Genomic DNA, 72,089 nt, shown 5'->3' on the forward strand with positions numbered 1-72,089 from the left:
TGCTAGGGGCTTGGAAAGGGCAGAATTTGTGAGGAGCATCCAGGAGGGCTTCTTGAAACAGTATGTAGATTGTCCAACTAGGGATGGGGCCATTCTGGACCTGGTATTGGGGAATGAGCCCGGCCAGGTGGTCAAAGAATCAGTGGGCGAGCATTTCGGGAGCAGTGACCATAATTCCATAAGTTTTAAGGTACTTGTGGATAAGGATAAGAGTAGTCCTCGGGTGAAGGTGCTAAATTGGGGGAAGGCTAATTATAACAATATTAGGCAGGAACTGAAGAATTTAGATTGGGGGCGGCTGTGTGAGGGTAAATCAACATCTGATATGTGGGTGTCTTTCAAACGTCAGCTGATTAGAATCCAGGACCAGCATGTTCCTGTGAGAAAGAAAGACAAGTCTGGCAAGTTTCGGGAAGCTTGGAGAACACGGGATATTGTGAGCCGAGTCAAAAAGAAAAAGGAAGCATTTGTAAGGGCTGGAAGGCTAGGAACAGAGAAAGCACTTGAGGAATATAAAGACAGTATGAAGGAAATTAAGCAAGGAGTTAGGAGGGCTAAAAGGGGTCATGAAAAGTCATTTGCAAACAGGATTAAGGAAAATCCCAAGGCTTTTTAAAAGTATATAAAGAGCAAGAGGGTAACCAGGGAAAGGGTTGGCCCACTCAAGGACAGAGATGGGAATCTAAGTGTGGAGCCAAAGGAAATGGGCGAGGTGCTAAATGAGTACTTTGCATCAGTATTCACCAAAGAGAAGGACTTGGTGGATGATGAGCCTAGGGAAGGGAGTGTAGATAGTCTCAGTCATCTCATTATCAAAAAGGAGGAGGTGTTGGGTGTCTTGCAAAACATTAAGGTAGATAAGTCCCCAGGGCCTGATGGGATCTACCCTAGAATACTGAGGGGGGCAAGGGAAGAAATTGCTGGGGCCTTGACAGAAATCTTTGCATCCTCATTGGCTACAGGTGAGGTCCCAGAGGACTGGAGAATAGCCAATGTTGTGCCTTTGTTTAAGAAGGGTGGCAAGGATAATCCAGGAAATTATGAGCCTTACGTCAGTGGTTGGGAAACTATTAGAGAGGATTCTTCGGGGCAGGATTTACTCCCATTTGGAAACAAACAAACTTATTAGCGAGAGACAGCATGGTTTTGTGAAGGGGAGGTCGTGTCTTACTAACTTGATTGAGTTTTTTGAGGAAGTAACAAAGATGATTGATGAAGGAAGGGCAGTGGATGTTATCTATATGGACTTTAGTAAAGGCTTTGACAAGGTCCCGCATGGCAGACTGGTAAAAAAGGTGAAGTCACACGGGATCAGAGTTGAGCTGGCAAGATGGATACAGAACTGCCTCGGTCATAGAAGACAGAGGGTATCAGTGGATGGGTGTTTTTCTGAATGGAGGAATGTGACTAGTGGTGTTCCACAGGGATCAGTGCTGGGACCTTTGCTGTTTGTAGTATATATAAATGATTTGGAGGAAAATGTAGCTGGTCTGATTAGTAAGTTTGCAGATGACACAAAGGTTGGTGGAGTTGCGGATAATGATGAGGATTGTCAGAGGATACAGCAGGATATAGATTGGTTGGAGACTTGGGCGGAGAAATGGCAGATGGAGTTTAATCCGGACAAATGTGAGGTAATGCATTTTGGAAGGTCTAATGCAGGTGGGAGGTATACAGTAAATGGCAGAAGCCTTAGGAGTATTGACAGGCAGAGAGATCTGGGCATACAGGTCCACAGGTCACTGAAAGTGGCAACGCAGGTGGATAAGGTAGTCAAGAAGGCATACGGCATGCTTGCCTTCATCGGTCGGGGCATAGAGTATAAAAATTGGCAAGTCATGTTGCAGCTGTACAGAACCTTAGTGAGGCCACACTTAGAATATTGCGTGCAATTCTGGTCGCCACACTACCAGAAGGACGTGGAGGCTTTGGAGAGGGTACAGAGGAGGTTTACCAGGATGTTACCTGGTCTGGAGGGCATTAGCTATGAGGAGAGGTTGGAAAAACTCGGATTGTTTTCACTGGAACGACGGAGGTGGAGGAGCGACATGATAGAGATTTACAAAGTTGTGAATGGCATGGACAGAGTGGATAGTCAGAACCTTTTTCCCAGGGTGGAAGAGTCAGTTACTAGGGGACATAGGTTTAAGGTGCAGGGGGCAAAGTTTAGAGGGGATGTGCGAGGCAAGTTTTTTTACACAGAGGGTGGTGAGTGCCTGGAACTTACTGCCAGGGGAGGTGGTGGAAGCAGATACGACAGTGACGTTTAAGAGACATCTTGACAAATACATGAATAGGAAGGGAATGGAGGGATATGGGCCCCGGAAGTGCAAAAGGTGTTAGTTTAGGCAGGCATCAAGATCGGCGCAGGCTCGAAGGGCCGAATGGCCTCTTCCTGTGCTGCACTGTTCTTTGTTTTTTGATGACCTCATAGTGAAGACGGCACGAGGTAGCATGATTGAATTTTGCATTCAGTTTGAGGGAGAGAAGAATGGGTCCAGGACTAGTATTTTAAGTGTAAATAAGGGCAATTTTGAGAGCATGAAAGCAGAGCTAGCTAAAGCAAAGTGGCAAATTCAGTTGAGAGATAAATCAACAGAGATGCAGTGGCACACACTTAAGGGGATAGTTCAGAATACACAGAATAGAAACATTGCGACGAGAATGAAAAATTCCAAGGTGAGGACCCATTATCCATGGTTAACGAAAAAAATTAGATCACATCAAACTTAAAGAAATAGCATGTAATTGCACAAAGATGGGTGGAACGTCAGATGAATGGGCAGAATATAAAGAACAGCAAAGAATGACTAAAAGATTGATAAGGAGGGAAAGCTTATAGAGTACGAGAGAAAGCTAGCTAGAAATATCAAGACAGGTAGTAAGAGTTTCTGTAGATATTTAAAAAAGAAAAGAGTTAACAAAGTGACATTGGTTCTATCGAAAGTGAATCTGGGGAACCAGTTAGGGTAAATCAGGAGATGGCAGATGAATTGTACAGGTAGTTTGCATCAGTCTTCACTATAGAGGATACAAGTAACATTTCAGAAATAGCTGTAAATCAGGAAATGGAAGGGAGGGAGGAACTCAAGAAAATTACAATCACCAGAAAGTGGCACTGAGCAAATTGTTGGAGCTGTGGGCTGACAAGTCCCCGGGACCTGATGGACTTCATTCTAGGGTCCTCGAAGAAGTGGCCTGTGAGATAATCGATGTGTGGGTTTTAATTTTCCAAAATTCCCTAGATTCAGGAAAGGTTCCATTAGATTGGAAAATAGCCAACGTAACTCCTTTATTCAAAAAGTGGGGAGAGACAAAAACAGGAAACTACAGGCCTGTTAGCTTAACATCTGTTATAGGGAAAATATAAGAAGCTATTATTAAAGACGATATAGCAGAGCACTTAGAAAAATTCAAGGCAATCGGGCAGAGTCAACATGGTTTTGTGAAAGGGAAACCATGTTTAACCAATTTATTAGAGTTCTTTGAAGAAGTAGCATGTGCTGTGGATAAAGGGGAATCCGTGGATGTACTGTACTTAGATTTCCAGAAGGCATTTGATAAGGTGCCACATCATAGGTTCTTGCAGAAAATAAAAGCTCATGGTGCAGCGGGTAACATATTGGCATGGATAGATGATTAGCTAGCCAACAGGAAACAGTGAGTAGGCATAAATGGTTCATTTTCTGGTTGTTAAGAGGTAATGAGTGGTCTGCCGCAGGGATCAGTGCTGGGGCCTCAACGTTTTACATTTATATAAATGACTTGGATGAAGGGTCGGAAGGTATGGTTACTAAATGTGCTGATGACACAAAGATAGGTAGGAAAGTAAGTTATGAAGAAGACATAAGGAGGCTACAAAGGGATATAGATTGGTTAAGTGAGTGGTCAAAGATCTGGCAAATGGAGTATAATGTGGGAAAATGTGAAATTGTCCATTTTTGCAGGAAGAATAACAAAGAAGCATGATATCTAAAGTGTGAGAGATTGCAGAGCTCTGAGATACAGAGGGATCTGGGTGTCCTAGTGCATGAATTACAAAAGGTCAGTATGCAGGTGCAGCAAGTAATTAGGAAAGCTAATAGAATGTTATTGTTTATTGCAAGGGCAATTGAAAGCAAAAGTAGGGAGGTTATGCTTCAGTTATACAGGGCATTGTTGAGACCACATTTGGAGTACTGTGCACAGTACTGGTCTCCTTATTTAAAGAAGAATGTAAATGCATTGGAAGCAGTTCAAGAAGGTTTACTAGACAAACACCTGGAATGGGCGGGTTGCCTTATGAGGAAAGGTTGGACAAACTAGGTTCATATCCACTGGAGTTTGGAAGAGTAAGAGGCAACTTGATTGAACCATATAGGATCCTGAGGGGTCTTGACAGGGTGGATGCAGAAAGGATGTTTCCCCTTGTGGGGAATCTAGAACTAGGGGTCACTGTTTAAAAATAAGTGTTGTCCCATTTAAGACAGAGGTGAGAAGATTTTTTTTTCTCTGAGGGTCACGAGCCTTTGGGACTCTCTTCCTCAAAAGGCAGTGGAAGCAGAGTTTTGGAAAGTTTTTTAGGCAGAGGTAGATTGATTCTTGATAAGCAAGGAGGTGGAAAGTTATTGGGGGTAGGCGGGAATGTGGAGGCGAGGTTACAATCAGATGAGCCATGAACTTGTTGAATAGCAGAGCAGGCTCACTCCTGCTCCTAATTCCTATTTCTGTATGTGTAATTGGAGACCTCCTAGTAAAGGATCGTGTAGGCAGGACTGATCATAATATGATAGAATTTCACATTGGGTTTGAGAGAGAAATGTCGGCCATAACTCGCATCTTAAACTTAAATCAAGGCAATTACAAGGGTATGAAGACTGAATTGGCTAAAGTGGACTGGGTAAATAGGTTAAAAGGTAAGATATTAGCAAAGCAGTGGCAGATGTTAAAGGAGATATTCCATAACTCTATACAAAGATACATTCTATTGAGAAAGAATGACTACCGAAAGTATGCACCATCCGTGGCGAAGGAAGTTAAGGATGGTATCAAATTGAAAGTCAAGTGATGCAATGCTGCAAAGATTAATGGTAGGCCAGAAGATAGTGAAAAAATTTAGAAACCAGCAAAGAATGACTAAAAAAAAATGAGGATGGAGAAACTGACGGATGAGAAAAAGCAAGCAAGAAACATAAAAACAGACAGTAAAAGCTTCTACAAATATATAAAAATGAAAAGAGTTGCCAAAGTGAACATTGCTCTATTAGAGGGTGAGATTGTGGAATTAATAAAGGGAAATGAGAAAATGGCAGAGGATTTGAACAAGTATTTTGTAACTGTCTTCATCGGAGAAGACACAAAAAGCATCTCAAGAATAGCAGAAAATCAGGAGGCAAAAGGAGGGAGGAACTTCAAATTATCACATCACTAGAGATGAAATAATGGGAATACTAATGGGATTAAAGGCTAACAATACTCCTGGACCTGATGGCCTACATCCAAGTGTCTTCAAGGACGTGACTGCAGAGATAGTGGATGCACTGCTTGTAATCATTGAAAACTCCCTAGGTTCTGGAAAGGTCCCAATGAATTGGAAAACTTCAAATGTAACACCTCTGTTCAGAAAGGAAGGAGTCAGAAAGCTGGAATGTTTAGGCCATTAGCCTAATATCTATCATTGGGGAAATGCAGGAATCCATTATTAAAGAGGGAGTACCATGACAACTAGAAATTTACAATACAATCAGGCAGAGTCAATATGGTTTTGTGAAAGGAAAATTGTGTTTGACAAATTTATTAGAGTTCTTTGAGGATGTAACAAGCAGGGTGGATAAAGGGGAACCAGTGGATGCTGTGTATTTGGATTTACAGAAAGCATCCCACAGGGTGCCACACAAGTTAAGAACTCATGTTGTTAGCATGGATAGAGGACTGGTTAACTAACAGGAAACAGAGTGTCCGAGATATATGGGTCATTTTCAGGATGGCAAACTATAATTAGTGGAGTGCCACAGAGATCAGTGACTGGGGCCTCAACTATTTACGAACAACATTAATGACTTGACTGAAGGAACCGACTGTATTGCAGCCATATTTGCTGGTGATATGAATGTAGCTAGGAAAGCAAGTTGTGAGGAGGATACAAAATGTCTGCAAAGGGATATAGATAGTGTTATGATCCTGTAGCTTTTTTTCCAGGAAGAATGCGGTGAGCCTTTAAGGTAGGAAAAAGAACCGTACTGCTTTCAGGCAGCATGCTCTAAAGGCTGAGCCAAAGAATGCATTCTCATCGCCTTGGATACAGCCATTCAGAGACTGCAATTCAAAGGATGCATTCTCGTTACCTTGGATACAGCCACTCGGACTGAGCATTTGTTACAATTTAATTTTGAACAGACTTATAGTGCAAACAGATTGTTCCAAGAGAGGACACAGACAGACAGCTGTGTGTTAGCACCTGAAAGGAGCACTCTCAGACCATTTAAACTGAAGGAAGAGAATTTAGTCTGTTTATTTATTATTCTCAATCAAAATTCTAAAAAGTCAAGTCAAAACAGAGATCTCTGATAATTTGAACTGAAGGAAGAGATGCGGGACTGTGACAATCTCTTATCCCTCAAAAATTCTAAAGCCAAATTGATTCTATTGAAAGTTTTTGCGAGTTGCTGATCTACTGTGGTCATCGCTGGAAGAAGGAGGAGTTTGAAACTTTGGGTGTTGGACTGTTTTCCTTTCCTCACTGGACCCGGGAAAATTGCTTGGACTTTTTTCACCTCTGGCAGGAGCGTAAATCAGAAAGGACTCTAATTTTGTTCTATTTTAAATGTTGTTTATATCTTTGTAGCATTTAAGAATTTAATTTTTTCTAATTAAACGGTTAATTTGTTGATTTAAAGACACCCGGTTTGGTTAGCCTCATTTGGGGGTTAATAGATGGTACAATTTGGCTGGGTCTTTGTTTTGAAAAGGTTAAGATGATATGTTAGGCGATCTGTGGAGGGGCGGGACCGAAATAACAGTGTGTTTCTCCCAGCACAATCAGAGTTTCATATTTTGATTGGGGGCTTTGACTGGAGCAGTCGGTCGTAACAACAGGTTAAGTGAATGGGGAAAAAATTGCAGATGGAGTATAATGTGGAAAAATGCAAGTTTGTCCGCTTTGGCAGGAAAAATAGAAAAGCAGAATATTATTTCAATGGATGAAGACTGCAGAGTGCTGATGTACCGAGGGACCCTGGAGGTCCTTGAATATGAATCACAAAAAGTCAGGATGCAGAAACAGCAAGTAGTTATGAAGGCAAATGGGAGATTCGCCCCTATTGCAAGAGGAATATAAAAGTAGGGACATCTTGCTGCAACACAAAGGGGCATTTGTGGGACTGCACCTAAAGTACTGTGTAAGTCACCTTATTTAAGGAGGGACATACTTGCATTGGAAGCAGACCAGAGAGGTTCACTATACTGATTCCTGGGACAAAGGGTTTGGCTTATGAGGAAAGTTTGAGCAGGTTCGGCCAATAGTCATTGGGGTTTAGAAGATCGAGAGGTGATCTTACTGAACCATACAAGATTCTGAAGGGGCTGGACAGGGTAGATGCAGAGAGGATGTTTCCCTTTGTGGGAGAAACTAGAACAAGAGGTCACAATTTACAAATTAGGGGACTCCCATTTAAGATGGCGATGAGGAGGAATTTCTTCTCCGAGAGGGTCATTAGTTTTTGGAATTCTCTTCCACAGTGAGCAAGTGAGGCTGGGTCATTGAATATGTTCAAGGCTGACTTAGACATATTCTCGATTGACAAGGGAATCAAGGGTTATGGGGGGCAGATAGTGGAGTTACGGCAAAAATCAGATCATTCATGATCTTCTTGAATGGTGAAGCAGGTTCGAGGGGCCGAATGGCCGACTCCTGCTCCTATTTCTTATGTTCTTATTCTTTTCATACAGTTTACCATATCCAATTTCTCTCCTCCGACCCCATTATTCTCGGACTTTGGCAGCAGCATCTTCTTGTTTTCTGAGGACAGATTAATAAAGTACTTATTACCTCTTCCATGTTCTCTGCTCGAAAGCTGATTCCCTTTTTGCTCCCAAATTGGTCACATTTCTTTAATTTTAATTTCCTTTTTTCATGTTGATAAAAGTAATAATGATAATAATACTATATTACTTTGGAACAGTTGTGGTGGTCTTTGAAGATTGAAGCAGAATAAAGTCCATTTTCAGGCACATCTCCCTCTAAAACACCTGACCTCAGCAGGCCAAATGCTGAAGTGAAATGACCAGAATTAAACTGATTTCTGAAGATTCATATTCCTCGATTTGATGAGCATAAACAGAACATGGATCAAAGTTTATTATTTAAGTAGAAGTTGATCACCCAACCTAATTATGTCCCTGGACGATGTGTTGTGTATGTATAAAGGCTCCTTTAGATGATCACAGTTTCAGTTAAAGTTGGAGTTCTTGCTTTAAACTGAGCATGAAATATTTGTTCAATTTAATACCGACACTCGCTGATGTTGAGATCATTTACTGTCCTGTGCTTGGTGCCATTGGAGTGCCCAGTAAGTTACTAATAAGTTCCTAATATCTGTTTATTGTTGTGTCATTGGTGAAGTGTTTCTGCGATCTGGGTGCAAATTGTGCTAGTTTTGAGAAATGCTTTTTTCCTCAAGTTTTGTTCAAACTCATTTGAATGTCTCTGAAATCTGCCATGAACCAGCACGATCGGTCAGCATTTTGGAGTGAATTATACATATTTCTTGATATATTTAAGAGTGATAATCTCGTGCAGCTTTATTAATACAGTTGAAAATGGATTTAACACAAAAAATAAGCATTTGAAATCTAAGATTTAAATAATTGAAAATGAATTTGAAAAGCTGTACAGAACTGTTTAATCGTTACTTGAAAGACAATAGTCAGTTTCATAGTAATAAAAAAGTAATGTTGAAATTATTTTAAAACATGCCTATTGGTGCCCTTGTGCCTAAACAAAACAGCTTAATTTTAGGAGCCTCCTTGAAGGCTCATAAATAGGCACAATTGGTGAAAATTGTCCATGGTGATGAATTAGATCTAGAAACGTGGACAGTTTTGTGGACAGTACCAGTATCTAACGTAATATTTATAAGCTAACACAAAAGATCATGCAAATCCTATTTTGCACTGAATGTAATTTGGCTGATTTGGGGTGAATAATGCTGCAAAACCGAAGCTACCGATGTCTTTACATTTTGACTGTTTTATTTCTGGAGGTTTTATAATGTGGCACTGTGTCTGATATCTTCATTACATCTTCATCTGCAGTCTGTTTTCAGTGTGTATACACTGCAGATATGGTATTTGTTTAATATGATTCTAATAATAATAATAATTGTGGAATCCATTGTGAGATGCTTGACCTCATGTGTTGCCTCACCTTCCTCTTCCTGCTCTTTTAGCAGATGTTGTGCAGGTCATTGAGAAGATTGTAAAGGGAAAAGGGGAACGTGAGCCTGAAAGGAGATTACTGGAGATTTATGGGCAAGACATGTTCTGGGCTCAACAATGATCTATGTCAAGTGATAAGTGTAATGTTTTTCGATTAGGCAGAAAACAAACTTAATTGACTTTGTTGGAGCAAAGGATGAAAGTAGCACAGTTGATGTTATGTCCATGTATTTTAGATAGGTGGTTGACAAAATTCTTCACTTATTAAAGACTTGTTATCAAAACTGTCGTCCATGGGATTAAAAGGAAAGTGGCTGTGTCATTATGAAATTGGCTTAGAGGCAGAAAGCAGAGTGTTGCGGTGGCCATTTATTTTTCAGACTAAAAGGAGGTAAACAGTGGTATACACTTGGAGTCAGTGTTGGGAGAACTGCTCTTTTTGATATATGTTAATGACATTGTGTTGGATATATAGGGCATCATTTCAAAGCTTCCAGGTGACACACAACTTGGAAATGTAGTAAACAATAGGATAATAGGACCTTGGGCCTTAGTTCAGGAGATCAGGATGGAGAATCAGTTTTGGTGGAATGAGGAATAGTACGGGAAAGAAGTCACCAGTGGGAGTGTCTACAGGCCCCTGAACAGTAATCACAATGCAGGATGAAGTGTACAAGAAGAAATATTAAGTGCTTGTGAAAATGGGACGGCAATAATCATGGGTGAATTTAATCTACATATAAACTGGAAAAATCAGATTGACAATATTAGCCTGGATGAGGAGTTCATAGAATGCTTTCAAGACAGTTTCTCAGAGCACCACAGCGGGTTCTGCAACCAACCAAAGATCAGGTTATATTAGACTTGGTATTGCGTAAGGTGACAGGATTAATTAATGACATCAGAGTAAAAGTAGAAGCAACCACAATATGATTGAATTTTACATCTAGTTGGAAAGAGACAAGAGTGGGTCTGAGAATAGTACTTCAAACTTGAATAAGGGTAATTATGTGGGCATGAAAGCTGAGCAAGCTGATGTGAACTGGGTTGATAGATCAATAACGAAGCAGTGGCAGACATTTAAGGGGATATTTCAGAATACTCAGAATAATTATATTCCTACCATAAAGAAAAATTCTAGCGAGAGGACCTGCCATCCGTGGTTAACTAAAGGAGTTTAGGAAAGCATCAAACTTAAGGAAAAAGCATGTAATTGCACAAAAATGAGTGGCAGTTCAGATGATTGGTCAGAATATGAAGAATGGCAGAGAATGACTAAAAGGTTAATTAGGAGAAAGAAATTAGAGTATGAGAGGAAGCTAGCTGGAAATGTAAAAATGGATAGCAAGAGTTTCTACAGGTATTTACAAAGGAAAAGAGTAAGTAAAGTAAGTGTTGGTCCTCTAGAGAGTGAGAATGAGGAGTTAATAGCAGGTAATAAGGAAATGGCGGATGCAATGAACTAATATTTTGCTTCTGTCTTCTCTATAGAGGATACAAAATACATTCCAGTAATAGCTGTTTATCAGGAAGTGGAAGGATGAGAGGAACTTGGTGAAATTACAATCACCAGAGAAGCGGCACTGACCAAAGATATCTGGAAGGTCACTGACCCCTTTCTTGTGGAGCTGCGGGCCTGGGTCCTGATCGATTTCATCCTCGGGTCTTAAAAGAGATGGCTAATGAGGTAGTAGGTGCGTTAATGTTAATTTTGCAAAATTCGCTAGATTCTGGAAAGGTGTCATCAGACTGGAAAGCCCCTCTATTCAGGAAGTGGGGGAAGCAGAAAACCTGTAACTAATGGCCAGTTAGCTTGCTGTCTGTTGTGGAGAAGGTGTTATAATCAGTCATTAAGGAGTTTGTAGCTGGGTACTTACAAAAACTCAAGGTAATCGGAAATAGTCAGCAGGGTTTTGTGAAAGGGAAATCATGTTTAACCAATTTGTTGGAGTTCTTTGAAGGAGTGACATGTACTGTGGATAAAGGGGAACCCATTGACGTACTGTACTTGGATTTCCAAAAGGCATTTAGCAAGGTGCCACATAAAAGGTTTATGTGCAATGTAGGAGCCCATGGTGTAGGGGCTAACATAGCAGCACAGAAAAAAAGATTGGCTGGCTGGAGAAAACAGGGGTCTGTGCTGAGGCCTCAACATTTTATAATTGATATTAATGACTTAGATGAGGGAACTGATGGCATCGGAGCTACATTTAAAGATGACACAAAGATAGTTAGGAAAGTATGTTGTGAAGAGGTCAAAAGGAGGTTGTAGAGTGATATAGATAGGCTGAGTGAGTGGGCAAGGATCTGGAAGATGGAGCATAATGTGAGAAAATGTGAAGTTGTTCACTTCGGCAGGAAGAATAAAAAAGCAGAGGATTATTTAAATGGAGAATGACTTCAGAATTCTGAGGTGCGAGGGGATCTAGGTTTTCTCGTGCATGAGTTACAAAAAATTAGAATGCAGGTACAGCAGGTAATAAAGAAGGCTAATGGAAAGCTATCCTTGCTTATGAGAGGAATTGAGAATAAAAGTAAGGATGTTATGCTTCAGTATACAGAACATTGGTGAGACCACATCTTGAATACTGTGTGCAGTTTTGGTCTCCTGATTGAAGGAAGGATGTGAATGCATTGGAGACAGTTCAGAGGAGGTTTACTAGATTGATACCTGGAATGAGAAGGTTGTCTTATGAGGAAATATTGGACAGACTGGGCTTGATTTCATTGGAGTTTAGTGGAGTGAGGGGAGACTTGATTGAAGTTGATAAGATCCTGAAGTGTCTTGACAAGGTGGGTGTAGAGAGGATGTTTCCTCTTGTGCGTGAGTCTAGAACTAGGGCTGTTTTAAAGTTAGTGGTCACCCTTTTAGGACAGAGATGAGGAGAATTTTCTTTTTATTTCAGAGGGTTGTGCGACTCTGAAACTCTCTGTTTCAGAAAGTAGTGAGGTGGTGTCATTGAATATATTTAAGGCGGAGCTAGGCAGATTCTTGTTAGGCAATGTCATCAATGGTTATTGGGGGTAGATGGGAGTGTGGAATTCCAAACACCAACAGATCAGCCAGGATCTTATGGAACGGTGGAGCAGGCTCGAGGGGCTGAATGGCCTACTTCTGCTCCTAATTCATATGTTCGTAAAATGACGGACTTCAGGACTCAGACTGGTGAAATGGGCAGACACATGGCAGATGAAATTTAATGCACTGAAGTATAAGTTTAATAATTTTGGTAGAAAGAACGAGGGCTGACAATATGAAGGGCATGGTACAATTTTAAAGGGGGTTCAGGAAGTGAGACTTGAAGAGGTATGTACACAAAGTTTTGAAGATAGCAGGGCAAGTTGAGAAGGCTGTTACAGAGGCATATGGGTTTCTTGGCTTTATTAATAATGGAATACAGGAAATAAGCATGGACACTTTTCTGATCATTTATGAAGCACCGGTTAGGCCTGAGCTGGAGTATTCTGGTCAATTCTGTGCAACACATTTTAGGAATAAAGCCACGCATTTAGAGAAGGTGCAGAGGAAATTTACCAGAATGGTTCCAGGAATGAATGATGTCAGTTACTTGGAGAGACCGGAAAAGCTGGCTTGTCCTTGGAGCAGAGAATTTTAAGAGGAAATTTGATCAAGGCATTCAAAATGATGAATGGTTTTGATAGATTAAATAAGGAGAAACTGTTACCAGTGGGTGAATGTTTAGTAACCAGAGGACACAGATTTAAGATCATTGGCAAAAGTACCAGAGGTAGCATGAGGTCACCTTTTATACAGCAAGATGTTGTGATCTGGAAGGCATTGCCTGAAAGGACAGATTCAATAATAAAAGGGAACTGGATAAATACTTGAATGGGAAAAGATTGCAGGGTTATGGGAAAAGAGCAGGACTAATTGGATAGCCCTTCAAAGATGATGCTGTGAAAACATGTTTACTTCAGAAATGGTGGTGTAATTGTCAACCGAATCCCAAAATGTTAGAGAACCCACTGGCCAGTTGTCAAGATCACGGTGCAGTAATATTAAACCAAATAAATTTAATACAGAGTCATGTACTTACAACATTGGAATGAAAATGAAGGAGCAATGCTCAAACTGAGCACTCACTCACTCACGTTCTGATCCTGAGTAGAAAAGGAACCAGTTTAGAGAACAGCCAGAAGATCTCTGGGCACAGAGAACAAGTTGTGAAGGAAAAGTAGAAAAACCTGGCCTTTTCAGCCTTGAAAGGAGTGACTGAAAGATGTATTTTCCGATGTAAAAAGTCTAGAACAATGAACATTCTGGGCACTATTTCAGACCAAACCATGACAGTGGGTCAGATTTCAGGAAGTTCTTCACACCAAAAGTCATCAAGCTATAGATTTGGTCTCGATACTGGAACAGAAACCCGGGAGCATGTGAGAAACTACTGAATATTGTATTGTGCGGACACATTATGGGGTTTTACTGGATGTTGGAATTGAAGGTGGATCAAATGGTCTTTAGAGTCAGAGAGTTGTACAGCATAGAAACAGGCCCTTCGGCCCATCGCGTCCATAATGCCTCTCTATACTAATCCCACCTGCCTGCACTAATTCCATATCCCTCTATGCCTTTCTCATTCAAGTACCTCTCTAGCTTAATCACATCTTTCCTTTAGTGTGGCGAACAGAACTGCGCACAGCACTCCAAATGCGGCCTAACCAACGCTATGTACAATTGTAACATGATGTCCCATCTCTTGTATTCAATGCCTAGGCTAATGAAGGCAAGCATGCCACACACCTTCTTCACCAGCCTGCCTACCTGTGTTGCCACTTTCAGGGAACTATGTACCTGCACCCAAGGGAGACACCAACGACACTCCCCAGGGCCCTGCCATTCACTGTATATGTCCTGCCCTGGTTTAACTTCCCAAAATGCATCACTTCACACTTGTCTGCGTTAAATTCCATTTGCCAATCCCTTGCCCACTTTCCCAGTTGATCTATATCCTGTTGTAACCTTAGACAACCTTCTTCACTGTCCACTGTACTACCAATTTTGGTGTAATCTGCAAAATTACTGATCATGCCCCCTACATTCACATCCAAGTCATTAATATATATGACAAACAACAGAGGACACAGCACTAATCCCTGCGGCACACCACAGGTCACCGGCCTCCAATCTGAAAAACAACCCTCCACTACCACCCTCTGCCTACTGTCACCAAGCCAATTTGGTATCCAATTTGCTAGTTCACCCTGGATCCCATGTGTTCGAACCTTCTGGACCAGCCTACCATGCAGGACCTTGTCAAAGGCCTTGCTAAAGTCTATGTAGACAACGTCCATCGCCCTGCCCTCGTCAATCCTCTTGGTCACCTCCTCAAAAAATTCAATCAAATTCGTGAGACATGATTTCCCATGCACAAAGCCATGCTGACTATCACTAATCAGACCTTGCCTTTCCAAATGCATTTAAACCCTGTCTCTCAGAATCCCTTCCAATAACGTTCCCACCACTGATGTAAGGCTCACCGGCCTGTCGTTCCCTGGCTTATCCCTGCTGCCCTTCTGAAATAAAGGCACAATATTAGCTATCCTCCAGTCTTCCAGTACCTCACCCGTGGCTAATGATGATACATAAATATCTGCCAGGGCCCCAGCAATCTCCTCCCTTGCTTCCCATAGCATCCTAGGATACACCTGGTCAGGCCCTGGGGATTTATCCACCTTAATGCGCTTCCAAACCTCCAACACCTCCTCCTTTGTAATGTTCTTTCTGCCCATTCTAACCTCCATTCATCTCCATCTAATACACTGCTGCTCCTATCCTATCCAGTACAAACTCCTACTCACCCTGTGCTCACTGAGCTTCATTTAGCTCCTGGTTTCCCCAGTGTCTCCAATTTAAACCTCTGTTTCTCCTGTTTAAATTCCTTCATCGCCCACCCTTCCTTCTCTTTAAATTAGATGTAGAATTTTAGATTTCGAGATACAGCACTGAAACAGGCCCTTCGGCCCACCGAGTCTGTGCCGACCATTAACCAACCATTTAAACTAATCCGACACTAATCCCATATTCCTACCACATCCTCACCTGTCCCGATATTCCCCTGCCACCTACCTGTACTAGTGGCAATTTTATAACGACCAATTCACCTATCAACCTGCAAGTCTTTTGCCTGTGGGTGGAAACCGGAGCACCCGGAGGAGACCCACGCAGACACAGGGAGAACTTGCAAACTCCACACAGGCAGTACCCAGAATTGAACCCGGGTTGCTGGAGCTGTGAGGCTGCGGTGCTAACCACTGCGCCGCCCTTATAAATTTCCCCAGCCCTAAAACCCCCTCTGATCTCTCATTCCTCTAACTGTCCACTTGTGAACCCCTTCACTCCACCCCACCACTGGTGGCCATCCTTGCAGCTACCTGGATCCCATGCTCTGGAACTCCCCTCCCCCACCTCTGCACTTTCTTCTGCTCTTAAACATTCCTTGAAACCCACCTCTAAAGCTTTTGGTCAACCCTCCTAATATGCTCCTTTTCGGTTCAGTGTCAATTTTTTCCTTATGCTTTGAGGAATTTCCCTAATTTGAAGGTGCTGTCTAAATGAAAAATTGTTGTTTGAAAGAATATTCAGTGGAATAAATTACCACAACTACAGCTAAATTAGAAAAGAAAGATACATGAGCAGGAGCTGGTGTAAGAGTGCAGCAACATCGTTTGTAAGATTACTTTTTGTTTCATCAATAATTCTAACCCATGTGAATCCATGATTCACTGACCACTGTGTGTTTGTGCCAGAAAGGACGTTAAGTTTTGGGTTCAATCCCAGGTCTGTACAAGTAGGAGGCAATATCATTCCTGACAATCTTGCACATCCTGTAACTGTTGACTTTTGCCAGGCTCAGAAGATCATTCCAAGCTGCCCACCCTGCACACTGGATGACCTAGGATTAGCATTGTAGGGATGAAATACAATCAAAAATAGAGATACACTCCTTCAGGTAACAGAAAAACAGACGGATGAGATGTGTCAATATTGATTTTGTTCTGGCCCTGGAAAGAGTGGACAGCCAGGCCTTGTCTCAGTTGGTGATTGAAGGCCAATAATCTCCATCCCGGGTCTCCAGTGGTGCTCGAAAAGATCCCGGAGAACGGAATCCTCCACTGGACCAACCACCATACCAAATGGTAGAATGTTTCACCAGATTATATCCTGATGGAAGAAAAGGGTGAAGAAGTGGAGAGTGTGGAACAGCACATGGCAGAGGAAATCCCTCCCTTTCAGAGTGGAATGGCACAAAGGAAATTCCTGAGAGAAACGCTAAGTTAGAAAGGGGGCAGACAATAAGTGTATCCTGTCTGTGAGCAGTTCTTCCCAAGGGGCCAAATGAAATCAAACACAATTGCTCTAAGCATCTGAGCCCCTCAATACACTCAACAGACATAGGGTTCAGTTCAGATTCCATTCTGCAGACAACATTGTTGGCGAGCAGGTGGTGAATGCCTTTCAGGAGATTGAGCTGAGACTCCTGTGATCCAGCTTGTCCCTGACACTTGTAACCTTTGCAGCTTCTCTATTCCCCCTCTGTCCAGTGCAATGACAAAAGGCAGGTGTAGGCAGGAATTGTGGAGAATCAACACTGAGTTCAATGCCTCTTCGTCAGGAAGGCCCTTACTGGGAATCTGGGAGGATCCTCGATATATGTTTATTGCTTCAGGGTCTGAGACATTACATTGGCAACTGAATTGTTTTTTAGTTTAGTTTAGAGATGCAGCACTGAAACAGGCCCTTCGGCCCACCGAGTCTGTGCCGACCATCAACCACCCATTTATACTAATCCTACACTAATTCCATATTCCTACCATATCCCTACCTGTCCCTATATTTCCCGACCACCTAACTATACTAGGGGCAATTTATAATGGCCAATTAACCTATCAACCTGCAAGTCTTTGGCATGTGGGAGGAAACCGGAGCACCCGGAGGAAACCCACGCAGACACAGGGAGGACTTGCAAACTCCACACAGGCAGTACCCAGAATTGAACCCGGGTCGCTGGAGCTGTGAGGCTGCGGTGCTAACCACTGCGCCACTGTGCCGCCCGAATGTGTAAACATCGACAGCAACTCACTAACAAAGGGAGTAGTTGAGGTAAATAGCATAGATGCATTGAAGAGGGAGCTAGATAATCACAAGAGGGAGAAAAGAATAGAAGAATATGACGATAGGGTTAGCTAAAGAGGGGTGGGAGTAGGAAGATGAATTGATCAGATATTTTGCATCGGTCTTCAACTATAGAGGACACAAGTAACATCCCAGGATTACCTAAAATAAAAGCAAAATACTGCGGAGTGTGCGGCAGACCGTGTCCAGCCCATTTCCCGTACCTCTGCCCTCAACCCTTCCCCTCCCTCCCAGAACCGTGACAGGGTTCCCCTTATCCTCACTTTCCACCCCATCAGCCTCCATATCCAAAGGATCATCCTCCGCCATTTCCGCCACCTCCAGCGTGATGCCACGACCAAACGCATCTTCCCCTCCCTTCCCGTCAGCATTCCGAAGGGATCGTTCCCTCCGCGACACCCTGGTCCACTCCTCCATTGCCCCCACCACCTCGTCCCCGTCCCATGGCATCTTCCCCTGCAATCGCAGGAGGTGTAATACCTGCCCATTTACCTCCTCTCTCCTCACTATCCCAGGCCCCAAACACTCCTTTCAGGTGAAGCAGCGATTTACTTGCACCTCTTTCAATGTAGTATACTGTATTCGCTGCTCACAATGTGGTCTCCTCTACATTGGGGAGACCAAGAGCAGACTGGGAGACCACATTGTGGAACACCTTCGCTTAGTCCGCAAGCAGGACCCTGAGCTTCCAGTTGCTTGCCATTTCAACACTCCCCCCTGCTCTCATGCTCAAATCTCTGTCCTGGGATTGCTGCAGTGTTCTAGTGAACATCAACGCAAGCTCAAGCAACAGCATCTCATCTACTGATTAGGCACACTACAGCCTGCTGGACTGAACATTGAGTTCAATAATTTCAGAGCATGACAGCCCCCCATTTTACTTTCATTTTTAGTTGTTTTTTCTTATTTCTTTTTTTACATTTTTTACAATCTTTTTTTGCATTTATTTCATTTCATCTTAGTTTGTTTAGTTTGCTTACCCACTGTTTTTTTTTTCATGTTTGCACTTGCTGCTGTTCAATATTCAGTTCGTCAACACCTTTTCTGTACTAATGCTTTGTCTTTCAACACACCATTAACATATTGTTTGCCTTTGCTCCATGACCTATTGGTCAGCGATGTGGCCTTGTCCAATCTACACCTTCTCCTTTGTTATCTCTTGCCCCACCCCCACCTCACTTGCTTATAACCTGTGACATTTTTAATATTTGTCAGTTCCGAAGAAGGGTCACTGACCCGAAACGTTAACTCTGCTTCTCTTTCCACAGATGCTGCCAGACCTGCCGAGTGGTTCCAGCATTTCTTGTTTTTATCCCAGTATTAGCTGTCAATCAGGAAATGGAAGGGAGGGAGGAACTCAATAAAATTACAATCACCAAGGAAGTGATACTGAACAAATTGTTGGAGCTGCGGGCTGACAAGTCCCCGAGTCCTGATGGACTTCATCCTAGGGTGTTAAAAGAAGTGCTTAGTGAGATAGTTAATACGTTAGTTTTAATTTTCCAAAATTCCCTAGATTTGGGGAAGGTTCCGTTAGATTGGAAAATAGCAAATTTAACTCCTTTGTTCAAAAAGGGAGGAAGACAGAAAGCAGGAAACTACAGGCCAGTTAGCTTAACATCTGTCTGAGGGAAAATGTTAGAAGCTATTATTAAAGATGTTACAACAGGGCATGTAGAAAAGTTCAAGGTAATCAGGCAGAGTCAACATGGTTTTGTGAAGGGGAAATCATGTTTAACCAATTTATTTGAGTTCTTTGAGGGAGTTAGATGTACTGTGGATAAAGGGGAACCAGTGGATGTATTGTACTTAGATTTCCAGAAGGCATTTGATAAGGTGCCACATCAAAGGTCATTGCAGAAAATAAAAGCTCATGGTCATAGAGTCATCGAGTTACAAACAAAGAGTACGGAATACGGCCCTTTGGCCCATCGTGTCTGTGCCGGCCATCAAGCACCTATATATTTTAATCCCATTTTCCAGCACTCGGACCGTAGCCTTGTACCCTCTGCCCCTTCTCATTTGCTACTGCTCTGCCCATCTTACCAGCCCATCGAAATCGTCCGATAATCCATGTCTTTCTCCCTCACTATTTATGACACCACCAATTTTTGTGTCATCTGTGAACTTACTGATCATACCTCCTATATTCACTTCCTAATCATTAATGTACACTGCAAACAGCAAGGGTCCCAGCACCGATCCCTGTGGAACACCATAGGTCACAGGCTTCCACTCACAAAAGCAACCCTTGATCATCACCCTCTGCCTCCTGCCACTAAGTCAATTTTGGATCCAATTTGCCAAGTTGCCTTGGATCCCATGGGCTCTTGCCTTCATAACCAACCTCCCATGCGGGGCCTTATCAAAAGCTTTACTGAAGTCCATGTAGACTACATCAACTGCTTTACCCTCATCTACACATCTAATCACCACCTCGAAAAATTCAATCAAGTTTGTTAAACATGATCTCCCCCTGACAAAGCCGTGCTGACTATCCTTGATTAATCCCTGCCTCTCCAAGTGGAGATTAATCCTGTGCTTCACAAATTTTTGGCAATAGTTTTCCTACCACTGATGTTAGACTCACTGGCCTGTAATTGCCTGGTTTATCCCAGCTACCCTTCTTGAATAATGATGTCGGGGGTAATATATTGGCATGGATAGAAGGTTGACTAGCTAACAGGAAACAGAGAGTAGGCATAAATGGGTCATTTTCTGGTTGGAAAGATGCAACAAGTGGTGTGCCACAGGAACCTGTGCTGGGGCGTCAATTTTTTACAATTGATATAAATGACTTAAATGAAGGGAACAAAGGTATCTTTGCTCAATTAGCTGATGACACATAGGTAGGAAAGTAAATTATGAAGAGGACATAAGGGGGCTACAATGACCTCCCCCATCACCTCCCACCACCACCACCACCCCCTCACCCCCCACCCACTGTTAACTGTAAGCCGCCCTCTTCCCTTGCCTTCCCCTCTCTTGTTTAACAACAGGCTGACCCTAGGCCCCAGTTAACACCAGTCCCTCCCACCTCTCTCTCTTCCTTTCCCGCCATGCCATTGACACTAGGCCCTCCTCCCTTGGCCTCCTCCCTCACTGACCGAGGTCAGATGGCCAGAACTCATGTCTGTTTTTAAGATTAATGCTGCTTTTATTTCTCTCAATTGATTCACAATATGTTTTTTTTTAATTTTACAAACCGTTTCCTGCTGGAAACACTGGTCCAATCAGATGTCATTTTCAAATATGAGATGCAGAAAAATCAACAGAACATCCTGTTTAACTGATGCTTTTAACTTCACCAGTTTTTCTCGCCTTGTTTTTTTTTGCAGTTAACTTGCTGGCGATTGTGATCCTGTCTCGGGGAAACTGCGGTCTCTCCAAATGTGTCACTCATTACCTGGTAGCCATGGCAGCGGCCGATCTCATGGTTGTCATGACTGATGTGATTCTGAGGTGGCTTATTGTTTATTTCCCAGTTTCTTTCCTGGATATTACTCCTGTATGTAGTTTGGTAACGATGCTCATTGTTGCCACCACGGAGATTTCTGTCTGGTTTACAGTTGCTTTCACCTTTGATCGATCTGTGGCCATTTGTTGCCAGAAGCTGAAAACTAAATATTGCACTGAGAAAACTGCAAGGGTGATTATTGGAGCAGTGCCTGCGCTGAGCTGTTTGGAAAGTATTCCCTGGTTCTTCAAATTTAAAGCTCAGTACATCTTCAATAACTTGGAATGGTTTTGCATCGCAAAACCAGAGTATTACACTTCAATCTTCTGGGCAGCATACGAGATTCTTCACCGCCTTCTAACCCCTTTGCTCCCATTCGTTTTGCTTTTGCTCCTCAACACTCTGACCGTCAGACACATTTTAATAGCTAGTAGAGTCCGCCGGAAACTCCAGGTGGACAGTGATAGAGAGAGTCCCAGTGACCCTGAGATGGACAAACGCAGAAAATCCATCATTTTACTCTTCACTATCTCAGGCAGTTTTATTGTTTTATGGATGACCTATGTTACATGTTACCTGCATCAGCGAATTGCATTCATGTCTGATTCCCGTACCCCTTCACCCAACGCAAATACCATCGGATACCTGCTCCAGCTCCTCAGTACCTGCACAAACACTTGTATCTACACAGTGACTCAGAGCAAATTCCGAGAGCAGCTGAAAAATGTTGTGAAATATCCTTTCACTATGATGCTCAGATTCATCAAACAGTGAACAAAAAGATTTGTCAGCATTAGAATTCAGTTCCATCTCATAAAGAAGGCTACATCCCGATGAGCAGAGCTAAATTCAGAGCTCAGAGGAGCAGGAATATATCAGAGCCCAAAGCCCAGAGCTCCGAGCAGCTCAGCATTGATTCCCTTACAATATTTATCCAATTCCCTTCTGAAATTTTCTATTGTTTCTGCTTCCACCACCCTATCAGGAAGTGCATTCCAGATCATAACTCACTTACTAAATGTTTTTATTCCCATTTCCCCTCTGGTTCTTTTGCCAATTGCATTCAATCTGTGTCCTCTGTTTCCTGACGCTACTGCCAGTACAAACATTTCCTCCACATTGTCAGAACTCATGATTTTGAACAACTTTATTAAATCTCCTCTTAACTTCTTCCAAGAACAACAATCCCAGCTTCTCCAGTCTCTCCCCATGTAGTCCCTCATCCCTGCTACCATACTAATAAATCTCCTCCACTCCCTCACTAAGCCTGGACATCCCTCCAAAAGAATTGTATACAATACTCTAGTTGAGACCCAACCAGTGATTTGGAACAGTTTACCATAACTTGCTTGTTTTTGTACACTGTGCCTCTTGTCACGTTATCTGAGGGAACAGTGATGAAATATGACTTGAACTTGAGGAATTATGAAATAAAAGTAAACTATTGAACTATGGTATCAGAAAATGGACACTCTGCAACCTGGCAACATGGAGGGAAAGGTCAGCTGATACCCCTCCAGCACTGCAAATCCACATTATGAATGTCTGGAATGGCCTTGAGGAGACACACTGATATGTAAAACAGCCCATCCCATGCTAATGACTCATCATCAAATACTGAGCTAGCAAAGGATTTTGCAGACAGACTGACTCCAAAGCCAAGGCCAAAATAATAGGTGTGATATGACACCTGTTTATCAAAATGGAGCACATTCAAACACCATGATGTAACAATGGTCCCCACATCATGGAACATTGTATGAACATCCCAAGGAAGAGCCTCGAGAGTCACCAGCCTAAAACCAAAACCTGATAAGTTTTTACCATAAAAGAGTAATTGTTCTGGGAGAGGGATTCAGAAAACCATCCACACTGCACCCTCATCCCCAATAACATTCTAGTGAATCCACACTGCACCCTCACCCCCAATAACATTCTAGTGAATCCACACTGCACCCTCACCCCCAATAACATTCTAGTGAATCCACACTGCACCCTCATCCCCAATAACATTCTAGTGAATCCACACTGCACCCTCACCCCCAATAACATTCTAGTGAATCCACACTGCACCCTCACCCCCAATAACATTCTAGTGAATCCACACTGCACCCTCACCCCCAATAACATTCTAGTGAATCCACACTGCACCCTCACCCCCAATGACATTCTAGTGAATCCACACTGCACCCTCACCCCCAATAACATTCTAGTGAATCCACACTGCACCCTCACCCCCAATAACATTCTAGTGAATCCACACTGCACCCTCATCCCCAATAACATTCTAGTGAATCCACACTGCACCCTCACCCCCAATAACATTCTACTGAATCCACACTGCACCCTCACCCCCAATAACATTCTAGTGAATCCACACTGCACCCTCACCCCCAATAACATTCTAGTGAATCCACACTGCACCCTCACCCCCAATAACATTCTAGTGAATCCACACTGCACCCTCACCCCCAATAACATTCTAGTGAATCCACACTGCACCCTCATCCCCAATAACATTCTAGTGAATCCACACTGCACCCTCACCCCCAATAACATTCTACTGAATCCACACTGCACCCTCACCCCCAATAACATTCTAGTGAATCCACACTGCACCCTCACCCCCAATAACATTCTAGTGAATCCACACTGCACCCTCACCCCCAATAACATTCTATTGAATCCACACTGCACCCTCACCCCCAATAACATTCTGGTGAATCCACACTGCACCCTCACCCCCAATAACATTCTACTGAATCCACACTGCACCCTCACCCCCAATAATATTCTAGTGAATCCACACTGCACCCTCACCCCCAATAACATTACAGTGAATCCACACTGCACCCTCATCCCCAATAATATTCGACTGAATCCACACTGCACCCTCACCCCCAATAACATTCTACTGAATCCACACTGCACCCTCACCCCCAGTAACATTCCAATGAATCCACACTGCACCCTCATCCCCAATAATATTCTAGTGAATCCACACTGCACCCTCACCCCCCAATAACATTCTACTGAATCCACACTGCACCCTCACCCCCAATAATATTCGACTGAATCCACACTGCACCCTCACCCCCAATAACATTCTACTGAATCCACACTGCACCCTCACCCCCAATAATATTCGACTGAATCCACACTGCACCCTCATCCCCAATAATATTCGACTGAATCCACACTGCACCCTCACCCCCAATAACATTCTACTGAATCCACACTGCACCCTCACCCCCAGTAACATTCCAATGAATCCACACTGCACCCTCATCCCCAAAAACATTCTACTGAATCCACAATGCACCCTCACCCCCAGTAACATTCTAGTGAATCCACACTGCACCCTCACCCCCCAATAACATTCTAGTGAATCCACAATGCACCCTCACCCCCAATAACATTCTAGTGAATCCACACTGCACCCTCACCCCCAATAACATTCTACTGAATCCACACTGCACCCTCACCCCCAATAATATTCTAGTGAATCCACACTGCACCCTCACCCCCAATAACATTACAGTGAATCCACACTGCACCCTCACCCCCAATAACATTCGAGTGAATCCACACTGCACCCTCACCCCCAATAATATTCTAGTGAATCCACACTGCACCCTCACCCCCAATAACATTCTAGTGAATCCACACTGCACCCTCACCCCCAATAATATTCTAGTGAATCCACACTGCACCCTCACCCCCAATAACATTCTGGTGAATCCACACTGCACCCTCACCCCCAATAACATTCTACTGAATCCACACTGCACCCTCACCCCCAATAATATTCTAGTGAATCCACACTGCACCCTCACCCCCAATAACATTACAGTGAATCCACACTGCACCCTCACCCCCAATAACATTCGAGTGAATCCACACTGCACCCTCACCCCCAATAATATTCTAGTGAATCCACACTGCACCCTCACCCCCAATAACATTCTAGTGAATCCACACTGCACCCTCACCCCCAATAATATTCTACTGAATCCACACTGCACCCTCACCCCCAATAACATTCCAGTGAATCCACACTGCACCCTCACCCCCAATAACATTCTACTGAATCCACACTGCACCCTCACCCCCAATAACATTCTAGTGAATCCACACTGCACCCTCACCCCCAATAACATTCTAGTGAATCCACACTGCACCCTCACCCCCAATAACATTACAGTGAATCCACACTGCACCCTCACCCCCAATAACATTCTAGTGAATCCACACTGCACCCTCACCCCCAATAACATTACAGTGAATCCACACTGCACCCTCATCCCCAATAATATTCGACTGAATCCACACTGCACCCTCACCCCCAATAACATTCTACTGAATCCACACTGCACCCTCACCCCCAGTAACATTCCAATGAATCCACACTGCACCCTCATCCCCAATAATATTCTAGTGAATCCACACTGCACCCTCACCCCCCAATAACATTCTACTGAATCCACACTGCACCCTCACCCCCAATAATATTCGACTGAATCCACACTGCACCCTCACCCCCAATAACATTCTACTGAATCCACACTGCACCCTCACCCCCAATAATATTCGACTGAATCCACACTGCACCCTCATCCCCAATAATATTCGACTGAATCCACACTGCACCCTCACCCCCAATAACATTCTACTGAATCCACACTGCACCCTCACCCCCAGTAACATTCCAATGAATCCACACTGCACCCTCATCCCCAAAAACATTCTACTGAATCCACAATGCACCCTCACCCCCAGTAACATTCTAGTGAATCCACACTGCACCCTCACCCCCCAATAACATTCTAGTGAATCCACAATGCACCCTCACCCCCAATAACATTCTAGTGAATCCACACTGCACCCTCACCCCCAATAACATTCTACTGAATCCACACTGCACCCTCACCCCCAATAATATTCTAGTGAATCCACACTGCACCCTCACCCCCAATAACATTACAGTGAATCCACACTGCACCCTCACCCCCAATAACATTCGAGTGAATCCACACTGCACCCTCACCCCCAATAATATTCTAGTGAATCCACACTGCACCCTCACCCCCAATAACATTCTAGTGAATCCACACTGCACCCTCACCCCCAATAATATTCTAGTGAATCCACACTGCACCCTCACCCCCAATAATATTCTAGTGAATCCACACTGCACCCTCACCCCCAATAACATTCTAGTGAATCCACACTGCACCCTCACCCCCAATAATATTCTAGTGAATCCACACTGCACCCTCACCCCCAATAATATTCTAGTGAATCCACACTGCACCCTCACCCCCAATAATATTCTAGTGAATCCACACTGCACCCTCACCCCCAATAACATTCTGGTGAATCCACACTGCACCCTCACCCCCAATAACATTCTACTGAATCCACACTGCACCCTCACCCCCAATAATATTCTAGTGAATCCACACTGCACCCTCACCCCCAATAACATTACAGTGAATCCACACTGCACCCTCATCCCCAATAATATTCGACTGAATCCACACTGCACCCTCACCCCCAATAACATTCTACTGAATCCACACTGCACCCTCACCCCCAGTAACATTCCAATGAATCCACACTGCACCCTCATCCCCAATAATATTCTAGTGAATCCACACTGCACCCTCACCCCCCAATAACATTCTACTGAATCCACACTGCACCCTCACCCCCAATAATATTCGACTGAATCCACACTGCACCCTCACCCCCAATAACATTCTACTGAATCCACACTGCACCCTCACCCCCAATAATATTCGACTGAATCCACACTGCACCCTCATCCCCAATAATATTCGACTGAATCCACACTGCACCCTCACCCCCAATAACATTCTACTGAATCCACACTGCACCCTCACCCCCAGTAACATTCCAATGAATCCACACTGCACCCTCATCCCCAAAAACATTCTACTGAATCCACAATGCACCCTCACCCCCAGTAACATTCTAGTGAATCCACACTGCACCCTCACCCCCCAATAACATTCTAGTGAATCCACAATGCACCCTCACCCCCAATAACATTCTAGTGAATCCACACTGCACCCTCACCCCCAATAACATTCTACTGAATCCACACTGCACCCTCACCCCCAATAATATTCTAGTGAATCCACACTGCACCCTCACCCCCAATAACATTACAGTGAATCCACACTGCACCCTCACCCCCAATAACATTCGAGTGAATCCACACTGCACCCTCACCCCCAATAATATTCTAGTGAATCCACACTGCACCCTCACCCCCAATAACATTCTAGTGAATCCACACTGCACCCTCACCCCCAATAATATTCTAGTGAATCCACACTGCACCCTCACCCCCAATAATATTCTAGTGAATCCACACTGCACCCTCACCCCCAATAACATTCTAGTGAATCCACACTGCACCCTCACCCCCAATAATATTCTAGTGAATCCACACTGCACCCTCACCCCCAATAATATTCTAGTGAATCCACACTGCACCCTCACCCCCAATAATATTCTAGTGAATCCACACTGCACCCTCACCCCCAATAACATTCTGGTGAATCCACACTGCACCCTCACCCCCAATAACATTCTACTGAATCCACACTGCACCCTCACCCCCAATAATATTCTAGTGAATCCACACTGCACCCTCACCCCCAATAACATTACAGTGAATCCACACTGCACCCTCACCCCCAATAACATTCGAGTGAATCCACACTGCACCCTCACCCCCAATAATATTCTAGTGAATCCACACTGCACCCTCACCCCCAATAACATTCTAGTGAATCCACACTGCACCCTCACCCCCAATAATATTCTAGTGAATCCACACTGCACCCTCACCCCCAATAACATTACAGTGAATCCACACTGCACCCTCACCCCCAATAACATTCTAGTGAATCCACACTGCACCCTCACCCCCAGTAACATTCTAGTGAATCCACACTGCACCCTCACCCCCAATAACATTCTAGTGAATCCACACTGCACCCTCACCCCCAATAACATTACAGTGAATCCACACTGCACCCTCACCCCCAATAACATTCTAGTGAATCCACACTGCACCCTCACCCCCAATAACATTCTAGTGAATCCACACTGCACCCTCACCCCCAATAATATTCTAGTGAATCCACACTGCACCCTCACCCCCAATAACATTCGAGTGAATCCACACTGCACCCTCACCCCCCAATAACATTCGAGTGAATCCACACTGCACCCTCACCCCCCAATAATATTCTAGTGAATCCACACTGCACCCTCACCCCCAATAACATTCTAGTGAATCCACACTGCACCCTCACCCCCAATAACATTCTAGTGAATCCACACTGCACCCTCACCCCCAATAATATTCTAGTGAATCCACACTGCACCCTCACCCCCAATAATATTCTCGTGAATCCACACTGCACCCTCACCCCCAATAATATTCTAGTGAATCCACACTGCACCCTCACCCCCAATAACATTCTAGTGAATCCACACTGCACCCTCACCCCCCAATAACATTCGAGTGAATCCACACTGCACCCTCACCCCCAATAATATTCTAGTGAATCCACACTGCACCCTCACCCCCAATAACATTCTAGTGAATCCACACTGCACCCTCACCCCCAATAATATTCTAGTGAATCCACACTGCACCCTCACCCCCAATAATATTCTAGTGAATCCACACTGCACCCTCACCCCCAATAACATTACAGTGAATCCACACTGCACCCTCACCCCCAATAACATTCTAGTGAATCCACACTGCACCCTCACCCCCAATAACATTCTAGTGAATCCACACTGCACCCTCACCCCCAATAACATTCTAGTGAATCCACACTGCACCCTCACCCCCAATAACATTCTAGTGAATCCACACTGCACCCTCACCCCCAGTAACATTCTAGTGAATCCACACTGCACCCTCACCCCCAATAATATTCTAGTGAATCCACACTGCACCCTCACCCCCAATAACATTCTAGTGAATCCACACTGCACCCTCACCCCCAATAACATTACAGTGAATCCACACTGCACCCTCACCCCCAATAATATTCTAGTGAATCCACACTGCACCCTCACCCCCAATAATATTCTAGTGAATCCACACTGCACCCTCACCCCCAATAACATTACAGTGAATCCACACTGCACCCTCACCCCCAATAATATTCTAGTGAATCCACACTGCACCCTCACCCCCAATAACATTCTAGTGAATCCACACTGCACCCTCACCCCCAATAACATTCGAGTGAATCCACACTGCACCCTCACCCCCAATACTATTCTAGTGAATCCACACTGCACCCTCATCCCCAATAACATTCGAGTGAATCCACACTGCACCCTCACCCCCAATAATATTCTAGTGAATCCACACTGCACCCTCACCCCCAATAACATTCCAGTGAATCCACACTGCACCCTCACCCCCAATAACATTCTACTGAATCCACACTGCACCCTCACCCCCAATAATATTCTAGTGAATACACACTGCACCCTCACCCCCAATAATATTCTAGTGAATACACACTGCACCCTCACCCCCAATAATATTCTAGTGAATACACACTGCACCCTCACCCCCAATAACATTACAGTGAATCCACACTGCACCCTCACCCCCAATAACATTCCAGTGAATCCACACTGCACCCTCACCCCCAATAACATTACAGTGAATCCACACTGCACCCTCACCCCCAATAATATTCTAGTGAATCCACACTGCACCCTCACCCCCAATAATATTCTAGTGAATACACACTGCACCCTCACCCCCAATAACATTCCAGTGAATCCACACTGCACCCTCACCCCCAATAACATTACAGTGAATCCACACTGCACCCTCACCCCCAATAACATTCCACTGAATCCACACTGCACCCTCATCCCCAATAACATTCGAGTGAATCCACACTGCACCCTCACCCCCAATAATATTCTAGTGAATCCACACTGCACCCTCACCCCCAATAATATTCTAGTGAATACACACTGCACCCTCACCCCCAATAACATTCCAGTGAATCCACACTGCACCCTCACCCCCAATAACATTACAGTGAATCCACACTGCACCCTCACCCCCAATAATATTCTAGTGAATACACACTGCACCCTCACCCCCAATAACATTCTACTGAATCCACACTGCACCCTCACCCCCAAGAACATTCTAGTGAATCCACACTGCACCCTCACCCCCAATAATATTCCAGTGAATCCACACTGCACCCTCACCCCCAATAACATTACAGTGAATCCACACTGCACCCTCACTCCCAATAATATTCTAGTGAATCCACACTGCACCCTCACTCCCAATAACATTACAGTGAATCCACACTGCACCCTCACCCCCAATAACATTCTAGTGAATCCACACTGCACCCTCACTCCCAATAATATTCTAGTGAATCCACACTGCACCCTCACTCCCAATAATATTCTAGTGAATCCACACTGCACCCTCACCCCCAATAACATTCTAGTGAATCCACACTGCACCCTCACCACCAATAACATTCTACTGAATCCACACTGCACCCTCACCACCAATAACATTCTACTGACTCCACACTGCACCCTCACTCCCAATAATATTCTAGTGAATCCACACTGCACCCTCACCCCCAATAACATTCTAGTGAATCCACACTGCACCCTCACTCCCAATAATATTCTAGTGAATCCACACTGCACCCTCACCCCCAATAACATTCTACTGAATCCACACTGCACCCTCACCCCCCAATAATATTCTAGTGAATCCACACTGCACCCTCACCCCCCAATAATATTCTAGTGAATCCACACTGCACCCTCACCCCCCAATAACATTCCGGTGAATCCACACTGCACCCTCACCCCCAATAACCTTCTAGTGAATCCACACTGCACCCTCACCCCCAATAACATTCTAGTGAATCCACACTGCACCCTCATCCCCAATAACATTCTAGTGAATCCACACTGCACCCTCACCCCCAATAACATTCTAGTGAATCCACACTGCACCCTCACCCCGAATAACATTCGAATGAATCCACACTGCACCCTCACCCCCAATAACATTCTAGTGAATCCACACAGCACCCTCACCCCCAATAATATTCTAGTGAATCCACACTGCACCCTCACCCCCAATAACATTCTAGTGAATCCACACTGCACCCTCACCCCCAATAATATTCTAGTGAATCCACACTGCACCCTCACCCCCAATAATATTCTAGTGAATACACACTGCACCCTCACCCCCAATAACATTCTAGTGAATCCACACTGCACCCTCACCCCCAATAACATTCTAGTGAATCCACACTGCACCCTCACCCCCAATAACATTCTAGTGAATCCACACTGCACCCTCACCCCCAATAACATTCTAGTGAATCCACACTGCACCCTCACCCCCCAATAACATTCCGGTGAATCCACACTGCACCCTCACCCCCAATAACCTTCTAGTGAATCCACACTGCACCCTCACCCCCAATAACCTTCTAGTGAATCCACACTGCACCCTCACCCCCAATAACATTCTAGTGAATCCACACTGCACCCTCACCCCCCAATAACATTCCAGTGAATCCACACTGCACCCTCACCCCCAATAACATTCTAGTGAATCCACACTGCACCCTCACCCCCAATAACATTCTAGTGAATCCACACTGCACCCTCACCCCCCAATAACATTCCGGTGAATCCACACTGCACCCTCACCCCCAATAACCTTCTAGTGAATCCACACTGCACCCTCACCCCCAATAACCTTCTAGTGAATCCACACTGCACCCTCATCCCCAATAACATTCTAGTGAATCCACACTGCACCCTCATCCCCAATAACATTCTAGTGAATCCACACTGCACCCTCATCCCCAAGAACATTCTAGTGAATCCACACTGCACCCTCACCCCCAATAACATTCTAGTGAATCCACACTGCACCCTCACCCCCAATAATATTCTAGTGAATCCACACTGCACCCTCACCCCCAATAACATTACAGTGAATCCACACTGCACCCTCACCCCCAATAACATTCTAGTGAATCCACACTGCACCCTCACCCCCAATAACATTCTAGTGAATCCACACTGCACCCTCATCCCCAATAACATTCTAGTGAATCCACACTGCACCCTCATCCCCAAGAACATTCTAGTGAATCAACACTGCACCCTCATCCCCAATAACATTCTAGTGAATCCACACTGCACCCTCATCCCCAAGAACATTCTAGTGAATCCACACTGCACCCTCACCCCCAATAACATTCTAGTGAATCCACACTGCACCCTCACCCCCAATAATATTCTAGTGAATCCACACTGCACCCTCACCCCCAATAACATTACAGTGAATCCACACTGCACCCTCACCCCCAATAACATTCTAGTGAATCCACACTGCACCCTCACCCCCAATAACATTCTAGTGAATCCACACTGCACCCTCATCCCCAATAACATTCTAGTGAATCCACACTGCACCCTCATCCCCAATAACATTCTAGTGAATCCACACTGCACCCTCACCCCCAATAACATTCTAGTGAATCCACACTGCACCCTCACCCCCAATAATATTCTAGTGAATCCACACTGCACCCTCACCCCCAATAACATTACAGTGAATCCACACTGCACCCTCACCCCCAATAACATTCTAGTGAATCCACACTGCACCCTCACCCCCAATAACATTCTAGTGAATCCACACTGCACCCTCACCCCCAATAACATTACAGTGAATCCACACTGCACCCTCATCCCCAATAACATTGTAGTGAATCCACACTGCACCCTCACCCCCAATAATATTCTAGTGAATCCACACTGCACCCTCACCCCAATAACATTACAGTGAATCCACACTGCACCCTCACCCCCAATAATATTCTAGTGAATCCACACTGCACCCTCATCCCCAATAACATTCTGGTGAATCCACACTGCACCCTCACCCCCAATAACATTCTAGTGAATCCACACTGCACCCTCACCCCCAATAACATTCTAGTGAATCCACATTGCACCCTCACCCCCAAATAACATTCTAGTGAATCCACACTGCCCCTCACCCCACAAATAACATTCTGGTGAATCCACACTGCACCCTCACCCCCAATAACATTCTAGTGAATCCACACTGCACCCTCACCCCCAATAACATTCTAGTGAATCCACACTGCACCCTCATGCCCAATAACATTCCAGTGAATCCACACTGCACCCTCACCCCCAATAACATTCCAGTGAATCCACACTGCACCCTCACCCCCAATAATATTCTAGTGAATCCACACTGCACCCTCACCCCCAATGACATTCTACTGAATCCACACTGCACCCTCACCCCCAATAATATTCTACTGAATCCACACTGCACCCTCACCCCCAATAACATTACAGTGAATCCACACTGCACCCTCACCCCCAATAACATTCTAGTGAATCCACACTGCACCCTCACCCCCAATAATATTCTAGTGAATCCACACTGCACCCTCACCCCCAATAACATTACAGTGAATCCACACTGCACCCTCACCCCCAATAACATTCTACTGAATCCACACTGCACCCTCATCCCCAATAATATTCTAGTGAATCCACACTGCACCCTCACCCCCAATAATACTCTAGTGAATCCACACAGCATCCTCACCCCCAATAATATTCTAGTGAATCCACACTGCACCCTCACCCCCAATAACATTCTACTGAATCCACACTGCACCCTCACCCCCAATAACATTCTACTGAATCCACACTGCACCCTCATCCCCAATAATATTCTAGTGAATCCACACTGCACCCTCACCCCCAATAATATTCTAGTGAATCCACACTGCACCCTCACCCCCAATAATATTCTAGTGAATCCACACTGCACCCTCACCCCCAATAACATTACAGTGAATCCACACTGCACCCTCACCCCCAATAACATTACAGTGAATCCACACTGCACCCTCACCCCCAATAACATTCTACTGAATCCACACTGCACCCTCATCCCCAATAACATTCGAGTGAATCCACACTGCACCCTCACCCCCAATAATATTCTAGTGAATCCACACTGCACCCTCACCCCCAATAATATTCTAGTGAATACACACTGCACCCTCACCCCCAATAACATTCCAGTGAATCCACACTGCACCCTCACCCCCAATAACATTACAGTGAATCCACACTGCACCCTCACCCCCAATAATATTCTAGTGAATACACACTGCACCCTCACCCCCAATAACATTCTACTGAATCCACACTGCACCCTCACCCCCAAGAACATTCTAGTGAATCCACACTGCACCCTCACCCCCAATAATATTCCAGTGAATCCACACTGCACCCTCACCCCCAATAACATTACAGTGAATCCACACTGCACCCTCACTCCCAATAATATTCTAGTGAATCCACACTGCACCCTCACTCCCAATAACATTACAGTGAATCCACACTGCACCCTCACTCCCAATAATATTCTAGTGAATCCACACTGCACCCTCACTCCCAGTAATATTCTAGTGAATCCACACTGCACCCTCACTCCCAATAATATTCTAGTGAATCCACACTGCACCCTCACCACCAATAACATTCTACTGAATCCACACTGCACCCTCACTCCCAATAATATTCTAGTGAATCCACACTGCACCCTCACTCCCAATAACATTCTACTGAATCCACACTGCACCCTCACTCCCAATAATATTCTAGTGAATCCACACTGCACCCTCACTCCCAATAATATTCTAGTGAATCCACACTGCACCCTCACCACCAATAACATTCTACTGACTCCACACTGCACCCTCACTCCCAATAATATTCTAGTGAATCCACACTGCACCCTCACCCCCAATAACATTCTAGTGAATCCACACTGCACCCTCACTCCCAATAATATTCTAGTGAATCCACACTGCACCCTCACCCCCAATAACATTCTACTGAATCCACACTGCACCCTCACCCCCCAATAATATTCTAGTGAATCCACACTGCACCCTCACCCCCCAATAATATTCTAGTGAATCCACACTGCACCCTCACCCCCCAATAACATTCCGGTGAATCCACACTGCACCCTCACCCCCAATAACCTTCTAGTGAATCCACACTGCACCCTCACCCCCAATAACATTCTAGTGAATCCACACTGCACCCTCATCCCCAATAACATTCTAGTGAATCCACACTGCACCCTCACCCCGAATAACATTCTAATGAATCCACACTGCACCCTCACCCCCAATAACATTCTAGTGAATCCACACTGCACCCTCACCCCCAATAATATTCTAGTGAATCCACACTGCACCCTCACCCCCAATAACATTCTAGTGAATCCACACTGCACCCTCACCCCCCAATAATATTCTAGTGAATCCACACTGCACCCTCACCCCCAATAACATTCTAGTGAATCCACACTGCACCCTCACCCCCAATAATATTCTACTGAATCCACACTGCACCCTCACCCCCAATAACATTACAGTGAATCCACACTGCACCCTCACCCCCAATAACATTCTAGTGAATCCACACTGCACCCTCACCCCCAATAATATTCTAGTGAATCCACACTGCACCCTCACCCCCAATAACATTACAGTGAATCCACACTGCACCCTCACCCCCAATAACATTCTACTGAATCCACACTGCACCCTCATCCCCAATAATATTCTAGTGAATCCACACTGCACCCTCACCCCCAATAATATTCTAGTGAATCCACACTGCACCCTCACCCCCAATAATATTCTAGTGAATCCACACTGCACCCTCACCCCCAATAACATTCTACTGAATCCACACTGCACCCTCACCCCCAATAACATTCTACTGAATCCACACTGCACCCTCATCCCCAATAATATTCTAGTGAATCCACACTGCACCCTCACCCCCAATAATATTCTAGTGAATCCACACTGCACCCTCACCCCCAATAATATTCTAGTGAATCCACACTGCACCCTCACCCCCAATAACATTACAGTGAATCCACACTGCACCCTCACCCCCAATAACATTAAAGTGAATCCACACTGCACCCTCACCCCCAATAACATTCTACTGAATCCACACTGCATCCTCATCCCCAATAACATTCGAGTGAATCCACACTGCACCCTCACCCCCAATAATATTCTAGTGAATCCACACTGCACCCTCACCCCCAATAATATTCTAGTGAATACACACTGCACCCTCACCCCCAATAACATTCCAGTGAATCCACACTGCACCCTCACCCCCAATAACATTACAGTGAATCCACACTGCACCCTCACCCCCAATAATATTCTAGTGAATACACACTGCACCCTCACCCCCAATAACATTCTACTGAATCCACACTGCACCCTCACCCCCAAGAACATTCTAGTGAATCCACACTGCACCCTCACCCCCAATAATATTCCAGTGAATCCACACTGCACCCTCACCCCCAATAACATTACAGTGAATCCACACTGCACCCTCACTCCCAATAATATTCTAGTGAATCCACACTGCACCCTCACTCCCAATAACATTACAGTGAATCCACACTGCACCCTCACCCCCAATAACATTCTAGTGATTCCACACTGCACCCTCACTCCCAGTAATATTCTAGTGAATCCACACTGCACCCTCACTCCCAATAATATTCTAGTGAATCCACACTGCACCCTCACCACCAATAACATTCTACTGAATCCACACTGCACCCTCACTCCCAATAATATTCTAGTGAATCCACACTGCACCCTCACTCCCAATAACATTCTACTGAATCCACACTGCACCCTCACTCCCAATAATATTCTAGTGAATCCACACTGCACCCTCACTCCCAATAATATTCTAGTGAATCCACACTGCACCCTCACCACCAATAACATTCTACTGACTCCACACTGCACCCTCACTCCCAATAATATTCTAGGGAATCCACACTGCACCCTCACCCCCAATAACATTCTAGTGAATCCACACTGCACCCTCACTCCCAATAATATTCTAGTGAATCCACACTGCACCCTCACCCCCAATAACATTCTACTGAATCCACACTGCACCCTCACCCCCCAATAATATTCTAGTGAATCCACACTGCACCCACACCCCCCAATAATATTCTAGTGAATCCACACTGCACCCTCACCCCCCAATAACATTAAAGTGAATCCACACTGCACCCTCACCCCCAATAACATTCTACTGAATCCACACTGCATCCTCATCCCCAATAACATTCGAGTGAATCCACACTGCACCCTCACCCCCAATAATATTCTAGTGAATCCACACTGCACCCTCACCCCCAATAATATTCTAGTGAATACACACTGCACCCTCACCCCCAATAACATTCCAGTGAATCCACACTGCACCCTCACCCCCAATAACATTACAGTGAATCCACACTGCACCCTCACCCCCAATAATATTCTAGTGAATACACACTGCACCCTCACCCCCAATAACATTCTACTGAATCCACACTGCACCCTCACCCCCAAGAACATTCTAGTGAATCCACACTGCACCCTCACCCCCAATAATATTCCAGTGAATCCACACTGCACCCTCACCCCCAATAACATTACAGTGAATCCACACTGCACCCTCACTCCCAATAATATTCTAGTGAATCCACACTGCACCCTCACTCCCAATAACATTACAGTGAATCCACACTGCACCCTCACCCCCAATAACATTCTAGTGATTCCACACTGCACCCTCACTCCCAGTAATATTCTAGTGAATCCACACTGCACCCTCACTCCCAATAATATTCTAGTGAATCCACACTGCACCCTCACCACCAATAACATTCTACTGAATCCACACTGCACCCTCACTCCCAATAATATTCTAGTGAATCCACACTGCACCCTCACTCCCAATAACATTCTACTGAATCCACACTGCACCCTCACTCCCAATAATATTCTAGTGAATCCACACTGCACCCTCACTCCCAATAATATTCTAGTGAATCCACACTGCACCCTCACCACCAATAACATTCTACTGACTCCACACTGCACCCTCACTCCCAATAATATTCTAGGGAATCCACACTGCACCCTCACCCCCAATAACATTCTAGTGAATCCACACTGCACCCTCACTCCCAATAATATTCTAGTGAATCCACACTGCACCCTCACCCCCAATAACATTCTACTGAATCCACACTGCACCCTCACCCCCCAATAATATTCTAGTGAATCCACACTGCACCCACACCCCCCAATAATATTCTAGTGAATCCACACTGCACCCTCACCCCCCAATAACATTCCGGTGAATCCACACTGCACCCTCACCCCCAATAACCTTCTAGTGAATCCACACTGCACCCTCACCCCCAATAACATTCTAGTGAATCCACACTGCACCCTCATCCCCAATAACATTCTAGTGAATCCACACTGCACCCTCACCCCGAATAACATTCTAATGAATCCACACTGCACCCTCACCCCCAATAACATTCTAGTGAATCCACACTGCACCCTCACCCCCAATAATATTCTAGTGAATCCACACTGCACCCTCACCCCCAATAACATTCTAGTGAATCCACACTGCACCCTCACCCCCAATAATATTCTAATGAATCCACACTGCACCCTCACCCCCAATAACATTCTAGTGAATCCACACTGCACCCTCACCCCCAATAATATTCTAGTGAATCCACACTGCACCCTCACCCCCAATAATATTCTAGTGAATCCACACTGCACCCTCACCCCCAATAACATTCTAGTGAATACACACTGCACCCTCACCCCCAATAACATTCTAGTGAATCCACACTGCACCCTCACCCCAAATAACATTCTAGTGAATCCACACTGCACCCTCACCCCCAATAACATTCTAGTGAATCCACACTGCACCCTCACCCCCAATAATATTCTAGTGAATCCACACTGCACCCTCACCCCCAATAACATTCTAGTGAATCCACACTGCACCCTCACCCCCAATAACATTCTAGTGAATCCACACTGCACCCTCACCCCCAATAACATTCTAGTGAATCCACACTGCACCCTCACCCCCAATAACATTCTAGTGAATCCACACTGCACCCTCACCCCCAATAATATTCTAGTGAATCCACACTGCACCCTCACCCCCAATAACATTCTAGTGAATCCACACTGCACCCTCACCCCCCAATAACATTCCGGTGAATCCACACTGCACCCTCACCCCCAATAACCTTCTAGTGAATCCACACTGCACCCTCACCCCCAATAACATTCTAGTGAATCCACACTGCACCCTCATCCCCAATAACATTCTAGTGAATCCACACTGCACCCTCACCCCCAATAATATTCTAGTGAATCCACACTGCACCCTCACCCCCAATAACATTACAGTGAATCCACACTGCACCCTCACCCCCAATAACATTCTAGTGAATCCACACTGCACCCTCACCCCCAATAACATTCTAGTGAATCCACACTGCACCCTCACCCCCAATAACATTACAGTGAATCCACACTGCACCCTCATCCCCAATAACATTGTAGTGAATCCACACTGCACCCTCACCCCCAATAACATTCTAGTTAATCCACACTGCACCCTCACCCCCAATAATATTCTAGTGAATCCACACTGCACCCTCACCCCCAATAACATTACAGTGAATCCACACTGCACCCTCACCCCCAATAACATTCTAGTGAATCCACACTGCACCCTCACCCCCAATAACATTCTAGTGAATCCACACTGCACCCTCACCCCCAATAACATTACAGTGAATCCACACTGCACCCTCATCCCCAATAACATTGTAGTGAATCCACACTGCACCCTCACCCCCAATAACATTCTAGTGAATCCACACTGCACCCTCACCCCCAATAACATTGTAGTGAATCCACACTGCACCCTCATCCCCAATAACATTCTAGTGAATCCACACTGCACCCTCATCCCCAATAACATTCTAGTGAATCCACACTGCACCCTCACCCCCAATAACATTCTAGTGAATCCACACTGCACCCTCACCCCCAATAATATTCTAGTGAATCCACACTGCACCCTCACCCCCAATAACATTACAGTGAATCCACACTGCACCCTCACCCCCAATAATATTCTAGTGAATCCACACTGCACCCTCATCCCCAATAACATTCTAGTGAATCCACACTGCACCCTCATCCCCAATAACATTCTAGTGAATCCACACTGCACCCTCACCCCCAATAACATTCTAGTGAATCCACACTGCACCCTCACCCCCAATAATATTCTAGTGAATCCACACTGCACCCTCACCCCCAATAACATTGTAGTGAATCCACACTGCACCCTCATCCCCAATAACATTCTAGTGAATCCACACTGCACCCTCATCCCCAATAACATTCTAGTGAATCCACACTGCACCCTCACCCCCAATAACATTCTAGTGAATCCACACTGCACCCTCACCCCCAATAATATTCTAGTGAATCCACACTGCACCCTCACCCCCAATAACATTACAGTGAATCCACACTGCACCCTCACCCCCAATAACATTCTAGTGAATCCACACTGCACCCTCACCCCCAATAACATTCTAGTGAATCCACACTGCACCCTCACCCCCAATAACATTACAGTGAATCCACACTGCACCCTCATCCCCAATAACATTGTAGTGAATCCACACTGCACCCTCACCCCCAATAACATTCTAGTGAATCCACACTGCACCCTCACCCCCAATAACATTCTAGTGAATCCACACTGCACCCTCACCCCCAATAATATTCAAGTGAATCCACACTGCACCCTCACCCCCAATAACATTACAGTGAATCCACACTGCACCCTCACCCCCAATAACATTCTAGTGAATCCACACTGCACCCTCACCCCCAATAACATTCTAGTGAATCCACACTGCACCCTCACCCCCAATAACATTACAGTGAATCCACACTGCACCCTGATCCCCAATAACATTGTAGTGAATCCACACTGCACCCTCACCCCCAATAACATTCTAGTGAATCCACACTGCACCCTCACCCCCAATAACATTACAGTGAATCCACACTGCACCCTCACCCCCAATAACATTCTAGTGAATCCACACTGCACCCTCACCCCCAATAATATTCTAGTGAATCCACACTGCACCCTCATCCCCAATAACATTGTAGTGAATCCACACTGCACCCTCACCCCCAATAACATTCTAGTGAATCCACACTGCACCCTCACCCCCAATAACATTACAGTGAATCCACACTGCACCCTCACCCCCAATAACATTACAGTGAATCCACACTGCACCCTCATCCCCAATAACATTACAGTGAATCCACACTGCACCCTCACCCCCAATAACATTCTAGTGAATCCACACTGCACCCTCACCCCCAATAACATTCTAGTGACTCCACACTGCACCCTCATCCCCAATAACATTCCAGTGAATCCACACTGCACCCTCACCCCCAATAACATTCCAGTGAATCCACACTGCACCCTCACCCCCAATAATATTCTAGTGAATCCACACTGCACCCTCACCCCCAATGACATTCTACTGAATCCACACTGCACCCTCACCCCCAATAATATTCTACTGACTCCACACTGCACCCTCACCCCCAATAACATTGTAGTGAATCCACACTGCACCCTCACCCCCAATAACATTCTAGTGAATCCACACTGCACCCTCATCCCCAATAACATTCCAGTGAATCCACACTGCACCCTCACCCCCAATAACATTCCAGTGAATCCACACAGCACCCTCACCCCCAATAACATTCCAGTGAATCCACACAGCACCCTCACCCCCAATAATATTCTACTGACTCCACACTGCACCCTCACCCCCAATAACATTCTAGTGAATCCACACTGCACCCTCACCCCCAATAACATTGTAGTGAATCCACACTGCACCCTCACCCCCAATAATATTCTAGTGAATCCACACTGCACCCTCACCCCCAATAATATTCTAGTGAATCCACACTGCACCCTCACCCCCAATAATATTCCAGTGAATCCACACTGCACCCTCACCCCCAATAATATTCTAGTGAATCCACACTGCACCCTCACCCCCAATAACATTCTAGTGAATCCACACTGCACCCTCACCCCCAATAATATTCTACTGACTCCACACTGCACCCTCACCCCCAATAACATTCTAGTGAATCCACACTGCACCCTCATCCCCAATAACATTCCAGTGAATCCACACTGCACCCTCACCCCCAATAACATTCCAGTGAATCCACACAGCACCCTCACCCCCAATAATATTCTACTGACTCCACACTGCACCCTCACCCCCAATAATATTCTACTGACTCCACACTGCACCCTCACCCCCAATAACATTCTAGTGAATCCACACTGCACCCTCACCCCCAATAACATTCTAGTGAATCCACACTGCACCCTCACCCCCAATAACATTCTAGTGAATCCACACTGCACCCTCACCCCCAATAACATTCTAGTGAATCCACACTGCACCCTCACCCCCAATAATATTCTAGTGGATCCACACTGCACCCTCACCCCCAATAACATTCTAGTGAATCCACACTGCACCCTCACCCCCAATAACATTTTAGTGAATCCACACTGCACCCTCACCCCCAATAATATTCTAGTGAATACACACTGCACCCTCACCCCCAATAACATTCTAGTGAATCCACACTGCACCCTCACCCCCAATAACATTCTAGTGAATCCACACTGCACCCTCATCCCCAATAACATTCTACTGAATCCACACTGCACCCTCACCCCCAATAACATTCTAGTGAATCCACACTGCACCCTCACCCCCAATAACATTCTAGTGAATCCACACTGCACCCTCACCCCCAATAACATTACAGTGAATCCACACTGCACCCTCATCCCCAATAACATTGTAGTGAATCCACACTGCACCCTCACCCCCAATAACATTCTAGTGAATCCACACTGCACCCTCACCCCCAATAACATTACAGTGAATCCACACTGCACCCTCACCCCCAATAACATTCTAGTGAATCCACACTGCACCCTCACCCCCAATAATATTCTAGTGAATCCACACTGCACCCTCATCCCCAATAACATTGTAGTGAATCCACACTGCACCCTCACCCCCAATAACATTCTAGTGAATCCACACTGCACCCTCACCCCCAATAACATTACAGTGAATCCACACTGCACCCTCACCCCCAATAACATTACAGTGAATCCACACTGCACCCTCATCCCCAATAACATTACAGTGAATCCACACTGCACCCTCACCCCCAATAACATTCTAGTGAATCCACACTGCACCCTCACCCCCAATAACATTCTAGTGACTCCACACTGCACCCTCATCCCCAATAACATTCCAGTGAATCCACACTGCACCCTCACCCCCAATAACATTCCAGTGAATCCACACTGCACCCTCACCCCCAATAATATTCTAGTGAATCCACACTGCACCCTCACCCCCAATAATATTCTAGTGGATCCACACTGCACCCTCATCCCCAATAACATTCTAGTGACTCCACACTGCACCCTCATCCCCAATAACATTCTAGTGAATCCACACTGCACCCTCACCCCCAATAACATTCTAGTGAATCCACACTGCACCCTCACCCCCAATAACATTACAGTGAATCCACACTGCACCCTCATCCCCAATAACATTGTAGTGAATCCACACTGCACCCTCATCCCCAATAACATTCCAGTGAATCCACACCGCACCCTCACCCCCAAATAACATTCTAGTGAATCCACACTGCACCCTCACCCCCAATAACATTCTAGTGAATCCACACTGCACCCTCACCCCCAATAACATTCTAGTGAATCCACACTGCACCCTCACCCCCAATAACATTACAGTGAATCCACACTGCACCCTCATCCCCAATAACATTGTAGTGAATCCACACTGCACCCTCACCCCCAATAACATTCTAGTGAATCCACACTGCACCCTCACCCCCAATAACATTACAGTGAATCCACACTGCACCCTCATCCCCAATAACATTGTAGTGAATCCACACTGCACCCTCACCCCCAATAACATTCTAGTGAATCCACACTGCACCCTCACCCCCAATAACATTACAGTGAATCCACACTGCACCCTCACCCCCAATAACATTCTAGTGAATCCACACTGCACCCTCACCCCCAATAATATTCTAGTGAATCCACACTGCACCCTCATCCCCAATAACATTGTAGTGAATCCACACTGCACCCTCACCCCCAATAACATTCTAGTGAATCCACACTGCACCCTCACCCCCAATAACATTACAGTGAATCCACACTGCACCCTCACCCCCAATAACATTACAGTGAATCCACACTGCACCCTCATCCCCAATAACATTACAGTGAATCCACACTGCACCCTCACCCCCAATAACATTCTAGTGAATCCACACTGCACCCTCACCCCCAATAACATTCTAGTGACTCCACACTGCACCCTCATCCCCAATAACATTCCAGTGAATCCACACTGCACCCTCACCCCCAATAACATTCCAGTGAATCCACACTGCACCCTCACCCCCAATAATATTCTAGTGAATCCACACTGCACCCTCACCCCCAATGACATTCTACTGAATCCACACTGCACCCTCACCCCCAATAATATTCTACTGACTCCACACTGCACCCTCACCCCCAATAACATTGTAGTGAATCCACACTGCACCCTCACCCCCAATAACATTCTAGTGAATCCACACTGCACCCTCATCCCCAATAACATTCCAGTGAATCCACACTGCACCCTCACCCCCAATAACATTCCAGTGAATCCACACAGCACCCTCACCCCCAATAACATTCCAGTGAATCCACACAGCACCCTCACCCCCAATAATATTCTACTGACTCCACACTGCACCCTCACCCCCAATAACATTCTAGTGAATCCACACTGCACCCTCACCCCCAAAGACATTGTAGTGAATCCACACTGCACCCTCACCCCCAATAATATTCTAGTGAATCCACACTGCACCCTCACCCCCAATAATATTCTAGTGAATCCACACTGCACCCTCACCCCCAATAATATTCCAGTGAATCCACACTGCACCCTCACCCCCAATAATATTCTAGTGAATCCACACTGCACCCTCACCCCCAATAACATTCTAGTGAATCCACACTGCACCCTCACCCCCAATAATATTCTACTGACTCCACACTGCACCCTCACCCCCAATAACATTCTAGTGAATCCACACTGCACCCTCATCCCCAATAACATTCCAGTGAATCCACACTGCACCCTCACCCCCAATAACATTCCAGTGAATCCACACAGCACCCTCACCCCCAATAATATTCTACTGACTCCACACTGCACCCTCACCCCCAATAATATTCTACTGACTCCACACTGCACCCTCACCCCCAATAACATTCTAGTGAATCCACACTGCACCCTCACCCCCAATAACATTCTAGTGAATCCACACTGCACCCTCACCCCCAATAACATTCTAGTGAATCCACACTGCACCCTCACCCCCAATAACATTCTAGTGAATCCACACTGCACCCTCACCCCCAATAATATTCTAGTGGATCCACACTGCACCCTCACCCCCAATAACATTCTAGTGAATCCACACTGCACCCTCACCCCCAATAACATTTTAGTGAATCCACACTGCACCCTCACCCCCAATAATATTCTAGTGAATACACACTGCACCCTCACCCCCAATAACATTCTAGTGAATCCACACTGCACCCTCACCCCCAATAACATTCTAGTGAATCCACACTGCACCCTCATCCCCAATAACATTCTAGTGAATCCACACTGCACCCTCACCCCCAATAACATTCTAGTGAATCCACACTGCACCCTCACCCCCAATAACATTCTAGTGAATCCACACTGCACCCTCACCCCCAATAACATTACAGTGAATCCACACTGCACCCTCATCCCCAATAACATTGTAGTGAATCCACACTGCACCCTCACCCCCAATAACATTCTAGTGAATCCACACTGCACCCTCACCCCCAATAACATTACAGTGAATCCACACTGCACCCTCACCCCCAATAACATTCTAGTGAATCCACACTGCACCCTCACCCCCAATAATATTCTAGTGAATCCACACTGCACCCTCATCCCCAATAACATTGTAGTGAATCCACACTGCACCCTCACCCCCAATAACATTCTAGTGAATCCACACTGCACCCTCACCCCCAATAACATTACAGTGAATCCACACTGCACCCTCACCCCCAATAACATTACAGTGAATCCACACTGCACCCTCATCCCCAATAACATTACAGTGAATCCACACTGCACCCTCACCCCCAATAACATTCTAGTGAATCCACACTGCACCCTCACCCCCAATAACATTCTAGTGACTCCACACTGCACCCTCATCCCCAATAACATTCCAGTGAATCCACACTGCACCCTCACCCCCAATAACATTCCAGTGAATCCACACTGCACCCTCACCCCCAATAATATTCTAGTGAATCCACACTGCACCCTCACCCCCAATGACATTCTACTGAATCCACACTGCACCCTCACCCCCAATAATATTCTACTGACTCCACACTGCACCCTCACCCCCAATAACATTGTAGTGAATCCACACTGCACCCTCACCCCCAATAACATTCTAGTGAATCCACACTGCACCCTCACCCCCAATAATATTCTACTGACTCCACACAGCACCCTCACCCCCAATAATATTCTACTGACTCCACACTGCACCCTCACCCCCAATAATATTCTACTGACTCCACACTGCACCCTCACCCCCAATAACATTCTAGTGAATCCACACTGCACCCTCACCCCCAATAACATTCTAGTGAATCCACACTGCACCCTCACCCCCAATAACATTCTAGTGAATCCACACTGCACCCTCACCCCCAATAACATTCTAGTGAATCCACACTGCACCCTCACCCCCAATAATATTCTAGTGGATCCACACTGCACCCTCACCCCCAATAACATTCTAGTGAATCCACACTGCACCCTCACCCCCAATAACATTTTAGTGAATCCACACTGCACCCTCACCCCCAATAATATTCTAGTGAATACACACTGCACCCTCACCCCCAATAACATTACAGTGAATCCACACTGCACCCTCACCCCCAATAATATTCTAGTGAATCCACACTGCACCCTCACCCCCAATAATATTCTAGTGAATCCACACTGCACCCTCACCCCCAATAATATTCTAGTGGATCCACACTGCACCCTCACCCCCAATAACATTCTAGTGAATCCACACTGCACCCTCACCCCCAATAACATTTTAGTGAATCCACACTGCACCCTCACCCCCAATAATATTCTAGTGAATACACACTGCACCCTCACCCCCAATAACATTCTAGTGAATCCACACTGCACCCTCACCCCCAATAACATTCTAGTGAATCCACACTGCACCCTCATCCCCAATAACATTCTAGTGAATCCACACTGCACCCTCACCCCCAATAACATTCTAGTGAATCCACACTGCACCCTCACCCCCAATAATATTCTAGTGAATCCACACTGCACCCTCACCCCCAATAACATTCTAGTGAATCCACACTGCACCCTCATCCCCAATAACATTCTAGTGAATCCACACTGCACCCTCACCCCCAATGACATTCTACTGAATCCACACTGCACCCTCACCCCCAATAATATTCTAGTGAATCCACACTGCACCCTCACCCCCAATGACATTCTACTGAATCCACACTGCACCCTCACCCCCAATAACATTCTAGTGAATCCACACTGCACCCTCACCCACTATAATATTCTAGTGAATCCACACTGCACCCTCACCCCCAATAATATTCTGCTGACTCCACACTGCACCCTCACCCCCAATAACATTCTAGTGAATCCACACTGCACCCTCACCCCCAATAATATTCTACTGACTCCACACTGCACCCTCACCCCCAATAACATTCTAGTGAATCCACACTGCACCCTCACCCCCAATAATATTCTGCTGACTCCACACTGCACCCTCACCCCCAATAACATTCTAGTGAATCCACACTGCACCCTCACCCCCAATAATATTCTACTGACTCCACACTGCACCCTCACCCCCAATAACATTATAGTGAATCCACACAGCACCCTCACCCCCAATAACATTACAATGAATCCACACTGCACCCTCACCCCCAATAATATTCTAGTGAATCCACACTGCACCCTCACCGCCAATAACATTACAGTGAATCCACACTGCACCCTCACCCCCAATAACATTCTGGTGAATCTACACTGCACCCTCACCCCCAATAATATTCTAGTGAATCCACACTGCACCCTCACCCCCAATAACATTCTAGTGAATCCACACTGCACCCTCACCCCCAATAACATTCTACTGACTCCACACTGCACCCTCACCCCCAATAATATTCTAGTGAATCCACACTGCACCCTCACCCCCAATAATATTATACTGACTCCACACTGCACCCTCACCCCCAATAACATTCTACTGAATCCACACTGCACCCTCACCCCCAATAATATTCTAGAGAATCCACACTGCACCCTCACCCCCAATAACATTCTACTGAATCCACACTGCACCCTCACCCCCAATAACATTCTACTGAATCCACACTGCACCCTCACCCCCAATAATATTCTAGTGAATCCACACTGCACCCTCACCCCCAATAATATTCTAGTGAATCCACACTGCACCCTCACCCCCAATAATATTCTAGTGAATCCACACTGCACCCTCACCCCCAATAACATTACAGTGAATCCACACTGCACCCTCACCCCCAATAACATTCTAGTGAATCCACACTGCACCCTCACCCCCAATAATATTCTAGTGAATCCACACTGCACCCTCACCCCCAATAATATTCTAGTGAATCCACACTGCACCCTCACCCCCAATAACATTCTAGTGAATCCACACTGCACCCTCACCCCCAATAATATTCTACTGACTCCACACTGCACCCTCACCCCCAATAATATTCTAGTGAATCCACACTGCACCCTCACCCCCAATAATATTCTAGTGAATCCACACTGCACCCTCACCCCCAATAACATTACAGTGAATCCACACTGCACCCTCACCCCCAATAACATTCTAGTGAATCCACACTGCACCCTCACCCCCAGTAATATTCTAGTGAATCCACACTGCACCCTCACCCCCAATAATATTCTAGTGAATCCACACTGCACCCTCACCCCCAATAATATTCTAGTGAATCCACACTGCACCCTCACCCCCAATAACATTCTAGTGAATCCACACTGCACCCTCACCCCCAATAATATTCTGCTGACTCCACACTGCACCCTCACCCCCAATAATATTCTAGTGAATCCACACTGCACCCTCACCCCCAATAATATTCTAGTGAATCCACACTGCACCCTCACCCCCAATAACATTCTAGTGAATCCACACTGCACCCTCACCCCCAATAACATTACAGTGAATCCACACTGCACCCTCACCCCCAATAACATTACAGTGAATCCACACTGCACCCTCACCCCCAATAATATTCTAGTGAATCCACACTGCACCCTCACCCCCCAATAATATTCCAGTGAATCCACACTGCACCCTCACCCCCAATAATATTCCAGTGAATCCACACTGCACCCTCACCCCCAATAACATTACAGTGAATCCACACTGCACCCTCACCCCCAATAATATTCTAGTGAATCCACACTGCACCCTCACCCCCAATAACATTCTAGTGAATCCACACTGCACCCTCACCCCCCAATAATATTCCAGTGAATCCACACTGCACCCTCACCCCCAATAATATTCTAGTGAATCCACACTGCACCCTCACCCCCAATAATATTCTACTGACTCCACACTGCACCCTCACCCCCAATAACATTACAGTGAATCCACACTGCACCCTCACCCCCAATAACATTCTAGTGAATCCACACTGCACCCTCACCCCCAATAATATTCTAGTGAATCCACACTGCACCCTCACCCCCAATAACATTACAGTGAATCCACACTGCACCCTCACCCCCAATATCATTCTAGTGAATCCACACTGCACCCTCACCCCCAATAACATTCTAGTGAATCCACACTGCACCCTCACCCCCAATAACATTCTAGTGAATCCACACTGCACCCTCACCCCCAATAACATTCTAGTGAATCCACACTGCACCCTCACCCCCAATAATATTCTAGTGAATCCACACTGCACCCTCATCCCCAATAATATTCTAGTGAATCCACACTGCACCCTCACCCCCAATAATATTCTAGTGAATCCACACTGCACCCTCACCCCCAATAACATTCTAGTGAATCCACACTGCACCCTCACCCCCAATAACATTCTAGTGAATCCACACTGCACCCTCACCCCCAATAATATTCTAGTGAATCCACACTGCACCCTCATCCCCAATAATATTCTCGTGAATCCACACTGCACCCTCACCCCCAATAACATTCTAGTGAATCCACACTGCACCCTCACCCCCAATAATATTCTAGTGAATCCACACTGCACCCTCACCCCCAATAATATTCTAGTGAATCCACACTGCACCCTCACCCCCAATAATATTCTAGTGAATCCACACTGCACCCTCACCCCCAATAACATTCTAGTGAATCCACACTGCACCCTCACCCCCAATAATATTCTAGTGAATCCACACTGCACCCTCACCCCCAATAATATTCTAGTGAATCCACACTGCACCCTCACCCCCAATAACATTCTAGTGAATCCACACTGCACCCTCACCCCCAATAACATTCTAGTGAATCCACACTGCACCCTCACCCCCAATAATATTCTACTGAATCCACACTGCACCCTCACCCCCAATAACATTCTAGTGAATCCACACTGCACCCTCACCCCCAATAATATTCTAGTGAATCCACACTGCACCCTCACCCCCAATAACATTCTAGTGAATCCACACTGCACCCTCACCCCCAATAACATTCTAGTGAATCCACACTGCACCCTCACCCCCAATAACATTACAGTGAATCCACACTGCACCCTCACCCCCAATAACATTCTAGTGAATCCACACTGCACCCTCACCCCCAATAACATTCTAGTGAATCCACACTGCACCCTCACCCCCAATAATATTCTAGTGAATCCACACTGCACCCTCACCCCCAAATAACATTCTAGTGAATCCACACTGCACCCTCACCCCCAATAATATTCTAGTGAATCCACACTGCACCCTCACCCCCAATAACATTCTAGTGAATCCACACTGCACCCTCACCCCCAATAACATTCTACTGAATCCACACTGCACCCTCACCCCCAATAACATTCTAGTGAATCCACACTGCACCCTCACCCCCAATAACATTCTACTGAATCCACACTGCACCCTCACCCCCAATAACATTCTAGTGAATCCACACTGCACCCTCACCCCCAATAACATTACAGTGAATCCACACTGCACCCTCACCCCCAATAACATTCTACTGAATCCACACTGCACCCTCATCCCCAGTAACATTCTAGTGAATCCACACTGCACCCTCACCCCCAATAACATTACAGTGAATCCACACTGCACCCTCACCCCCAATAACATTCTACTGAATCCACACTGCACCCTCATCCCCAGTAACATTCTAGTGAATCCACACTGCACCCTCACCCCCAATAACATTCTACTGAATCCACACTGCACCCTCACCCCCAATAACATTCTAGTGAATCCACACTGCACCCTCACCCCCAATAACATTCTAGTGAATCCACACTGCACCCTCACCCCCAATAACATTACAGTGAATCCACACTGCACCCTCACCCCCAAAAACATTCTAGTGAATCCACACTGCACCCTCACCCCCAATAATATTCTAGTGAATCCACACTGCACCCTCATCCCCAATAACATTGTAGTGAATCCACACTGCACCCTCACCCCCAATAACATTCTAGTGAATCCACACTGCACCCTCACCCCCAATAACATTACAGTGAATCCACACTGCACCCTCACCCCCAATAACATTACAGTGAATCCATACTGCACCCTCATCCCCAATAACATTACAGTGAATCCACACTGCACCCTCACCCCCAATAACATTCTAGTGAATCCACACTGCACCCTCACCCCCAATAACATTCTAGTGACTCCACACTGCACCCTCATCCCCAATAACATTCCAGTGAATCCACACTGCACCCTCACCCCCAATAACATTCCAGTGAATCCACACTGCACCCTCACCCCCAATAATATTCTAGTGAATCCACACTGCACCCTCACCCCCAATAATATTCTAGTGGATCCACACTGCACCCTCACCCCCAATAACATTCTAGTGAATCCACACTGCACCCTCACCCCCAATAACATTCTAGTGAATCCACACTGCACCCTCACCCCCAATAACATTACAGTGAATCCACACTGCACCCTCATCCCCAATAACATTGTAGTGAATCCACACTGCACCCTCACCCCCAATAACATTCTAGTGAATCCACACTGCACCCTCACCCCCAATAACATTACAGTGAATCCACACTGCACCCTCATCCCCAATAACATTGTAGTGAATCCACACTGCACCCTCACCCCCAATAACATTCTAGTGAATCCACACTGCACCCTCACCCCCAATAACATTACAGTGAATCCACACTGCACCCTCACCCCCAATAACATTCTAGTGAATCCACACTGCACCCTCACCCCCAATAATATTCTAGTGAATCCACACTGCACCCTCATCCCCAATAACATTGTAGTGAATCCACACTGCACCCTCACCCCCAATAACATTCTAGTGAATCCACACTGCACCCTCACCCCCAATAACATTACAGTGAATCCACACTGCACCCTCACCCCCAATAACATTACAGTGAATCCACACTGCACCCTCATCCCCAATAACATTACAGTGAATCCACACTGCACCCTCACCCCCAATAACATTCTAGTGAATCCACACTGCACCCTCACCCCCAATAACATTCTAGTGACTCCACACTGCACCCTCATCCCCAATAACATTCCAGTGAATCCACACTGCACCCTCACCCACAATAACATTCCAGTGAATCCACACTGCACCCTCACCCCCAATAATATTCTAGTGAATCCACACTGCACCCTCACCCCCAATGACATTCTACTGAATCCACACTGCACCCTCACCCCCAATAATATTCTACTGACTCCACACTGCACCCTCACCCCCAATAACATTGTAGTGAATCCACACTGCACCCTCACCCCCAATAACATTCTAGTGAATCCACACTGCACCCTCATCCCCAATAACATTCCAGTGAATCCACACTGCACCCTCACCCCCAATAACATTCCAGTGAATCCACACAGCACCCTCACCCCCAATAACATTCCAGTGAATCCACACAGCACCCTCACCCCCAATAATATTCTACTGACTCCACACTGCACCCTCACCCCCAATAACATTCTAGTGAATCCACACTGCACCCTCACCCCCAATAACATTGTAGTGAATCCACACTGCACCCTCACCCCCAATAATATTCTAGTGAATCCACACTGCACCCTCACCCCCAATAATATTCTAGTGAATCCACACTGCACCCTCACCCCCAATAATATTCCAGTGAATCCACACTGCACCCTCACCCCCAATAATATTCTAGTGAATCCACACTGCACCCTCACCCCCAATAACATTCTAGTGAATCCACACTGCACCCTCACCCCCAATAATATTCTACTGACTCCACACTGCACCCTCACCCCCAATAACATTCTAGTGAATCCACACTGCACCCTCATCCCCAATAACATTCCAGTGAATCCACACTGCACCCTCACCCCCAATAACATTCCAGTGAATCCACACAGCACCCTCACCCCCAATAATATTCTACTGACTCCACACTGCACCCTCACCCCCAATAATATTCTACTGACTCCACACTGCACCCTCACCCCCAATAACATTCTAGTGAATCCACACTGCACCCTCACCCCCAATAACATTCTAGTGAATCCACACTGCACCCTCACCCCCAATAACATTCTAGTGAATCCACACTGCACCCTCACCCCCAATAACATTCTAGTGAATCCACACTGCACCCTCACCCCCAATAATATTCTAGTGGATCCACACTGCACCCTCACCCCCAATAACATTCTAGTGAATCCACACTGCACCCTCACCCCCAATAACATTTTAGTGAATCCACACTGCACCCTCACCCCCAATAATATTCTAGTGAATACACACTGCACCCTCACCCCCAATAACATTCTAGTGAATCCACACTGCACCCTCACCCCCAATAACATTCTAGTGAATCCACACTGCACCCTCATCCCCAATAACATTCTAGTGAATCCACACTGCACCCTCACCCCCAATAACATTCTAGTGAATCCACACTGCACCCTCACCCCCAATAACATTCTAGTGAATCCACACTGCACCCTCACCCACAATAACATTACAGTGAATCCACACTGCACCCTCATCCCCAATAACATTGTAGTGAATCCACACTGCACCCTCACCCCCAATAACATTCTAGTGAATCCACACTGCACCCTCACCCCCAATAACATTACAGTGAATCCACACTGCACCCTCACCCCCAATAACATTCTAGTGAATCCACACTGCACCCTCACCCCCAATAATATTCTAGTGAATCCACACTGCACCCTCATCCCCAATAACATTGTAGTGAATCCACACTGCACCCTCACCCCCAATAACATTCTAGTGAATCCACACTGCACCCTCACCCCCAATAACATTACAGTGAATCCACACTGCACCCTCACCCCCAATAACATTACAGTGAATCCACACTGCACCCTCATCCCCAATAACATTACAGTGAATCCACACTGCACCCTCACCCCCAATAACATTCTAGTGAATCCACACTGCACCCTCACCCCCAATAACATTCTAGTGACTCCACACTGCACCCTCATCCCCAATAACATTCCAGTGAATCCACACTGCACCCTCACCCCCAATAACATTCCAGTGAATCCACACTGCACCCTCACCCCCAATAATATTCTAGTGAATCCACACTGCACCCTCACCCCCAATGACATTCTACTGAATCCACACTGCACCCTCACCCCCAATAATATTCTACTGACTCCACACTGCACCCTCACCCCCAATAACATTGTAGTGAATCCACACTGCACCCTCACCCCCAATAACATTCTAGTGAATCCACACTGCACCCTCATCCCCAATAACATTCCAGTGAATCCACACTGCACCCTCACCCCCAATAACATTCCAGTGAATCCACACAGCACCCTCACCCCCAATAACATTCCAGTGAATCCACACAGCACCCTCACCCCCAATAATATTCTACTGACTCCACACTGCACCCTCACCCCCAATAACATTCTAGTGAATCCACACTGCACCCTCACCCCCAATAACATTGTAGTGAATCCACACTGCACCCTCACCCCCAATAATATTCTAGTGAATCCACACTGCACCCTCACCCTTAATAATATTCTAGTGAATCCACACTGCACCCTCACCCCCAATAATATTCCAGTGAATCCACACTGCACCCTCACCCCCAATAATATTCTAGTGAATCCACACTGCACCCTCACCCCCAATAACATTCTAGTGAATCCACACTGCACCCTCACCCCCAATAATATTCTACTGACTCCACACTGCACCCTCACCCCCAATAACATTCTAGTGAATCCACACTGCACCCTCATCCCCAATAACATTCCAGTGAATCCACACTGCACCCTCACCCCCAATAACATTCCAGTGAATCCACACAGCACCCTCACCCCCAATAATATTCTACTGACTCCACACTGCACCCTCACCCCCAATAATATTCTACTGACTCCACACTGCACCCTCACCCCCAATAACATTCTAGTGAATCCACACTGCACCCTCACCCCCAATAACATTCTAGTGAATCCACACTGCACCCTCACCCCCAATAACATTCTAGTGAATCCACACTGCACCCTCACCCCCAATAACATTCTAGTGAATCCACACTGCACCCTCACCCCCAATAATATTCTAGTGGATCCACACTGCACCCTCACCCCCAATAACATTCTAGTGAATCCACACTGCACCCTCACCCCCAATAACATTTTAGTGAATCCACACTGCACCCTCACCCCCAATAATATTCTAGTGAATACACACTGCACCCTCACCCCCAATAACATTCTAGTGAATCCACACTGCACCCTCACCCCCAATAACATTCTAGTGAATCCACACTGCACCCTCATCCCCAATAACATTCTAGTGAATCCACACTGCACCCTCACCCCCAATAACATTCTAGTGAATCCACACTGCACCCTCACCCCCAATAACATTCTAGTGAATCCACACTGCACCCTCACCCCCAATAACATTACAGTGAATCCACACTGCACCCTCATCCCCAATAACATTGTAGTGAATCCACACTGCACCCTCACCCCCAATAACATTCTAGTGAATCCACACTGCACCCTCACCCCCAATAACATTACAGTGAATCCACACTGCACCCTCACCCCCAATAACATTCTAGTGAATCCACACTGCACCCTCACCCCCAATAATATTCTAGTGAATCCACACTGCACCCTCATCCCCAATAACATTGTAGTGAATCCACACTGCACCCTCACCCCCAATAACATTCTAGTGAATCCACACTGCACCCTCACCCCCAATAACATTACAGTGAATCCACACTGCACCCTCACCCCCAATAACATTACAGTGAATCCACACTGCACCCTCATCCCCAATAACATTACAGTGAATCCACACTGCACCCTCACCCCCAATAACATTCTAGTGAATCCACACTGCACCCTCACCCCCAATAACATTCTAGTGACTCCACACTGCACCCTCATCCCCAATAACATTCCAGTGAATCCACACTGCACCCTCACCCCCAATAACATTCCAGTGAATCCACACTGCACCCTCACCCTCAATAATATTCTAGTGAATCCACACTGCACCCTCACCCCCAATGACATTCTACTGAATCCACACTGCACCCTCACCCCCAATAATATTCTACTGACTCCACACTGCACCCTCACCCCCAATAACATTGTAGTGAATCCACACTGCACCCTCACCCCCAATAACATTCTAGTGAATCCACACTGCACCCTCATCCCCAATAACATTCCAGTGAATCCACACTGCACCCTCACCCCCAATAACATTCCAGTGAATCCACACAGCACCCTCACCCCCAATAACATTCCAGTGAATCCACACAGCACCCTCACCCCCAATAATATTCTACTGACTCCACACTGCACCCTCACCCCCAATAACATTCTAGTGAATCCACACTGCACCCTCACCCCCAATAACATTGTAGTGAATCCACACTGCACCCTCACCCCCAATAATATTCTAGTGAATCCACACTGCACCCTCACCCTTAATAATATTCTAGTGAATCCACACTGCACCCTCACCCCCAATAATATTCCAGTGAATCCACACTGCACCCTCACCCCCAATAATATTCTAGTGAATCCACACTGCACCCTCACCCCCAATAACATTCTAGTGAATCCACACTGCACCCTCACCCCCAATAATATTCTACTGACTCCACACTGCACCCTCACCCCCAATAACATTCTAGTGAATCCACACTGCACCCTCATCCCCAATAACATTCCAGTGAATCCACACTGCACCCTCACCCCCAATAACATTCCAGTGAATCCACACAGCACCCTCACCCCCAATAATATTCTACTGACTCCACACTGCACCCTCACCCCCAATAATATTCTACTGACTCCACACTGCACCCTCACCCCCAATAACATTCTAGTGAATCCACACTGCACCCTCACCCCCAATAACATTCTAGTGAATCCACACTGCACCCTCACCCCCAATAACATTCTAGTGAATCCACACTGCACCCTCACCCCCAATAACATTCTAGTGAATCCACACTGCACCCTCACCCCCAATAATATTCTAGTGGATCCACACTGCACCCTCACCCCCAATAACATTCTAGTGAATCCACACTGCACCCTCACCCCCAATAACATTTTAGTGAATCCACACTGCACCCTCACCCCCAATAATATTCTAGTGAATACACACTGCACCCTCACCCCCAATAACATTCTAGTGAATCCACACTGCACCCTCACCCCCAATAATATTCTAGTGAATCCACACTGCACCCTCACCCCCAATAATATTCTAGTGAATCCACACTGCACCCTCACCCCCAATAATATTCTAGTGGATCCACACTGCACCCTCACCCCCAATAACATTCTAGTGAATCCACACTGCACCCTCACCCCCAATAACATTTTAGTGAATCCACACTGCACCCTCACCCCCAATAATATTCTAGTGAATACACACTGCACCCTCACCCCCAATAACATTCTAGTGAATCCACACTGCACCCTCACCCCCAATAACATTCTAGTGAATCCACACTGCACCCTCATCCCCAATAACATTCTAGTGAATCCACACTGCACCCTCACCCCCAATAACATTCTAGTGAATCCACACTGCACCCTCACCCCCAATAATATTCTAGTGAATCCACACTGCACCCTCACCCCCAATAACATTCTAGTGAATCCACACTGCACCCTCATCCCCAATAACATTCTAGTGAATCCACACTGCACCCTCACCCCCAATGACATTCTACTGAATCCACACTGCACCCTCACCCCCAATAATATTCTAGTGAATCCACACTGCACCCTCACCCCCAATGACATTCTACTGAATCCACACTGCACCCTCACCCCCAATAACATTCTAGTGAATCCACACTGCACCCTCACCCACTATAATATTCTAGTGAATCCACACTGCACCCTCACCCCCAATAATATTCTGCTGACTCCACACTGCACCCTCACCCCCAATAACATTCTAGTGAATCCACACTGCACCCTCACCCCCAATAATATTCTACTGACTCCACACTGCACCCTCACCCCCAATAACATTCTAGTGAATCCACACTGCACCCTCACCCCCAATAATATTCTGCTGACTCCACACTGCACCCTCACCCCCAATAACATTCTAGTGAATCCACACTGCACCCTCACCCCCAATAATATTCTACTGACTCCACACTGCACCCTCACCCCCAATAACATTATAGTGAATCCACACAGCACCCTCACCCCCAATAACATTACAATGAATCCACACTGCACCCTCACCCCCAATAATATTCTAGTGAATCCACACTGCACCCTCACCCCCAATAACATTCTAGTGAATCCACACTGCACCCTCACCCCCAATAACATTCTACTGACTCCACACTGCACCCTCACCCCCAATAATATTCTAGTGAATCCACACTGCACCCTCACCCCCAATAATATTCTACTGACTCCACACTGCACCCTCACCCCCAATAACATTCTACTGAATCCACACTGCACCCTCACCCCCAATAATATTCTAGAGAATCCACACTGCACCCTCACCCCCAATAACATTCTACTGAATCCACACTGCACCCTCACCCCCAATAACATTCTACTGAATCCACACTGCACCCTCACCCCCAATAATATTCTAGTGAATCCACACTGCACCCTCACCCCCAATAATATTCTAGTGAATCCACACTGCACCCTCACCCCCAATAATATTCTAGTGAATCCACACTGCACCCTCACCCCCAATAACATTACAGTGAATCCACACTGCACCCTCACCCCCAATAACATTCTAGTGAATCCACACTGCACCCTCACCCCCAATAATATTCTAGTGAATCCACACTGCACCCTCACCCCCAATAATATTCAAGTGAATCCACACTGCACCCTCACCCCCAATAACATTCTAGTGAATCCACACTGCACCCTCACCCCCAATAATATTCTACTGACTCCACACTGCACCCTCACCCCCAATAATATTCTAGTGAATCCACACTGCACCCTCACCCCCAATAATATTCTAGTGAATCCACACTGCACCCTCACCCCCAATAACATTACAGTGAATCCACACTGCACCCTCACCCCCTATAACATTCTAGTGAATCCACACTGCACCCTCACCCCCAGTAATATTCTAGTGAATCCACACTGCACCCTCACCCCCAATAATATTCTAGTGAATCCACACTGCACCCTCACCCCCAATAATATTCTAGTGAATCCACACTGCACCCTCACCCCCAATAACATTCTAGTGAATCCACACTGCACCCTCACCCCCAATAATATTCTGCTGACTCCACACTGCACCCTCACCCCCAATAATATTCTAGTGAATCCACACTGCACCCTCACCCCCAATAATATTCTAGTGAATCCACACTGCACCCTCACCCCCAATAACATTCTAGTGAATCCACACTGCACCCTCACCCCCAATAACATTACAGTGAATCCACACTGCACCCTCACCCCCAATAACATTACAGTGAATCCACACTGCACCCTCACCCCCAATAATATTCTAGTGAATCCACACTGCACCCTCACCCCCCAATAATATTCCAGTGAATCCACACTGCACCCTCACCCCCAATAATATTCTAGTGAATCCACACTGCACCCTCACCCCCAATAACATTACAGTGAATCCACACTGCACCCTCACCCCCAATAATATTCTAGTGAATCCACACTGCACCCTCACCCCCAATAACATTCTAGTGAATCCACACTGCACCCTCACCCCCCAATAATATTCCAGTGAATCCACACTGCACCCTCACCCCCAATAATATTCTAGTGAATCCACACTGCACCCTCACCCCCAATAATATTCTAGTGAATCCACACTGCACCCTCACCCCCAATAACATTACAGTGAATCCACACTGCACCCTCACCCCCAATAACATTCTAGTGAATCCACACTGCACCCTCACCCCCAATAATATTCTAGTGAATCCACACTGCACCCTCACCCCCAATAACATTACAGTGAATCCACACTGCACCCTCACCCCCAATATCATTCTAGTGAATCCACACTGCACCCTCACCCCCAATAACATTCTAGTGAATCCACACTGCACCCTCACCCCCAATAACATTCTAGTGAATCCACACTGCACCCTCACCCCCAATAACATTCTAGTGAATCCACACTGCACCCTCACCCCCAATAATATTCTAGTGAATCCACACTGCACCCTCATCCCCAATAATATTCTAGTGAATCCACACTGCACCCTCACCCCCAATAATATTCTAGTGAATCCACACTGCACCCTCACCCCCAATAACATTCTAGTGAATCCACACTGCACCCTCACCCCCAATAACATTCTAGTGAATCCACACTGCACCCTCACCCCCAATAATATTCTAGTGAATCCACACTGCACCCTCATCCCCAATAATATTCTCGTGAATCCACACTGCACCCTCACCCCCAATAACATTCTAGTGAATCCACACTGCACCCTCACCCCCAATAATATTCTAGTGAATCCACACTGCACCCTCACCCCCAATAATATTCTAGTGAATCCACACTGCACCCTCACCCCCAATAATATTCTAGTGAATCCACACTGCACCCTCACCCCCAATAACATTCTAGTGAATCCACACTGCACCCTCACCCCCAATAATATTCTAGTGAATCCACACTGCACCCTCACCCCCAATAACATTCTAGTGAATCCACACTGCACCCTCACCCCCAATAATATTCTAGTGAATCCACACTGCACCCTCACCCCCAATAACATTCTAGTGAATCCACACTGCACCCTCACCCCCAATAACATTCTAGTGAATCCACACTGCACCCTCACCCCCAATAATATTCTACTGTATCCACACTGCACCCTCACCCCCAATAACATTCTAGTGAATCCACACTGCACCCTCACCCCCAATAATATTCTAGTGAATCCACACTGCACCCTCACCCCCAATAACATTCTAGTGAATCCACACTGCACCCTCACCCCCAATAACATTCTAGTGAATCCACACTGCACCCTCACCCCCAATAACATTACAGTGAATCCACACTGCACCCTCACCCCCAATAACATTCTAGTGAATCCACACTGCACCCTCACCCCCAATAACATTCTAGTGAATCCACACTGCACCCTCACCCCCAATAATATTCTAGTGAATCCACACTGCACCCTCACCCCCAAATAACATTCTAGTGAATCCACACTGCACCCTCACCCCCAATAATATTCTAGTGAATCCACACTGCACCCTCACCCCCAATAACATTCTAGTGAATCCACACTGCACCCTCACCCCCAATAACATTCTACTGAATCCACACTGCACCCTCACCCCCAATAACATTCTAGTGAATCCACACTGCACCCTCACCCCCAATAACATTCTACTGAATCCACACTGCACCCTCACCCCCAATAACATTCTAGTGAATCCACACTACACCCTCACCCCCAATAACATTACAGTGAATCCACACTGCACCCTCACCCCCAATAACATTCTACTGAATCCACACTGCACCCTCATCCCCAGTAACATTCTAGTGAATCCACACTGCACCCTCACCCCCAATAACATTCTACTGAATCCACACTGCACCCTCACCCCCAATAACATTCTAGTGAATCCACACTGCACCCTCACCCCCAATAACATTCTAGTGAATCCACACTGCACCCTCACCCCCAATAACATTCTAGTGAATCCACACTGCACCCTCACCCCCAATAATATTCTAGTGAATCCACACTGCACCCTCACCCCCAATAACATTCTAGTGAATCCACACTGCACCCTCACCCCCAATAACATTCTAGTGAATCCACACTGCACCCTCACCCCCAATAACATTCTAGTGAATCCACACTGCACCCTCACCCCCAATAATATTCTGGTGAATCCACACTGCACCCTCACCCCCAATAACATTCTGGTGAATCCACACTGCACCCTCACCCCCAATAACATTACAGTGAATCCACACTGCACCCTCACCCCCAATAACATTCTAGTGAATCCACACTGCACCCTCACCCCCAATAATATTCTGGTGAATCCACACTGCACCCTCACCCCCAATAACATTACAGTGAATCCACACTGCACCCTCACCCCCAATAACATTCTAGTGAATCCACACTGCACCCTCACCCCCAATAACATTCTAGTGAATCCACACTGCACCCTCACCCCCAATAACATTCTAGTGAATCCACACTGCACCCTCACCCCCAATAACATTCTAGTGAATCCACACTGCACCCTCACCCCCAATAACATTCTAGTGAATCCACACTGCACCCTCACCCCCAATAACATTCTGGTGAATCCACACTGCACCCTCACCCCCAATAACATTCTACTGAATCCACACTGCACCCTCACCCCCAATAACATTCTAGTGAATCCACACTGCACCCTCACCCCCAATAACATTCTAGTGAATCCACACTGCACCCTCACCCCCAAGAACATTCTAGTGAATCCACACTGCACCCTCACCCCCAATAACATTCTACTGAATCCACACTGCACCCTCACCCCCAATAACATTCTAGTGAATCCACACTGCACCCTCACCCCCAATAACATTCCAGTGAATCCACACTGCACCCTCACCCCCAATAACATTCCAGTGAATCCACACTGCACCCTCACCCCCAATAACATTCCAGTGAATCCACACTGCACCCTCACCCCCAATAACATTACAGTGAATCCACACTGCACCCTCACCCCCAATAACATTCCAGTGAATCCACACTGCACCCTCACCCCCAATAACATTCTACTGAATCCACACTGCACCCTCACCCCCAATAACATTCTAGTGAATCCACACTGCACCCTCACCCCCAATAACATTCCAGTGAATCCACACTGCACCCTCACCCCCAATAACATTACAGTGAATCCACACTGCACCCTCACCCCCAATAACATTACAGTGAATCCACACTGCACCCTCACCCCCAATAACATTCTAGTGAATCCACACTGCACCCTCACCCCCAATGACATTCCAGTGAATCCACACTGCACCCTCACCCCCAATAACATTACAGTGAATCCACACTGCACCCTCACCCCCAATAACATTACAGTGAATCCACACTGCACCCTCACCCCCAATAACATTACAGTGAATCCACACTGCACCCTCACCCCCAATAACATTACAGTGAATCCACACTGCACCCTCACCCCCAATAACATTCTAGTGAATCCACACTGCACCCTCACCCCCAATAACATTCTAGTGAATCCACACTGCACCCTCACCCCCAATGACATTCCAGTGAATCCACACTGCACCCTCACCCCCAATAATATTCTAGTGAATCCACACTGCACCCTCACCCCCAATAACATTCTAGTGAATCCACACTGCACCCTCACCCCCAATGACATTCCAGTGAATCCACACTGCACCCTCACCCCCAATAACATTCTAGTGAATCCACACTGCACCCTCACCCCCAAAAATATTCTAGTGAATCCACACTGCACCCTCACCCCCAATAATATTCTAGTGAATCCACACTGCACCCTCACCCCCAATAACATTACAGTGAATCCACACTGCACCCTCACCCCCAATAATATTCTAGTGAATCCACACTGCACCCTCACCCCCAATAACATTACAGTGAATCCACACTGCACCCTCACCCCCAATAACATTACAGTGAATCCACACTGCACCCTCACCCCCAATAATATTCTAGTGAATCCACACTGCACCCTCACCCCCAATAACATTACAGTGAATCCACACTGCACCCTCACCCCCAATAACATTACAGTGAATCCACACTGCACCCTCACCCCCAATAATATTCTACTGAATCCACACTGCACCCTCACCCCCAATAACATTCTACTGAATCCACACTGCACCCTCACCCCCAATAACATGACAGTGAATCCACACTGCACCCTCACCCCCAATAACATTCTACTGAATCCACACTGCACCCTCACCCCCAATAACATGACAGTGAATCCACACTGCACCCTCACCCCCAATAACATTCTACTGAATCCACACTGCACCCTCACCCCCAATAACATTCTACTGAATCCACACTGCACCCTCACCCCCAATAACATTCTAGTGAATCCACACTGCACCCTCACCCCCAATAACATTCTAGTGAATCCACACTGCACCCTCACCCCCAATAACATTCTACTGAATCCGCACTGCACCCTCACCCCCAATAACATTACAGTGAATCCACACTGCACCCTCACCCCCAATAACATTCTAGTGAATCCGCACTGCACCCTCACCCCCAATAACATTACAGTGAATCCACACTGCACCCTCACCCCCAATAACATTCTAGTGAATCCACACTGCACCCTCACCCCCAATAACATTCTAGTGAATCCACACTGCACCCTCACCCCCAATAATATTCTGGTGAATCCACACTGCACCCTCACCCCCAATAACATTCTAGTGAATCCACACTGCACCCTCACCCCCAATAACATTCTAGTGAATCCACACTGCACCCTCACCCCCAATAACATTCTGGTGAATCCACACTGCACCCTCACCCCCAATAATATTCTAGTGAATCCACACTGCACCCTCACCCCCAATAACATTCTACTGAATCCACACTGCACCCTCACCCCCAATAACATTCTAGTGAATCCACACTGCACCCTCACCCCCAATAACATTCTAGTGAATCCACACTGCACCCTCACCCCCAATAACATTGTAGTGAATCCACACTGCACCCTCACCCCCAATAATATTCTAGTGAATCCACACTGCACCCTCACCCCCAATAATATTCTAGTGAATCCACACTGCACCCTCACCCCCAATAACATTCTAGTGAATCCACACTGCACCCTCACCCCCAAGAACATTCTAGTGAATCCACACTGCACCCTCACCCCCAATAACATTCTACTGAATCCACACTGCACCCTCACCCCCAATAACATTCTAGTGAATCCACACTGCACCCTCACCCCCAATAACATTCCAGTGAATCCACACTGCACCCTCACCCCGAATAACATTCCAGTGAATCCACACTGCACCCTCACCCCCAATAACATTCCAGTGAATCCACACTGCACCCTCACCCCCAATAACATTACAGTGAATCCACACTGCACCCTCACCCCCAATAACATTCCAGTGAATCCACACTGCACCCTCACCCCCAATAACATTCTACTGAATCCACACTGCACCCTCACCCCCAATAACATTCTAGTGAATCCACACTGCACCCTCACCCCCAATAACATTCTAGTGAATCCACACTGCACCCTCACCCCCAATAACATTCCCGTGAATCCACACTGCACCCTCACCCCCAATAACATTACAGTGAATCCACACTGCACCCTCACCCCCAATAACATTCTAGTGAATCCACACTGCACCCTCACCCCCAATAACATTCTACTGAATCCGCACTGCACCCTCACCCCCAATAACATTACAGTGAATCCACACTGCACCCTCACCCCCAATAACATTCTAGTGAATCCGCACTGCACCCTCACCCCCAATAACATTACAGTGAATCCACACTGCACCCTCACCCCCAATAACACTCTAGTGAATCCACACTGCACCCTCACCCCCAATAACATTCTAGTGAATCCACACTACACCCTCACCCCCAATAATATTCTGGTGAATCCACACTGCACCCTCACCCCCAATAACATTCTAGTGAATCCACACTGCACCCTCACCCCCCAATAACATTACAGTGAATCCACACTGCACCCTCACCCCCAATAATATTCTGGTGAATCCACACTGCACCCTCACCCCCCAATAACATTACAGTGAATCCACACTGCACCCTCACCCCCAAATAACATTACAGTGAATCCACACTGCACCCTCACCCCCAATAACATTCTGGTGAATCCACACTGCACCCTCACCCCCAATAACATTCTGGTGAATCCACACTGCACCCTCACCCCCAATAACATTCTAGTGAATCCACACTGCACCCTCACCCCCAATAATATTCTGGTGAATCCACACTGCACCCTCACCCCCAATAACATTCTGGTGAATCCACACTGCACCCTCACCCCCAATAATATTCTGGTGAATCCACACTGCACCCTCACCCCCAATAACATTACAGTGAATCCACACTGCACCCTCACCCCCAATAATATTCTGGTGAATCCACACTGCACCCTCACCCCCAATAACATTACAGTGAATCCACACTGCACCCTCACCCCCAATAATATTCTGGTGAATCCACACTGCACCCTCACCCCCAATAACATTACAGTGAATCCACACTGCACCCTCACCCCCAAATAACATTACAGTGAATCCACACTGCACCCTCACCCCCAATAATATTCTGGTGAATCCACACTGCACCCTCACCCCCAATAACATTCTAGTGAATCCACACTGCACCCTCACCCCCAAATAACATTACAGTGAATCCACACTGCACCCTCACCCCCAATAATATTCTGGTGAATCCACACTGCACCCTCACCCCCAAATAACATTACAGTGAATCCACACTGCACCCTCACCCCCAAATAACATTACAGTGAATCCACACTGCACCCTCACCCCCAATAATATTCTGGTGAATCCACACTGCACCCTCACCCCCAATAACATTACAGTGAATCCACACTGCACCCTCACCCCCAAATAACATTACAGTGAATCCACACTGCACCCTCACCCTGAATAATATTCTGGTGAATCCACACTTCACCCTCACCCCCAATAACATTACAGTGAATCCACACTGCACCCTCACCCCCAATAATATTCTAGTGAATCCACACTGCACCCTCACCCCCAATAATATTCTGGTGAATCCACACTTCACCCTCACCCCCAATAACATTACAGTGAATCCACACTGCACCCTCACCCCCAAATAACATTACAGTGAATCCACACTGCACCCTCACCCCCAATAATATTCTGGTGAATCCACACTGCACCCTCACCCCCAATAACATTACAGTGAATCCACACTGCACCCTCACCCCCAAATAACATTACAGTGAATCCACACTGCACCCTCACCCCCAATAATATTCTGGTGAATCCACACTGCACCCTCACCCCCCAATAACATTACAGTGAATCCACACTGCACCCTCACCCCCAATAACATTACAGTGAATCCACACTGCACCCTCACCCCCAATAATATTCTGGTGAATCCACACTGCACCCTCACCCCCAATAATATTCTAGTGAATCCACACTGCACCCTCACCCCCAATAATATTCTAGTGAATCCACACTGCACCCTCACCCCCAATAACATTCTAGTGAATCCACACTGCACCCTCACCCCCAAATAATATTCTGGTGAATCCACACTGCACCCTCACCCCCAATAATATTCTAGTGAATCCACACTGCACCCTCACCCCCAATAACATTACAGTGAATCCACACTGCACCCTCACCCCCAATAATATTCTGGTGAATCCACACTGCACCCTCACCCCCAATAATATTCTAGTGAATCCACACTGCACCCTCACCCCCAATAATATTCTAGTGAATCCACACTGCACCCTCACCCCCAATAACATTCTAGTGAATCCACACTGCACCCTCACCCCCAAATAATATTCTGGTGAATCCACACTGCACCCTCACCCCCAATAATATTCTGGTGAATCCACACTGCACCCTCACCCCCAATAATATTCTAGTGAATCCACACTGCACCCTCACCCCCAATAATATTCTGGTGAATCCACACTGCACCCTCACCCCCAATAATATTCTGGTGAATCCACACTGCACCCTCACCCCCAATAATATTCTAGTGAATCCACACTGCACCCTCACCCCCAAATAATATTCTACTGAATCCACACCGCACCCTCACCCCCAATAATATTCTGGTGAATCCACACTGCACCCTCACCCCCAATAATATTCTAGTGAATCCACACTGCACCCTCACCCCCAAATAATATTCTACTGAATCCACACTGCACCCTCACCCCCAAATAACATTCTACTGAATCCACACCGCACCCTCACCCCCAATAATATTCTGGTGAATCCACACTGCACCCTCACCCCCAAATAATATTCTACTGAATCCACACCGCACCCTCACCCCCAATAATATTCTGGTGAATCCACACTGCACCCTCACCCCCAATAATATTCTAGTGAATCCACACTGCACCCTCACCCCCAAATAATATTCTACTGAATCCACACCGCACCCTCACCCCCAATAATATTCTGGTGAATCCACACTGCACCCTCACCCCCAATAATATTCTAGTGAATCCACACTGCACCCTCACCCCCAATAATATTCTAGTGAATCCACACTGCACCCTCACCCCCAATAATATTCTGGTGAATCCACACTGCACCCTCACCCCCAAATAATATTCTACTGAATCCACACCGCACCCTCACCCCCAATAATATTCTGGTGAATCCACACTGCACCCTCACCCCCAATAATATTCTAGTGAATCCACACTGCACCCTCACCCCCAAATAACATTCTACTGAATCCACACCGCACCCTCACCCCCAATAATATTCTAGTGAATCCACACTGCACCCTCACCCCCAAATAATATTCTACTGAATCCACACTGCACCCTCACCCCCAATAATATTCTGGTGAATCCACACTGCACCCTCACCCCCAATAATATTCTAGTGAATCCACACTGCACCCTCACCCCCAAATAATATTCTACTGAATCCACACCGCACCCTCACCCCCAATAATATTCTGGTGAATCCACACTGCACCCTCACCCCCAATAATATTCTACTGAATCCACACCGCACCCTCACCCCCAATAATATTCTGGTGAATCCACACTGCACCCTCACCCCCAATAATATTCTGGTGAATCCACACTGCACCCTCACCCCCAATAACATTCTAGTGAATCCACACTGCACCCTCACCCCCAATAACATTCTAGTGAATCCACACTGCACCCTCACCCCCAAATAATATTCTACTGAATCCACACCGCACCCTCACCCCCAATAATATTCTGGTGAATCCACACTGCACCCTCACCCCCAATAATATTCTGGTGAATCCACACTGCACCCTCACCCCCAATAATATTCTAGTGAATCCACACTGCACCCTCACCCCCAATAATATTCTGGTGAATCCACACTGCACCCTCACCCCCAATAATATTCTGGTGAATCCACACTGCACCCTCACCCCCAATAACATTCTAGTGAATCCACACTGCACCCTCACCCCCAATAACATTCTAGTGAATCCACACTGCACCCTCACCCCCAATAATATTCTGGTGAATCCACACTGCACCCTCACCCCCAATAATATTCTGGTGAATCCACAGTGCACCCTCACCCCCCAATAACATTCTAGTGAATCCACACTGCACCCTCACCCCCAATAATATTCTGGTGAATCCACACTGCACCCTCACCCCCCAATAACATTCTAGTGAATCCACACTGCACCCTCACCCCCAAATAACATTACAGTGAATCCACACTGCACCCTCACCCCCAATAATATTCTGGTGAATCCACACTGCACCCTCACCCCCAAATAACATTACAGTGAATCCACACTGCACCCTCACCCCCAAATAACATTACAGTGAATCCACACTGCACCCTCACCCCCAATAATATTCTGGTGAATCCACACTGCACCCTCACCCCCAATAACATTACAGTGAATCCACACTGCACCCTCACCCCCAATAATATTCTAGTGAATCCACACTGCACCCTCACCCCCAATAACATTACAGTGAATCCACACTGCACCCTCACCCCCAAATAACATTACAGTGAATCCACACTGCACCCTCACCCCCAATAATATTCTGGTGAATCCACACTGCACCCTCACCCCCCAATAACATTACAGTGAATCCACACTGCACCCTCACCCCCAATAACATTACAGTGAATCCACACTGCACCCTCACCCCCAATAATATTCTGGTGAATCCACACTGCACCCTCACCCCCAATAACATTACAGTGAATCCACACTGCACCCTCACCCCCAAATAACATTACAGTGAATCCACACTGCACCCTCACCCCCAATAACATTCTGGTGAATCCACACTGCACCCTCACCCCCAATAATATTCTGGTGAATCCACACTGCACCCTCACCCCCAATAATATTCTAGTGAATCCACACTGCACCCTCACCCCCAATAATATTCTAGTGAATCCACACTGCACCCTCACCCCCAATAACATTCTAGTGAATCCACACTGCACCCTCACCCCCAATAACATTCTAGTGAATCCACACTGCACCCTCACCCCCAATAACATTCTAGTGAATCCACACTGCACCCTCACCCCCAATAATATTCTGGTGAATCCACACTGCACCCTCACCCCCAATAATATTCTGGTGAATCCACACTGCACCCTCACCCCCCAATAACATTCTACTGAATCCACACTGCACCCTCACCCCCAATAACATTCTAGTGAATCCACACTGCACCCTCACCCCCAATAATATTCTGGTGAATCCACACTGCACCCTCACCCCCCAATAATATTCTAGTGAATCCACACTGCACCCTCACCCCCCAATAACATTACAGTGAATCCACACTGCACCATCACCCCCAATAATATTCTGGTGAATCCACACTGCACCCTCACCCCAAATAACCTTCTAGTGAATCCACACTGCACCCTCACCCCCCAATAACATTACAGTGAATCCACACTGCACCCTCACCCCCAATAATATTCTGGTGAATCCACACTGCACCCTCACCCCCAA

General features: G+C 46.3%; 1 protein-coding gene across 1 annotated transcript; it reads left to right on the forward strand.

Moving 5' to 3' along the window:
• The first annotated feature begins 8,461 nt into the window (after positions 1 to 8,461).
• On the forward strand, positions 8,462 to 21,803 carry LOC137378653 (probable G-protein coupled receptor 139). Its single transcript, XM_068048942.1, has 2 exons — positions 8,462 to 8,546; positions 20,911 to 21,803. Exons 1-2 carry the CDS (start codon positions 8,462 to 8,464, stop codon positions 21,801 to 21,803), a joined length of 978 nt encoding a protein of 325 aa, XP_067905043.1.
• Positions 21,804 to 72,089: the final 50,286 nt, after the last annotated feature.

This window comes from Heterodontus francisci, chromosome 17 (genome assembly GCF_036365525.1).
Source record: "Heterodontus francisci isolate sHetFra1 chromosome 17, sHetFra1.hap1, whole genome shotgun sequence".
Classification (NCBI taxonomy): domain Eukaryota; kingdom Metazoa; phylum Chordata; class Chondrichthyes; order Heterodontiformes; family Heterodontidae; genus Heterodontus; species Heterodontus francisci.

What these genes read in the sequence shown, in the direction of transcription:
- LOC137378653 (XM_068048942.1), top strand. Translation starts at nt 8,462, where the DNA reads ATGAAATATTTGTTCAATTTAATACCGACACTCGCTGATGTTGAGATC. An exon ending in TGGTGCCATTGGAGTGCCCA is followed by an intron (nt 8,547 to 20,910) that starts GTAAGTTACTAA and finishes TTTTTTTTGCAG; the next exon opens with TTAACTTGCTGGCGATTGTG.